The sequence below is a fragment of the Hibiscus syriacus genome, unplaced genomic scaffold (assembly GCF_006381635.1).
Source record: "Hibiscus syriacus cultivar Baekdansim isolate YM2019G1 unplaced genomic scaffold, ASM638163v2 tig00117005_pilon, whole genome shotgun sequence".
NCBI lineage: Eukaryota > Viridiplantae > Streptophyta > Magnoliopsida > Malvales > Malvaceae > Hibiscus > Hibiscus syriacus.
In genome coordinates, this window is record NW_024063519.1 from 2,331,630 (window position 1) to 2,403,718 (window position 72,089).

The 72,089-nt window shown below is 32.5% G+C and overlaps 2 protein-coding genes and 3 pseudogenes across 4 annotated transcripts; 2 read left to right on the forward strand and 3 right to left on the reverse strand.

The window, feature by feature from the left end:
* Positions 1 to 6,725: 6,725 nt before the first annotated feature.
* LOC120194995 (probable trehalose-phosphate phosphatase D) lies at positions 6,726 to 9,025 on the reverse strand. 3 transcript variants are annotated; one of them, XM_039197144.1, is made up of 10 exons: positions 8,879 to 9,025; positions 8,483 to 8,773; positions 8,248 to 8,388; positions 8,097 to 8,168; positions 7,907 to 7,999; positions 7,716 to 7,772; positions 7,522 to 7,623; positions 7,216 to 7,434; positions 7,043 to 7,135; positions 6,726 to 6,973 (listed from the first exon to the last, which is right to left on the reverse strand). In XM_039197144.1, the coding sequence occupies exons 2-10, from the start codon at positions 8,738 to 8,740 to the stop codon at positions 6,905 to 6,907; spliced, it is 1,104 nt and encodes a 367-aa protein (XP_039053075.1). In that variant the 5' UTR covers positions 8,741 to 8,773; positions 8,879 to 9,025; the 3' UTR covers positions 6,726 to 6,904. The 3 variants fall into 3 exon arrangements, with proteins under 3 accessions (XP_039053075.1, XP_039053073.1, XP_039053074.1); XM_039197142.1 differs by having other exon boundaries at positions 7,892 to 7,999; XM_039197143.1 differs by having other exon boundaries at positions 7,892 to 7,999; positions 8,871 to 9,025.
* A 14,642-nt stretch (positions 9,026 to 23,667) lies between these two features.
* LOC120195136 (ethylene-responsive transcription factor RAP2-4-like) lies at positions 23,668 to 41,663 on the reverse strand. Its single transcript, XM_039197237.1, has 2 exons — positions 40,061 to 41,663; positions 23,668 to 23,700 (listed from the first exon to the last, which is right to left on the reverse strand). The coding sequence occupies exon 1, from the start codon at positions 41,086 to 41,088 to the stop codon at positions 40,084 to 40,086; it is 1,005 nt and encodes a 334-aa protein (XP_039053168.1). The 5' UTR covers positions 41,089 to 41,663; the 3' UTR covers positions 23,668 to 23,700; positions 40,061 to 40,083.
* LOC120195134 lies at positions 34,098 to 38,027 on the forward strand (annotated as a pseudogene).
* Positions 41,664 to 47,315: 5,652 nt separating the features above from the next.
* Positions 47,316 to 50,145, reverse strand: LOC120195060 (annotated as a pseudogene).
* Positions 50,146 to 56,210: 6,065 nt separating this feature from the next.
* Positions 56,211 to 59,357, forward strand: LOC120195098 (annotated as a pseudogene).
* The last annotated feature ends 12,732 nt before the right edge of the window (positions 59,358 to 72,089 follow it).

Sequence of the window (72,089 nt, forward strand, 5' to 3'; positions counted from 1 at the left end):
CCCAAAAAACATCAAAACCAATAATTATAATGGAATAGGTAAATTAACAATGTAACCGGTATAAATATACCGATTAATTAGAAAACAGGTCAACATAATGTATCGACACTTGTGGAATTTGTGTCGATACTTATTGTCCAGAATGAATGCCCAAACGAGGTGCACGCATAAAGTGTCGATACATTTATTAAAAGTATCGATCCCAAAAACATCAAAACCGATAATTATAATGTAATAGGTAAATTTACAATGTAATCGATATAAATATACCGATTTTATGAGAAAATAGGTCAGCATAAAGTATCGACACTTGTTAAATTTGTGTCGATACATTTTTTCCATAATGAATGTCCAACGAGGTACAAGAATAAAGTGTCGATACATTTAAAATTGTATCGATCCCATAAACACCGAAACAAAAATTACAATGTGATAGGTAAATTTACAATGTACCCAGTATAAATATACCGGTTTTATGAGAAAATATGTTTAAATAATGTATCAACACATTTTTAGTTTGTGTCGATATTTTTTTCCAGAATGAAATATGAATACCCAACGAGGTGCAAGCATAAAGTGTCGATACATTTAAAATTTTATCGATCCAAAAAATATCGAAACCGATAATTATAATGTAATAGGTAAATTTGCAATGTTACCGGTATAAATATACCGGTTTACTTCGAAAATAGGTCAATATAAGCGCTACCTATTTCATTATATAAGAGCTACCTAATATGTTATTGTACTTGATAATATTTCCGGCTAAATGCCTATTTTATTAAATAAGCGCTACCTATTACATTAAATAAGCGCTACCTAATATGTTTTTGTACTTGATAATATTTCCGGTTAAATGATATAACATAACCAGTCTAAATTTTAACCGATCACTTGTTTAACTGGTCACGCCGTTTTTTAGCCATTTTTTAACCGCCGCACAATAGAACCTCCCCTATAATAAGAGACTGAAGAACAACAAATTTTAAGCTATATAGTAGATGACAAATTTAACTTTTTAAAATTTAAAGGATGAATTTAAATTTATAAAATTTTAAGAGATAAAAATAATTTTTTAATAAAAAATGCCATAAAATATCTAAAATATATAGTATTTTTAAAATTTTATACTTGTCCTGTCCATCCCTATCTATAGTACTATATAGTATATGTTTTATTTATTTAGTTAGTTGCTGTATATTGTATGTAGTGACGATTTAATTTGATTAGGAGACGGGCAACGCACTGACAAATCCTTTTTTTAAAGTTCGGCTCTGACTGACTGACTGCCCTTTAATAAGTCTAAATTAAGTAGCCTTGAGCCCAACTGGAATCTCCGAAAGATTGCTGCCAGTAGTTTTTTAGTTCCATTATTTGGACTGAAAAGCAAGCCCATTATTCTGAAATCAAAGAGCGAAGCCTAGTTCTAATACAGGGCAGTTGACTTAGCTTTGTACAAAGATTGAGAACAGGCTCAATGGAAAGCAGATCTGTACATACCCAGTAGAGCTGGGCAGCCTGGACGGGCTTATTATACCAAACACTGATAATTGGTAAAGCTTTATAGATGTTGGTAGTATGTAAAACTATAGGGCCCGACGGTTCGTAAGTTGGCATGCAGTGTTATGTTTTGGGAAGAAATCCAAATCTATTTAAAACGTAAGTTGGCATCCCAATCTATCCTTCCGTCCAACTCTCGGCCTCCCATTATTGTAGTTGTCCCAAACATGCATGCAACCAAGGCGTCTCCATCTCCAATTGCTCCTCCATCATCCGCCTTTTCACCGCTCCCCCTCTTTCTAGTGAGGAGCGGATAACACTCCATACCAACACCGAAGAAACTGTAGAAATTCAAGCTAGCAACCCAAGCAGCCAAGAACCTACATTATTCAGGTCCCCAGAGATCAAATTATATGGAGGGCGTCCCCTAAAATTGGAGTGATAGTTGAACGCCATCGAAACCCTAGCAATCTACAAAAATATAAAGTTTTAAGTATATCGATGTAAAAAGTCTATTATATAATACTAGAAATTCAATTAACTCATCTGAATTCTGTATTGCAAGTGTTCATGGCCGGACGGCCATAATGTAAACAATAAAATGTTTACCTAAATAGCTAAATTCATCACCACTGGACCAAAAAAAAGAGTCTTGCACTCTTTTTTTTTTCTTTTGAAAAAAAAAAATTTACCTCAAGGCCTCGGGCCTCGAAATTTTTGAAAAGAATACGTGCATTAAGATTTCAGCGGTGATAATGGAGAAATTAAAATAAATTTTTAATTGGGAAACTAAATACTCACGACTTTGACAATTAAAAACAAAAGCACGCTTATATGTTGGCTACAAATAAATTAACTTTGAGTGAATAAAGTTATGTTTATGTTTGTTTATTTTTTAAAATGTTAATGTTTTTTTAAATTTTCAGTATCATATTCGTATTTATTTATTAATTTTAAAAGTATTCATATTCATTATTTAACGTTCGTAAATATTTTCGTTTAACATTCATATAATATTTCACAGCCAAAACTCTCTTTTAAGTGTGATTATTTGGAGTTAAAGAAAACTGATGAAATTATGCCTCTAGTCCTTAAGTTTCGTAGACTTTATAGTTTGAACTTAAAAATTTACTTTATATTCGATTTATTACATATCTTGACCAATATTTAAAATATAAAAAAATATGAGAACCAAGTAAATGATTTTATAAATAAGCTTATTTGTGAACATAAATGAACCGAACAAACCTTTGTTCGAGTTTCGTTCCTTTATTAAGTAAACATAAAAAAATTGTCTATACTTATCTATTTAGCTTAATAAAAATATTATACAAATGGTTGACGAATAATTTGTCGAAGGCTCTTTTCATTTACATCCGTATGGTTTTTTGAGTTACCGGTATTTGAATTTATGAAATAAGGTTCCGAATACACTATTATTGGAATGCATGGTGCATGGTTAGTGTGTTTATATGTTCAATTGATATGGAGTTCACTTCCCGCTTATTTATTATTATTGCTAAGTATGCATTTACAAAGCCGAGCTTTAACACAATATTCAAAAGCTTCACATATTACGGCTTTGGTTATTTTCTTCTTTGGATAAACGTTAGAGATTGATTAATTTGCTGAAGCAGCTGCCCTTCTTCGCTGTTTTGACGCCAATGCATTTGTCGGATTAAAATCCCCGTTTCTATCTACATTTGCCTTCTCCCTTTTTATATAGTTTTTTTATTTGTTTTATAAATTATACAATTCTAGGGTTCTTGTGTTTTCTTGGTGCCAGACTGCCAATTCATATCTGTTTACATTTGCTTACCAGGAGAATAGTAGATGTATTGGGCATTGGCGTCCTTTGGTTTTCTGTCGGGAGGGAAGCAATCCTTTTTTAGAGTAATGATGATGATGCGTAAAATCCAAGCAACAACCCTGATGTACAAACACCTTATAAATTTGCTCCCTCTCGCGAGATCATCTGGACCGGAATCAAATTATATTCTATTATATATGTCAAATGTTAGAGCATCTTCGTCCCCAAAATTGAACGGCAGGCCGTACAAAGAGAAACGTGGTCATTATTCGCATTCAGAAAACCACACACCCTTACGTTGCTCGGCCCTCTAGGCGGGGACCATCATCTCGTGAGGAAATCCATTATGATCTCCTCCCGTAATAAAAACAAATGCTACATCGTACAGGGGGCTATAGGACCATTTTCTAGGGAACAATCACATCTCAAAACTAGAGGCATATTTTAATGCATCAAACACACAACTCATATGGGTTTCCTCTCTTTGTTTTTTAATGGTGGGCATTGGATTCAACTAGTTATTATTAAAATGGATTCCCTCGAAAAACCCAAATCTAACAATGTATTTTAGTTGTGAGACACAACACCAGAGTCTCCCCTGTAAATGATCTGAGTGGCCCAATAGTTTAATCATAATAAGTGAGGGTGAGTTGGTTTTGTGGAAGGGAAGTGGTTTCTTTTCCTACAATAATTGGAGCTTCTGCTATATACTTTATTTTGGAATTTTAAAGACCCTATGATGGGTTCAAATCTAGTGGTACCTTTCTTTACACGTATGAAAGAACCAGAGAGGGAGATTTCATGTGTTGAAAGAATAATTGCTGGATGTCCCCATTAAAAATCCATGTCTTGTTAAAATGAAAGCACTTGAAGTGGATTCCAACTCCTCTTCGACCGTGAACCCCCCCTCCCCCTTTTCACCTACTAGTGCCCATCCTTTTCACCACCTAACCTTTCACAGAAATATAACCATCGATTAATTAGACCCATTATAAAAATCTAAACTGTCTTTTTTAATCTTTTGACGTGGGTTCTCTCAAATCCAAGTGCCCAATAGTTTAGAGAGCAATCCCCTCCCCACTATCTTAAACATGCACAGATCTCATACCCCCATTTCTTTATTGTTTTAAACATCTTTAATAACCTCCATCACCCAATTAAACCGTCTTTATGCTCTAAAAAGAAAAAGTTCTCTGCTTCTACCTGTGTTTGAAGATACAACAATAGTATTTTATGCATCCCCTTTGTGCCCTGCAACGGTGCCGATTCTCCATTATCATTTGGTAGTACTATAAGAACCGTTGGGGTCCTTGTGATAATTCGACTTAAACATCCATTTCCGTTAAGATCTCTATATTATTTTCAATAATTACAAATGTAGGGATAATCTTGTTCTAAAATATTTTATTTTATTTTATTTTATTTTGGTGTTCTTACCTATGATTGAGCTTTTGATTAGTATTGGAGTAATGGTGGAAACTATCCCATTCTAGGGTAGATAATGGACAAGTGGAACTTGGATAAAATTAGTAACATTCAAACAAAAAGCCAAACCCTTTTTCTTCTTTGGTGTTTTCACGAGGGCTATCAGAGGTTTGTTTTGTATGGGGTGAGGTTACCCATCAATATGTGTTTTTATTCAATGATTAAAGGGTTCCCATTCTTTAGAACCCAGTTAAGTGAGAATTATTGCAAGGTGAGTGCAAAATGTACAGTTTTGTCCTAGATCGCATTGGCGGACTTTATACTACTCCCCATCTTACAATAATTTTCTTACTATGGATAAAGAGGAGAGCCATCAATTGATGCAATTTGTTCAAAACATCAACAAGTTGTATACATTAATTATAAGCCATTTGAAATAGAAAAAAACAATGTGCCCTTCGATCCAGTAATTCTAAACACAATTCCCTCGCTTGGTTACTCAATTATAAACCGTAAATCTATAAACACAACACAAGTAAGATACGGCACGTTATGTACGTATTGAATTTATTTTAGTACTAACCGCTCACTCACAAATTCACAAACTCTTTACGGTAGTTAAAAATTCTTGGGTAATTTTCAATTTTTTTTCCATCTATGACAGCGGTGGTGGTCTTCTCCGTTCACCATCCTATCATGACTACTGATATTCTTGTATTTACTATAATAATACTTTTGGCTCTTTCTCTAGTAAGGGTTATCATGACTACTGATATTTTTGGACTCTCGGTATAGGTTTTTATTTGGTTTTCTTGTTGATTTTTTTTTATTTTACCTGAATACATGGTTGTTGATTTCCAGATGCATGATTCCTCTGTTCATTTGTTTAAGACGGTCTGTTGATTATCGCTTAAAGGTGCCAGATGAGATTATTATTAAGGGGAGATCGCTTTTATCGTTGGTCATTTTGGTTATTCTTCAAGTTTCTCTCCTCCATGATGCTCGGAACCTTTGGTGTGTTCAGTTTTTGTACGTCATTGCTTCACTTGTTAATGGTTTTGTTTATAGGCTATCTCTACGCAATCATTGTTATATGTTATTTCAATAGTCACGACCGTATTTATTCAGTCTGTATTTGACAAGACGTTTGTTGATACAACTTCGATAAATTAAAAATTCTGTTTATGTTGAAAAAAACACACAAGTAAGATACATATAGACAATTCCTTGGCAGTAAAAATATTTGGATTGCATCAACTTATTCAGGAAAACTCCAAATGTTCAAACTGTAATAAGTTTGAGCTTGCTGTTATTTCTTCCAACTAATATGCTTCATTGCTTTCCACTCTCTTTCTTTCGCCTAGAGATCATCATATGCGTGAAAGATGAAACTGACAGTTGCAATATTTAATGGAAAATTAATGCCAATTCATCAGTTAAACAAACTTTGTTTAATATAGTAATCACATGGATTAAGCCCCCAACTGTAGGATTTTCCCTTAAAGAAAGCAGGGATTATTGTCCTAATTAAGCACTTGGAACTAAGAAACTAATGACGTGTCTAGTTCACATCGGTGAAGTCATAATAAACAATCTTGTAAAAAATATTTCCCGCAACATATACAGCTTTTAAGGTTATAATTAAACCTTTTGTATTGTACTTGCATGTTGCTTGAACAGGGAAAAACAACCAATGGATGTGTAGATTCTGAATGTTGGTTTGTTTCGGATCAAACCTGGCATGGGAGGGTCAATTATTATTTTAAGAACGTGAACTGCTGGCATTAACCTTATAGTATTCATTTATATATGTGTAGCAGTTGAAAATGGACAGGCAAAAATTACATGGCAGATGCAAGTGTCTTCGTCAACACGTGGTTGTCTCATTAAAGTTATACCATATTTTTTTTCAGTTCTATGGTCAACATATCTGAGGATATCTCAAACAAATGATTATATTCAAATAATAAAAGGATAAAGAGAGAGAAATAGTTGAAAGATTTTCCATTTTTTTGGGGGGGTGGGGGCCTAAATTACAGCCTCTTGAACATAATGGTAGTTAGCTAATTACAATTGGGAGTTCTCTCTAAAACAAGGAAAATACATTACTTCCACCCTCCACGGCTTTAATCATATATGCAGGGTGGGATTGAAATACAATGCGTAAAGCTAAGCACATCTAAGCTCTCTCTGTGTGAATTTTTTCCAGTCCACCAAACGCCTCAGGAACTCCTTCACCTGTAAAATAATCGAAGTTAGCTCAAATTTGATGTAAAAAAAATTGCAAGGTAGGATTAGTAATCTTGCCTCAGCTGGTTCCCGAAGAGAATAAGAAGCGTTTGTTTCTTTGGGTAATTTGGAAACAAGAATACCAAACCCTTGCCTTCTCTCACGTAAAACCTGATTCATTAAAAATGATGTGTTAAATTTTAGAACTCAATTATACATCATATAGTTATTTATTTTTAATTAAATTCGACCTTAAATGCATCTTCATCGGATCGATCATCGCCGATATAAACCGGTAAAACATCATTTGAATCGGCGTAACCTAGTGCCTCCAATAAAAATTCAAGGGCTCTTCCTTTGTCCCATTTGATGGTGGGTCGGATCTCTAATACCTTCCTGCCTTGAGTTAGTTTAAGCTTGGGGTACTCGCTGAGCACCGACCTCACTTGTTCGGCTAGTGCAACCCAGCTCTGGCCAATGACAAGAACTCTGTGAGATAAATGTAGGCACCACAAAATTAATCGTAACTGAAGACGCAAGATGGCTTGCTTGTGTACCTTTTCATCCACGCAGCGAAAGTGTACGGAGACACAGAATTTGTTGTTTTCCACTCTGGTTCCTGCAATGGATTTTGTTTTCTCTACCAAAGCTCTGTAAACCTGGAAATTTAAAAGCAAACAAATCAATCCCCTTAATACGGATTGTTTCTTTTTGAACTTCTGAAATGCACTAGATTGTGGGAGACAAAAACCTCTTCAATCATGGGCAAGAATTCACTGGCAGCCTGGAAAAGAACTCCCTGGTTACCCTAAATAACACACACAAATTGTCAGTAGAAATGAAAACCAGAAGCATCCAAGCAAGATTTTTACTGGTGAGGAAAAAAAGGGCAACTAAAAAGTACAATAGGTGAAACTACACGAGTACATTTGATACTCTTACTTTCTTGTATTTGCAACTTTTAGATGGTCCCTTGATGTCCATACCATGGCTACCAGCATAATAAAGTCCAGCTAATTTTACAAAGCTGTAGACCTGTATCATCAAAAACCAATTCAATTCAACATTGTCCGTCTTTGTATTAATCGAACACCAAGTATATGAACCGTAAGATAATGGCAGTGTAATGTACCTTGTCTCTGCACCTCCCGGTCACTATTGCCGTCGGAAAATATCTGGCGACGTCTCTCACGGTTGCTCTCATCTGATTAGAGACGACCGAGGAATTAATAGGAGTTTTATAGCTGGCAAGCAACATTAGTTGAGAACATGAAGATATGAACCTCTTTAGGCATGAAAGCTCGATCCGGGTCTTCAACGATCGGAGAGAGCGTGCCGTCATAATCAAGAAACATTACAATCTGTTTCCCTCTTGATGCAGCTACTATTTGCTCAAACATGCTCAAAGCCGAGGGATGATGTACCTAATACATAGAAGAAAAAAAAAAGGTCATTCATCATTAACCGGTAACAATAACAAAGGGGAATAAGGATTATTGACTGGGAAACGGAACCTACAATCCAGGAGCTTCTGTCATCGGTTTCGGGCAAGGAAACAGTAGTCGACCTGATACGGGTCGGAGAAGACGCTCTCATGGAATCCAACCAGGCATTGACTTTAGCCCCTCCTTTTTCAGTTTCGAATTTCTTCATCAACAGCATCTTAAGGTCTTGAGGTGAAAATGACTTAGCCACTGTCAGAGACGAGGGAGGCAACACCTTCCCAACACCATGCGATATCACATCAAGAACCACCACATTCTGTTGGTTAGTCATCTTTTTTTAACTTAGCTTCTTCTTGTTTATCTTCTGCATATTTCACCAGAAAAACCAAAACTTTAGACCAAGATATAGCCAAATAAAGAAACACATTAAATCGTATAACATCAAATTCTAAAAGGCTAACTTTGAAACCTGAAGAGAGTAGATAAAAGGAACAGGGTATGAAAGAAAGCAGAGAAGATGGCAACGTGTGAGATCTTAGGACATCGAAGACAGCCAATGGTAGGTTTTTAAATAAGCAAAGGGAGAGAGAGAGAGAGAGAAAACAGATAAATAAAGAGAGAAGAAAATATAGTGAAATGAAATGAAAAGACGAAAATCACAGAAGCACACTAAGACTCAACAAGTCGGAAAAAGAAACCGGGGTTAGTCTAGTCAATTTATAAACATGGTTTAACACAAAGCGACGAAACAGCCATATTGGTGGCCAAATGCACTTTTCGACCCCGGCGTTCTCCCAATCCCTTCCCTCTCTTCTTTTGTTTTCTACGATTCCAGGGACCATTCGGCTGATTCCTGGAATATTTCTAACCCCCATGGACAAATAAATTGGAAGTGTTTTTTTAACAGCAACTTCTTGTGTTGAAAAACTATAAAAAAAAGGTCAAAACTATTATTACAGTTGATCAGTAAAATTTAAGGATTAAAATGTCTTGTTCCGTATAAAGCGCACCGTTTGCTTTTAAGCTTGGCCTTACTGAACAAGAATGTAGATTTATGTGGGTTTTGATGGCATGCAATGGTATTTTCATTGACTTGTAAATGTCGGGGGGGAAACACACATTCTTGCACTTTTAACACCTCATGAAAATGGTAAAAACTTGATCAGTGGGTAAATTTTATTGTTTTAAGGCTTTGTGAGTTTTGATGTAACAACTGGAGTATAGTATGGTAAAATATTACAATTAGGGTATTAAGCAAGCAGGCATATTTCATGGTTAGGCCATTGGGCCTAAAGTTTTGTATAATGTCGTGAAATGTAAGAGTTGTCAACCGAATAATCTTGTTAAAATAGTGAAGAGAAGATTAAGAAACCTAGATAGATGGTACAATCTGAAGATGGTCTAAGATCAATTTAACGAAACGTTTATACAGCAAAATATCGTCATAAACTCATAGTTTTCATGGTATTCAAACTCAAAGATGTCATTTTTTTATGATAATGAGTCGGAATTCCTACGAAAATACACAAAACTTTAGATGAAGTACGCGGTGATGTCATAAGGTGTTGTCACATGTAGTCTACCTTCCATCATTTTAAAACGACTTCGGTGATTCCTTGTGTCAGTTCATCCCCCCAACGCGACATTGTTGATAGGGTGCAAAATAAAATTTGTTAACGAGTACCTCCAATTATAATACACATGTTTATCTAATACATTATTATTATAATAGTAAATCATAGTTCGGTTAAGGAATATTCATTATCAAAAAAGTGGGTTTTTCTCCCCATAAACAGTCAAACTTCAAGGAATTCTCTCTTCAATTATTGATACGAAATTTCCATCCAATGCAGCAGTCAAGGAAAAGAAGCCCTTTAGTTCGTACACTATTCTTTTACATAATGTCTAGTGGTAGAAACGACAAAGTATTTATATATCTTTTACTTTATTTGTTTTACAATTTTAAGGCATGCATGATTGGGCCCCCTACATAGTTTTGTAAGGAAGTAAAAAAAAGGTGGTAAACTGCCAAAAATAGCATTGCATCTTTCCAAACAAACAGCTCCATTGCATTTGAATCAATACCGAAAGCGGTTTTGTCTCATAATTTTCACATTAACCCCCTCATCCTATTGTGTATATATATGTATATATATTTCTTTTAAATTTCGCTTACCTTAAACTATTTCATTCAACCGTTAATTTTTTAGTAAAGAGATCCCATACAAATATTGCAAATTAATTAAATTTTAGAATGACTTAATTAATTTGAGAGCGCCCCGGAACAAGTATTTTGATTCGTTCACGAACAAAGAAAGTTTCAAGTGGGAGTAATCTTAAGAGAGATGGTTTTCCACAAGCGTAGATGATTAACGTCATTTTCCCGTCTATTTTGTCCAACTAGTTTTCATGTTTGCACAATCAACGGTTGTTAAGAGAATCTCTTTATTTTATGGAGGTGTGTCGTGTCTTTTATAATTATACCAGTTAATTACGAACATGCACTCATATAGTCATATTAATATAAGATACAAATATAATGTGTCGTAAATATTTAAATATACAACACATTTAGCGCATGTTTGTTTTTTATTCTGAATTATCAACGAGTGTGGTTCGAATTTTTATTAACCCAGTTTAAAATTTTTATGATACAATTTGATTACTGATAATATATTTTGGGAGAAAAAATGAGTTGTGAAGGTTGTAGACACTCATTTTCGTCCGGATTTTTTATTTTGTTCTATTATATATATATATATATAATATAATATAATTTTTGAATTTTTTTGAAAAATATAATATATAATTTTTTAGAAAACGGTTTTTGAAAACATATAATATACTGTTTAAAAATCGGGTTTTAAAAATATATATTATATAGCTTTGAAAATGATTTTTGAAAATATATATATTATATAGTTTGTAAATGATTTTTGAAAAAATATATATAATATATAGTTTTTGAAAACATTTTGAAAATATATATAATATATAGTTTTTTGAAAACATTTTGAAAATATATATAATATATAGTTTTTAAAAATATTTTAAAAACTTATATAATATATAGTTTTGAAAACATTTTAAAAACTTATATAATATATAGTTTTGAAATCATTTTAAAAACTTATATAATATATAGTTTTGAAATCATTTTAAAAACTTATATAATATATAGTTTTAAAACATTTTTCAAAACTATATAATATATAGTTTTGAAAACATTTTTAAAAAATATATATATAATATATAGTTTTAAAATGTTTTTGAAAATATATATATTATATGGTTTTTTGAAATATTATATATATATAAAATATTATTATTATTATTATTATTATTGTTATTATTATTAGTTTTATTTTTATTTATTATATTTTTTCATTAATTATTTTTTGTTTTAATTCGGTCCATGTCAAGCAAGGGTGTGGGCTGCACAACCGGGTTTGGGCTGACCCAGCTTAATCTCGAATTAGGGTTTTCATTGCTTTAGCCAATAGGGCACCGTACAGGGAGATCGAGAGCCAGTCACGTCTCAACGGCGTCGAGATTTCTTGCCAAGGAAATCGGGACTGACCCATCCCGAAATCCAACAACGAGCATGTAACCATGATAATCAGAAACGACCACCGTGAAGGGGTATAAATACCCCCACCAAACAATGGCAAAATCAACAACAAGAGAACCACATAACCACAGATCAAAAAAACCAAGAACAAAAACGAAACACAACAGAACATAAGGCAACCAAACACATTGATCAAACAACAAAAACCGAGCAGAAAAAACGACCAACGCAAATCGACAAAACAAACCACCAAGTGATACACACAAAAGGAGAATCAAGAAATTATCAAGCAAAAAACAAATCTTTCGCAAAAGGCGTAAATAAAAACAAAGAGTTATTCTGTTCGTCGACACCGAGGGGAGCCAAGCACCGTCAAAATCGAAGGGTCATCGGACAAGGTCAGAAAACTGAACAGTTTTCTTTAGATCTATGTCGTTTGGTGTTCTTTTAGGGAAATCGGTTTTAGATTCGTGTTTAGGGTGTAGATGAGGACGTTCTGAGGGAGTTTGATTTTTTTCGACCGTTGGAGGCGGTGGTCGACGTTGCAGGGAGGCCACCAAGAGGTGACCGGCCATCGGGGCCGATTGGAAGGGTTGAGAGCTTCTCTCGGTTGGGGGAGCAGTTTTTTTAGGAAATGAGAGAATGAAGGGAAATGTGGGATTTATAGGTATTCATATATCAGGGACTATATTGTAATTAAAGGATAGTTAAATCCTTTCCGCCATCCTCCAACTTTTGAAACATAATTCATTTTGGTCATCTGTTTCAATTTTGTCTCTGAATTTTATTTATTCAATTTAATCCATGTTTACAATTTTTATATTTTGCAAATTGACCCCCTAACTCTTTATTTTTCTCTTGCAGCTCATTTTTTAGTACCAATTTAATCCCTCAATTTAAATTAATTTCAATTCGGTCCTTTAAATTTTTAGTTATTCATTTTCTTTTTAATTTTAGTATGTTTTTTATTTTATTATTTATTTTTCTTTTCTGCTTCTTATTTTTATTTTATTACTTTTAAAATCTAACATTTTTATCATTTTTATTTTATTTCATTATTTTTTCTCTTTTTGATTTATTTAATTTTTTAATTTTCTTATTTTCTATTTTCTTATTATTTTTTCCTTTTTCCTTTCATTTATTTATTATTTATTTATTTATTTATTATTTCTTATCTAACATTTTTTACTTTTTAGGGATACTTTCAATCGATCAAAGGTAATTACTCAAATTGAATTTTTAAATTTTAATTTTCGCAATTAAGACTACCAACAAATTAATTGGTACCGAAAGGGCAGTATAAGGGTGCTAATCATTCCTTGACTGTAACCGACTCCCGAATCCGACATATTTCTGGTAAAATGCATATCAGGTAAGATGGTGTCCGATCTACCTAAATGTTTTTAAAATAATCGGTGTGACTCTAACATTTTTTTAAATCGAAACCCAATTCCAAGTCAACCAAAAATCGATCTCGACAAGTCCAATGGCGGAGCTCCTCCTCGGTACAAATCAAGTAACATATTTTATGTGTGTACACATATTTATGTACGTACCTAGAGTTTTTAGGGTTATTGTGATTACTTTTACGATTTTTATATAAATTTTTACTATAATAATTATTTTCTTTTATACCCTTGATCCTTTTTCCGTCTATTTTTTCATAAAATTTATATATGATTTTTTTTTATTTTATCTTCTACTTGCGATTATTTTCACCAGATTATAACATTAATAAAGTATAATATTCCCTTATTAAAAAAATAGTCTACTTGGACCATGACTCTATTTTTTTGGCACAAAGCTCATTCAATATTTTGATATTAATATTTATATATTTCAAATTAAACTTAAAAAACACTATTATTTTCAGATGTAAATTCAGACTAGCTCAAATATAAAAATAAATATACAGAATTTACCCTATCCACTCATAAATTGACTGATGTGATGGTACTGAAGAATAAGATTCATGGCTAATGGTTTTGGAAAGGAATCAGACATGCCTAGGATGAAATTTAATTCTCCAGCTACTATCGTTCTTGCAGAGAATATAAGAAAGATGAATTAATATTTATGATGTCATGCCATTTTCTCTCTTATCAGATATTTGAGCAACACTAATTTTGACTTATCTAATATATGATTAACATGTAATTTTAACCTATCAAAAGCCATATTTAGAAGAAGAAAAAAATCAGTTATAAAGAATTTAACTTCGATCAGCTAAGACTCCGACTTTTATTTACTAACCAAGACTTTTGGCCCTTTTTATTTTGAAGTAGTATTACCAGAGTTTGTCATTTTTATTTCTTTTTTTAAACATATGGTCACTCAATCCAAAAACATCAATACATGATCACTTTTGTTTTATTTTAATTAAGATGTGTCACTGAGACGTTAGTTGTCGGAAGTTGTATGATGTGGCACGTTAGTATAAAGATTTAATTTTATTTTAACCCTTAAACTTGAGATAAATTACTAATTATGGGTCTTTTTGTAAACCCAAAATTGTTCAGGGATAAAATATCAATTTACCCATTCTTTCCATATGTTTATCAACAAACCCGAAACATCCACGCTTCAGCCCCTTCCACGATGGTGACAGGGATGTTCACACCAATTGGATTTGGTTCGCAAGACATCAGGGAGCACATGGATGGTGACGGTGAGGCCTAACGGTGACTGGATCAGCCAAAATTTGTTGATAACATACGGTGGTTTTGAGTTCTCCAACAGAACTTCGACGAGTTTTCCACGTCGAACGAGAGTGGCTCACAGGACACTCTCAACGGTGTTTTGATCGTTGTGATATGGCACTCACGATGGCATCAACATTGACGGTCACCAATGATCGAATGACGGCGGAGGATCGACAGAATGGTGACGAGATTAAAATGAAAATTGGGGGTTTGATTTTATGGAATTTCCATTTATTATTTGGGAATAAAACCTATGGGAAAAGTGTAACACCCTCAGATCGATGCGCGTGACTCAATTCGATCCGAGGTATCACATTAGGGCCACTGAAGCGATCCACAAAAAATAAGGAAAAATTAAAATTTCTGTTAAAACATATAAAATCATAAAATAATTTCTAAATAAAATACAAGTTCAGAAAATCATTCATATATTACAAACAGAATTAAAATCATACAATTTTCAGGCTTAATATATATATATAAATCAAATGTGACCTACATGCCCCTCTAATTACACATTGTATCGTACTTTGCAAGCAAAGCCGAAGTAACTCCCAAAACTAAAGTTGATAGTTTCACTGTATCGATTCTTTTAACCTGAAATGGTGAGTAAAGAGTGAGCTTTGGGAAGCTTAATAATACAAAACTACTAGATGAATGCAACAGGCCATCAGGTATAAGGTAAAGCATAAATTCCTTAGCGAGACATTCATCATTAGATTCTAGAGGTGAATTCAGATTCCATTAGCTAAGTTTTCATTTACAAACAGGAATTTACGGTCTAAAAGAAATATTCAAAGAGAGACAAATTCAGAAGATTGATTAGGGAGTCTAGTGTGTTCCAACAAAGTAGAGAAATGTGTATAGATTCTTTAAAAACATTAGTAGTTTAAAACATATTTTAAAACCATAGTAATACCCTCCAACCAAACACTGATATGCAGTTCCCAGAGTTACATCCATAAGGACTTACCCTAGGCTATTGGGTGTAGGTGTCAACCTAAGGGGGCATCTGGGTCCATAAGGTCTTACCCTAGCCGAAGCGTAGGTGCCCACATGAGAGGTATGCCCTTAGGCCTACAAGGACTTACCCAATGCACACAGTAGAGGAGCCATCATTCGAGAGTACCTTAGGGTCCATAAGGTCTTACCACTAGGCCCATTGGGCCTACCCAAGGGTCACATTAGGTCCATAAGGAATTATCAGCTTGATCGGTGTTGAACATGCATGAGGAATTACCAGCTTGATCGAATCTGAACCTATATACTCCAGAATCCTACCCATACAGTATCCCAATAATCGGTTCATACAGTAAACAGTAGATTTCATGATCCATACATCAAGAACCCAGTGAAAATAAGTAACCAGAGAGCACATATCATGTAGTCATAGTTCATAAACAATAAATCAGTAACTTGGGTAAATCACATTTTAGGACAGATAAAATAATCATATAGCACATTGGAATACACTAGAGGATCCAATTATTTCCCAGAGGTACTTAGCAATTATCAAGTGGGGAAAACACGAAACTTCTACAAATTGATTGTATTTTATAAATGAGATCCTTATAAAAAGGGGTTTGATAGCTAACAGATTATTAGTCATTCGGGAAGTGATTTGTCAAGATCATATAATATTCAAATATTTTTCAGAGGCACTAAGTAATCAGGAAGGTATTCAGAATCTTTTACGTCAGAGTTACTAGAGATTTCAGATGTGACAGGAGTGATCCATTATTCAGGCAACCAGAGGCATTTTAGACATTTTGATTTCTTGAATAATTCTTAGTAATTTAACCCAATGAGAGTAAAACAACAATTTATAGTATTTAGGATTTATATTGAATTAGCAGGATTTCAAGTTAAATTAAACTAACCAATCCCAACACTTCGTAACTTGCATATCATTCAGACAGAGGTACTTCACCATTATTCACTTCTTAATAATGATTGCTCTAGTTGAACTGATCACCTTCAAAATCATCGTTGAATGGATCTTAGATAGACAAACATGTATTTCAATGGTATTTATTTCATTTATGTATTGCTACGGTATCAAGAAATGTCTATGTGCTTGATTCTTGGTTCATAACCCTTATGGATGGTACAACATATAAGTTCATCAGCGTTTCTAGACTTATCCAAATCATCCACTTAATTCTAGGTCATTAAGGGTACTTAGGTAATTTAACATTCAAGTTTATTCCGGTTATTTTAGAGTTTCCAGATTAACTCGATTGCTTCAACAATTCGGATACATACAACACTTCTATTCAGTTCAACTTTTTCATATAATATAGTCATTTCGAGTAATTCAGACAAGTAAAGTACTTTCCTTAATTTAGCCTCCGGGTGTTCGCTCAGGAATTAGAAATTCTAGGTCATTTTCCCATTTCGAGGATATTTCAGTCATTTTATTTAATTTCGACATATATTACTTCTAGAAAATTAGTATTTAGGAGTTTATTCAAGAATCAGGATTCTAAGTCTTTTACCATCTCGAAGGTTATGATCGATTACAGGGTTATTTTCACTTTCAGGGACAATCCTTGTCTTTTACATCCCACGGGTATTTTAATAGTTTCATATCCAAGTATTTTCAACATTTACCTTTAACGAGATTAATCAGAATTTACGAATCTGAGATTAATTGATTTACTCACTGAACTTAGATTTATCTCTTATCGATCTTCTAGTTCCTTACACGAGTCAATTGAGTCTTATTGGGTTTATTGTTCTTATATTGTATTCAATTCGAGTCCATCAATAATTAACTCTATGTAATTGACCAATAACTTCAATCATGCATTAACAAATCACCAACATGTACCATAAAACATGCTTAAGGGTAGTAAAGTATTACTTCGATTTTCAAGTCACATCGGTTAACCAATTAAACTCCATTTGATCGCCCTCAAACTTTAATTCCACGTCCCATAATTTCTCGGATACATGGCCAAACCAATTACATTAGAAACAAAATTTAAACGTGAAAATTTGTATTGAATTGGGAAATAAAATGCCAAAAAAAATGTATCGAGTTCAAATTTGCTAAAATGGACTTTAGATTCGGACTCAGAACGTCGATAAACATAAAATGTGACTTTTCAAAATTTTTGACTTTTTGGTCAAAGTTAACGGTCAAACTGGTCAAAGTCAAAGTCAACGGGCAAGTCAATGGTCAGGTAAAAGTCAATGGTTTGGGTCAAGATCAATAGGTTAGACCGGTTCGATTTGACTCGAACCGATTCTAAAAAGCTCACTGGACCACGAATAAGCCCCACGCGCACTATCAACGTATGGCAGCGCGTGACGACGGTGACAAGGCAGGTTCGGACGGTCGAGCATCCCACAATCAACCACACACCAATGTTGACCCAATTTAACAAATAATCAAGCCAAAACACGAGAAAAAATATTCGAACAAAGGCGACGAAAGGCTTACCCACAGCAAGAACAGTGACAGTGGATGATGAATTTGGTCGGGTTACGAGCGAATGATAGTGAGAGGTTTAATGGCAGCGACAGTGAGGCAAAATAGAGTTGGAACGAACGAAAACGAGGAAAATCGAGGCGGCGATGTTTTGGGTTTTGACGAACCCACGTTGGATCCTTCACGGCGGACGGCTGAGAACCATGACGAGTAGCCAATTGGGTTATGGTCGCAAAGACCAGGTATTCCAGATGGGGGCGGCAATGACGCCCAACGATGAGCGATGAAATCAAATCAAGGAGGGCGAGTCGGCGAGTTTTAACGATTTTGCGCCTAACGGTGACCTGGGGGTTGAGTTGGATCGACCGTCGCTACTGAAGCTGAAAACAACAGCGGTGCACTCAACCGCTAACTGGAGGGGCTAGCCGGAGGTGCGAATGAGGTTGTTTAATTTGGGGATTGGGTTTTTAGGGTTTGTATACTTGGTTCACCAATAGGGGAGGGGCTTGACAAATGGGTTATAACCCCAAAAAATTAATATAATACATATATTTATTAAATTAGTTATAAACAGTGACCTAGGTTAGGTGGTAGAAGGATGGCCGACCATACCTTAAGTCTTGAGTTTAATCCATCCCAGCCGCCAACTTCCCATTTTTTTTTTCATTTTTTCACTAACTAGAAAATTGGGTAAATTCAAGGCTAAGCCCCTAAACTTTCCAAACTTACGAGGTTGACCCAAAATCTTTCAAAACTACCCATTTTGGTCCCTTAATTAATTAAAATAATTAAAATAAACTTTAAATTAAATTCGGGGTGTGACAATAAGGGGGTTAATTGATTTTTATCACTGAATTATTTTGGATTTACAAAGAGACCCATAATTAGTAATTTATCTCAAGTTTAAGAGTTCAAATAAAAATTAAACTTTTTACTAACGAGCCAGTCATCCAATTCGCGACAACTAACGTCTCAGTAACCACGTGTTAATTATTTTTTTATCGAGTGACCATACATTTAAAAAAAATGAAACAAATGTGATCAACTTTGTAGTTTACCCTATTTCTTTTTCTTTTTTTTTTGAGTAAGCTAAGGTGATTACAAAGTAGTATTAGTTCGAAATACTCTTAATTATTTGACAATGAATGCTCAATCACCCTGCTGCAACCGTTGGTGCTCGAGAACCCATGACCTCTAAGAACAACAGCGATTCTCTTAACAACTGAGGTAAGTTGGTTCGTGCTACTTATTTTATAATTTGAAAATGAAATGGGAAAAAACGCATATATATACATAATGATTGGATCAGACATCTTCCTTTGGATGGCTTAATTATTAAATTAACTTTAACAATAATTCTGCTTATAAAATAACACGCCTATATATGATTTTATAAAGTAAACATAGATCTATATTGTTTTCTTGACAATCCTTCCACAGAGATTTTCATGGAAAAATGGAACGAATTATAGTAGAAGATATTTTTTGAATGCTAAAGAAGAGTTCAAAATCAATTACATTAGGATCTTGTTACCTTGTATGCAAGTAAGTCGGATCTTCGATATCTCTATGCAAAATATCGATTAACTGTGTTGGGAACGAAGAAGAGACATTAAGAGATCCATCCGGTAGGGAACCCGCCTCGGTTGTAATACCCGATGCATTTTTTTCTTCGCGATAAATCTTCTGTAAGTCGACAAATCATGCTTTAGCACTAAGACTATCAATTGACCTCGCAAATGTAAAAGGACTATTGAAAGAGGGAGATGAGATGAGCCGATATACATCGTCATTATTAGTATGCACTGTTAAACTTTCGAAGGCATATAGTCATGCAAGTTATAAAATGAAAAACCAACCTCACCCTCAAATTATTTTTATACTCAATATAGTCTTTAAATTTATATAAAAAAATCTAATATGATCATTTGACTAATAATTTTCGCCGTTGACTATTACAATGTCGTCATGGCGATCAACGGTTAAAAGGAGTATTTTAGTGAATTAACACGATAGAGAGAAGTAAACTTCGCCTAAACTTGATCTCAAAAAAATAATAATAGGAAAATTGAGTTATTCTACCAATTTCTGTTAGATATAACTCTGTAAAGTCAGGTTAAATTTGAGGTAAATTTTTTTAGTAATTTAAATTTTATTTTTAGTATTTTTATTTTTATTTTTTATATTTTAAATATTAAAATAATTTTATTTTTCTTAAAAATCGAATAAGCCCTTGAACTTTCAAAAATATCAATTTGAACCTCGAACTTGATAAAAAAAACCAATTTAACCTATTTGTCATGTCACCGATTACTGCTAGAGATGGAAGATGGGTATAATTTCGTGGATTTCGCACCGCAACCGCTCCAATTGAGAGGGAATAGGTATAAGTTTAGTGGGTAGTGGGTGGGTGTGAATGTAAAAAGCCATAAATGCCGTGTGTAGTGGGTAAGTGATGGGTTTGAGACCTTATTCGCCCTGCATCCGGCCGCCCCGTATCCTGCCGCCCACTAATTACCCATTGTATAAATTTTAGACCATTATGAATAGGGTTAATTACCCCATTCATACATGAAGTATATCAAATTCTTAGTTTCATACATAATATTTTAAAATTCTCGATTTTATACTTGGTGTTTTCTGCAGTTAACAGGTTCACCCACTTTCATCACGAAAAGTGACATAGAACCCTATGACCACTAAAAAAATGACATGTGACACTTTATAAAAATATATTTTTATTTTTATTTTTAAAAAAACAAAACCAACATTTTTTATTTTATTGACTTACACCAGTGTAAGTATGTGTTATATGTTTTTGTTAAAATAAGGGGAAATGAGTTTTAATTTTTAAAGTGTCACGTGTCATTTTATCGGTGGTCACAGGGTTTCACGTGAGTTGGTGTAGATTTAAAAAATTTACTCGTCATAGGTGGTGAGTAGGTGGTGTATTGAAAATATTATATTAGTATGGGGATGGGGGAGGGAGTATCCCATCTGCCCCAACCATTTGTCATCGTGAAGTGCGACATCAGAAGAAGAAAAAACTCTTAGGAGAAATTAAATATTTTCGTTTTCATTAATTCAAAAATTGAGAGGAATATCAACTTCTGGTTTTCTTCAATATATATTTTTCTCATTTTTTTATTTGAAAATACTATAAAAAGGAAAAACAAAAAAATACTGAAATAAAAATCTAATAAACAAGACTAAATGTGTGTATATAGCAATTATATATCATCAATATCAAAGGTTTTACTCTCAGGAGAAACTAAATATTTTAAAAAGTTAAGTTTAAATTCACATATTTGAGGTTTATGTGTATGAAAAATAAGTTATATACATTACATTTATATTTCGAGGATACGGATTTAATTTATATATATATGAAATTTTAATAATTTCAAAATGATAAAAAGATTCAAATATTTTAAGAGAGTCAAATGAAAAACTATAAAAATTTCAAGGGGACCTAGTGGCAATTTTCCCAAATTTTGGGGGACATGACCTCTATCCCCGGTAAGTTCCTCCATTGTATATTATATTAAGAAACCAAAGTCTTAATTACCACGAACTGAAACATTTTCGAAATCTATACTATTTTCCAACACGAAGGAGAATTATTCTTATAGCTTTAAAATTTTATATTTTATTTATACGAATAGAAATTGTGTTTTCCTTTGTGGGGGGGAGTATTTATAGCCGAACTCTCATGAGAATCAAATCGTAGGTAGGGTGATGGGCGGTGGGCCGGTCTTCAAAGGGGGTATACCAAACAGTCTTGGAATCATGTTTCTAATCAAGCATCCTATATATATATATATATATATTTTTTTCCCATGGACGAATCAAAGGACTACATATATTGATTTGCATTCATATACATCTGATTTCATAACGCCAACAGAGAATATGGCGGTGCCCCCAACGAATGCTAAACCCTTGAGGGGCTATACTACATGTTGGCCATGAATGCGATCTTTGGGCAATTTGCATATTATCCATAATGTGCTACTATTATATTCCAAGAACCTTGCAAGTGGATCCAAATATTCTTTTCTTTGATCCATCCATAATGAAGTGGCTTAGGTGTGATGTTCTTTCTCTTTTTATCTTTCTTAATTAATGAATAAAAAAGTGGAATAAATGTATCTATAAAGATCTTAGAATGTATAATTTTAAAAAAACAAGGGAAAGACCCCTTTATCTTTACCTTTTTGACCTCCTCTTCAAAATTGTGGGTTCTAAATACTATTCGTCCAAACTAATTTATTAGGTTTCAAATAAAAGAAATCCTCACTTCATGGTGAACGTAGGAAGAGGGGGGATAGATTGGGTTTATTGGGGAAGTAGAGTGCCATCTAGAGGGAAAAATTCATGTCTATGATCTACTTATTTAACTACTTCAATCTTTAACCAGAGTTTATGATTTATGATTAAGGCATAAAGTTTATATGGAATATGGCAGAGTGCTTTAGTGAAAGTTTGACATATAATGTTTCATTTTCATGCTAATCGCTGAATTCAAACAAGAGCTCCCCCCCCCCTTTGATTCACCAAATGGATGTTAACAGCGATTTTTAGTTATTCATTAAAAAAACAAAGAATATTACAATCATCGGCAAAGTGAGAGGGAAAATCCCCGAACTGTACATGCGTCTTTGATTAATTAAACTCTTTGAGATTATTGTCACTAGTGTTGTAAATGAGACGAGATAAATAAAGAACTATTCAAGAATAATTTGATTATAACTTGATAAATACTCGATTTGAATGGATTCGACTTAAGTTCTTAACGACCCGAAACGAGCTACTTGATATTCGATTCGAAAACTCATGAACAGTTCGAAAATATAATATATTAAGATTTTATCTTTAAAAATGAATTATTAATAATATTTATGTATTAATTTTTTTTATAAAAATACAGTATAAGGTTTTCATGTATTTAAGGTTCATGTTCGAGTTTGAGGCTTCGATTAAGTTAAGTTTAAGATTTTTTTCATTTCGAGCCTTTTCTAGCTTTTACGAGTTTCAGTTCATGATTTTGAGTTCAAGTCGAGCTTGAAAATTTTAGAATCGCGAGTTCTTGAGACGAGTTGAGCTCCATTTCAAAGTTTTCGAGTCGGGTGGAACTCATTCAAGGACGGATGCATAATTTGATGTTGAGGGCGAACTTAAACTTAAGGCATATGGCCTAATATTCCATGGGTAACTAAAATTCCGGGGGCGAAACATATTTTCAATTGGAAATACATAGAAAAAATTAAAATTTATGATAATTTTAAATTTTTAAGGCGATGACTGTCCCCACCCGCCCCTCGATCCATCCCTAAATTCACAATACTCAATTCGAATCGGTTTGATTACGGCTCTAATTGTCATGTTAGTTGATTAGACTAGTCTAAGCCGACGTAGGGGAGTGTAGAGAAAATCAACCAAGATTTGGTATTTTCAACTTGACAAGGACTCTAATTTAATTGTTATATATTAATTGTCAAAGCTCATCATTTATACGGAGAAGTCCTCCAAAAAAAATATATTAAATAAAATAAACCAATAACATAAGCAGATAAATATAAGATTGATTGTTCAGAGAAAAATATGGCATGAGTGGGCATATATCCTAAGTCCTAACCACATGTTAAGAAGTCATAGACAATATCGGCTGAAGTGCATGGGCTGGAAAGTTGGATGACGATATCAGCTTGCAAGTTGTACCAACATGGTTTAAAGATATTATAAATTGCGCATCTACTAAGAGGAGTGATTTTGGAACAAAAAGAGAGGGAGATCTGCTCAAAGTTGCTTCAGATAGTAGATAAAATTTGTTTTTCATTTAAAATATTTTTATACCATTGTATGAGCTAATATATAGATTCTATGTACGTCCAATGTGGTCGTTGATCGTGTACTAGTACATATCAAAAAAAGGATTATGAAGCCCTCAGATCAGCTGACAATTTGAGTGCTTGACTATGATTATAAAAAAATGAAATAATTTTAATACATAATATTCACGGCTTCGCCAGGCTTTCTGAAATCTAGTGAGATGGTGTTCGAAATCAACCGTTCGATCTGCCAGAAGATAATAATAATCGGCTTGCAAATACTACAAATTGACCCAGAATGGAAAGGACAAACTGGGCAAGGGGCATTCAAAAACGGGTAAAGGAAATCAACTGAAAAAACTGCCACAACCGAGAGATATGATGACTTTCGGTTACTAAAAACATTGCCCCCCACACCCCACCAAAAAAAAACAAAGAATGAGAAACAAGACGTTGCAGTTCCAAAAGCAAAATAAAAAGGAAAGAGGGGCCAAAAATTTCCTTTTCCATGATTAGACATGTCAATGGGGCTCACAAAATTATGCACCTAGTGCTAAACCACTAAAGCCTACCACAGCACCACCACGTCTGGCTGACTACTCAGCACGCTTTGGTCCCTATTCTCTAACCCCACCACCTCACTAAAGCTCTATTATTACCCTCCTCCATCTTCATCCTTTAAAACTAGACGCCTTCTAATCGGTGGCTGCATCTATTTTTTTAGAATAAATATTTATATATTAATAATATAAATTTTTTAAATACATAATCACAAATAAAATTTCAAGTTGAAAAACGTTACTAAAATAAAAAATTAATAAAAATAAATTCGAAAGAATCCGCCACTGATTCTAGCAACTAATGAATTACTCTTGTTCAAAAGTTGAAGGTTGTTATTGTATGCTTGGATGCATCTACACTTGTAAACACAAAATCGAGTCTTTTACTATTTTATCTGTGATTCAAAGACCTTTTTTCATTGTCCCAATCAATATTAGGCTGTATTTTTCTAACTGGAGGGCCAGATTAATAAGGTGCCGAAAAACATTTTAAGGTACAAAAGAAGTGTTAGAAAATAATAGTTTAATTGAATAAATTTATGCAATTTATAATAAATTATGTCACTTGGTGAATAGACTTATTATAATAAGTCATGTCACTGGTTAATGTGCTTATTTTTTTAGTTTAAAGTTGCATCCATTTAATCATACTTATTAGTTTTTCAACAAATTCTTTTCACGAAATATTTTAACTATTCATCAAAAGATCCCAACCTTTGATTCATATCTCCTCACCTATAAATAGATTAGTTGAGGCACAATCATAGACACAACTTTGAGAGACAACTTTGAGACACAATACACAAAGTTGTATTAGAAAATCACTTAGAAAATTCCTTTCAAAATCTTTCTTTCCGGTGATAGAGAAATGCAAGATTGTGTTCGACTGACCACTACGTTGTGCTTACTGTTGTGATCGTTTGTTGTTGAATCCTGGGAGACTGACGTCCAATGTTACTCAAAACACATAGGAGAGGACGAATCTGTTTTAAGGAAACTCTTCATACATGCCTCAACAAAATTCTTCTTCGATTTATGTTACTCTACTTATCCGATTCAATGTCTAAATATGAATAAACCAATTTCTTGCCTCTACTTTAAGTTTTATTTACTTTGTTTCGTTCGATAATATAATAATATTTATTATTATTATTATCATTATTTTCATCTCGAATTAACATTTTGTGTAACAAGAAAATTCCCCCATAGTACACATTGTGGTGTCTTTTTATGCCAACTTGATGTCAATGATTAGCTTAATTAATTCATCTTTTTATGGTGGTATATCGCTTTCCATAGTTTTAAATTAAAAGAAAAAAATATCAAGATTAATTGTAATGTTTTAATCCAGTACAACCCAAAGATCATCGGACTATGACATCACACAGACCACCGGAGTGCCCAACCAAAACTTTTCTTTTAAAATATCGTGTTCATTTGCAATAAACTCATAGTTTGTCATAATAAATTCATAATATTTTATTTACAAATTCGGGAGCCCCAAAATAGTTTGAAATTAAAGTTTACAAAATAATTGAATACCTACTCTTGACCTGACATACACGACTCATTTAAAACACATGCCACTAATACAAAAGCCGAGACATGCTCAAAAGCTGGCGGCTAGTGCTAATCGGTCTAGATAAAGGCTTCTCCAATCTCCTGCTCTTAACCTGTGCACAAAAACAAATTCCGAACTTTGAGTTCACAAGCTCAGTGCCACACTAATAACTCAATCTAAACTACATGTATCCTCTAATGATCATACTTAAAACGTACTTAAACATACTTAATTCATACTTGTTATCATACAAGTATGCTAACTAACACATACGTACAAAGGTAGGCATCAAGGTGTGACTAAGAGGCTACATCTCAGAGCTCAAGCACCTCTCTATCCTACCTAGGGTGGAAATCCAAAATTTTACATCGGATTGCGTCACTCGCTAACTTGCTTCGTCGAGCCTTGGGGTACCTACGTCTAGTTAACAAAGATGTGCCTAGTGCATAATCTTAGGGTTGGCCAATCTTATTATAAAACATTCCTTATTCTAGAGTGATTCGGGTGTCCGTTTTATTTCCCAAACATCACACAAGGCAAGTCTTTCCCTTAGTTATAGGGTTTCTAAGTGAAATTTAACTTGTTTTTATCGTTCTCACTTAACGTCTTATTGAAGGATGAAAAAGTGGTTTGGGTCCCTCAACCATGATTCTAAAATTCCCAAAGTTTCTTACCTTTGCTCATAAAGTAGTATCGATATTGTCTTATCAGTATCAATATTGGCACAGTAGTATCGATACCAACAGCTTAAAATAGATCTTGAGAAAAAGGTAGTATCGATACCCCTATGGGGAGTATCAAAACTAGGCCCAGAGTATCGATACTCTAGGCATGAGTGTCGATACTTCTACTTTAAGTTCTTCAGATTTTCGCCTTACTTATGAATAGTATTGATACTCAGTCATTTAGTATCAATACTGACACCCGAAAATGTCCTATTTGGGCATTTTAAAAGATTCCTAACTAATTCGAAGGCCCTATGGAGGTTCTCAAACATTTTTAGTGTCTTACTTAAGTTGTTTAGGGTCATAAGAAAGCATCATATAATTTAATAACTCTTAAAACTTGAGATTTGCCATGAACATACTCTTAAACCTTCAAAGATAATGCAAGTTACCTAGTGCATGGTATGGCTTACAAATGGTATAAGAAGGTTAGAAGAGTGTTACCTTAATGATTTAGCTGAAGAAAACTCCCCAATTTCACCCAAGGATCAACTTCTCTTTCCATTTACTCTGGACCCTTCTCCATTTTCTTTCACTAATGCCTAAATAAATGATGTTACTAACTTATTTATGAGGTTATTGAGAGTCTAAAAACACTTCTTAAAGTTCATCCTACCCCAAACATAAATAGGAATCCTTAAATTTCATAACCCTCACTAAAACCCATTTTTAGTTTAAAGCTTAAAACTTAACATATACGGCTTGAAATGAAACTCTTGAATTGGAGAATAATTTCCTTGCCTTTGGCAAACTCAACTAGATGTTGAATCCTCTAAATTTTTACTTGAAGGATAGGAAGATGAATAGAGAAATAAGATGAAATAAGGAATAGTGTTTGGTGAGTAGAGATGGCAACGGATCGGATCTGGACTGGATCCAGCTAGACCCTAACCCATTTTCACATATTAGATCCAGATCCGCCCTAGATCATGAGTCTAAAAATTGGGAACCATATTCAGATCCAATAGATCTGTTAAATAAATGACCATTCGATCTATTTTTTAACGTAATAAAATTGTTATTGACTAATTTCAAAACATATCTCCAATGGAAGAAAGGTTAATTTCAATACGACTAGTAACATAATAAAAAACGATAAATTAAAGTCTCAAAAAAAAACTCCAACACAATTACACAAATGTCTTTTGATAACACAAACATTAAAAATGTAGATCAAGAAACATTCTATTGTTGCAAGCCGAGTACCACACTTCTACCTCCTTAGAGTTCTACTCTTCATCACTATTTAAATTATCAACATCCTATAAAATCAACAATGGACTTTTCTATAAACGAGTAAACGGGTCTAGACTTGGTATCTTAGTGTCAGATCCAGACTCGGATCCGTACTTTAATAAGAGGGTCCAGATCCGATTTTTGGTTCTGTTGGGTCCAAAATTTTAGGATTCATACCCTATAAAACAATTATGGATTTATGGATTTGGGTCGGGTCCAAGATCCATTGTCGTCCCTATTGGTGAGTAAAATGGGAGTGGTTCACGTTATTATCAGATAAAGTAAGGAAGTTTAGCTCTTGATTTAAAAATGGTAAAATCACACTTTAGGTCTTTTTTCCTCTTATTTCATAAAAATCTTGTCCCCATGACTTAATACTTGAGCCCAAACCAAGCCCAAATCCTATTAAATTTTGATCCAACTATCTTACTAAGTTCTTTGGGCATTATTAACGGGTCTCGGGTCAATCCAAACTACTAACCTAGATTTGGTGTATTACTTTAATGTACTTGGTTGAATGGGAATACTCTCAAAACATAATTATTGCATTATGTTATGTCATCTTTAAGAATGTATTTTATAAAAGTAATCCACTGATTCCACTTCTTTTTGGGTTATAGATCTTTTAACCCTCACGCAGCCTTTATTTAGTGCTGATTGCACCCAAGACTTAATGATGATCCAGTGAAGAATTTATGAGCCAATACCAAAAGCATCTTACCAATATCTGATCATCTTTTTTGTTTCCCTGTGATATTAGGTATCATCATTAGGGCAACAATTAAAAACATGTAATCTTACCTGCCATTGGTAGCAAATATCGTGAGGGTAAAAGCATGATTTTCCAAAGAATATATAAAAATATATATGTTTTAATTTAGTGGATAAATCAATTCGTTCTGGGATTGAAGAGCAGCCTTTTGTGGTGTATAAAAATGAGCCAAAAACACAGGCAATGGGAACCTGTTTTCTACATTACATTTTTAAAGGATTCGAACTCACACTAAAATCTAGGAAGTGGAATTCGTGGGTGGTTTTTTGGGTTATTGTTTTCAGACGTGGGGTTGGGGCAAGCATTGCATTCTGCATCCACAATACCGCCCAAATATAATCTCTCTCCATATATTTACTCCTTTTAACAAGTTCTTTTTTAAAAAATAAATAAAATATTATCATTAATTAAACAAATATAACTTTTCAACTATCCACGTTTATAGTTTTTAAAGATTAAACAAATACATAAAGGTAGAAGATTAAAAAGTTATTTTATATATTTTTATAACAACCATATCAATAATCACCAATAAAAGTAAACAAAATTAAAAGAATTATCCATATTTTTAAATAAAAACAATACATAAACTCAATTCCATAAAAAAATATAAATTTTAAATTTTAAAACTATATAAAAATCCTTTAACGTATTTTAATAATTTGTAGCAAGTACAAGGCATTATATAATTAAAGATAATTCTCAATAATTTGATATTAAATGATCACACCCCTAATATTTTTTATACTCTAACTTCAAGTAACTTTACAAAATGCCATAAAATCTTTTACCTTCGTGGTAAAACTTTACAAAAGGCCATAAAAGGGATGCTGGCCACCTAGTTTTCTGCCAGTCAAGGCCAGGGGCAGAAAAACCACCTTTCCTATCACCCAAATTCCAATTTCACCTTTATATGTGATAATTTAGGGTAAATTATAATTATATAATATTACTTTGTTGAATGATCATCGATCATTTAAGTCACTTGATTATTAAAAGTTACAAAATGGTCATTCGATTATTCATATGTTTTAAATTTATCTTTTTTTGGTTAAAAAATTGATGATCATATGAGTTAGAAGTTAACTTACTAACTGTGATATGATAAAATTATATTTTAATTATATCTATTGGCATCTTCGTTGTTTTCAGCATTAGTTCAACGGCATAATGTTTCAAACACTGACTCAACGACATAATATAAACATAAATTCAATCCACGAAATACAACTGATCAAACTATTTTGAGATCAATTTTTTATCATATTAAAGTGAGCAGGTGAATGTTAAGATCAGACGACCTCCAATTATTTAACGTAAAAGGACGATTTGAAACATATTAATAGTGATGACTATTTTGTAACTTTTAATAGTCATGAGTCTTAACAAAACAATGTCTTGTAGTTAAAGAATTCAACAAAGTAGCCTTCTATAATCGAGGACAATCGTGTATTTTACCTCATAATTTATTATTGTCTAGGTGTAGGGTCAATTATATTATAACATATTGAAATGCCATTTAATGTGATATTTCAATACGGTGCGTTGTTTTTTATTTTATTTTAAAATTTTCATTTCAAATATTATATTATGATTAGCAGACTATTTGTGCATTCAAATAAAATTATCATTTAGCAGCCAAATTGTTATGTAGATGATATAATATTTTAATAAATAAACAAATAAATGTAGAAGCTTCTAATACTAGATATATAAATACGGGAAAAGAATTTTTCTAGAGAAATTCCATACCCAATCAGTATTCCTTTTTAATTGACCGAATCTGCATATATTTGTGGGATATGAATCTAAGAATATGTTTACTCTACACTTGTATAGGGGGCACTAATCATGTTATGGAACATAAGATTTTCGGTTAAAATTAAACTACCCTTTATTCTTAAAATTAGCTGTTTACATCTGTTTTAGAGTTTGTTGGGCTTTCAATAAGGTCATGAATAATGGAGAAGTGGAGGGTAGTGGTAGGTGGGCTTGAATAATATAATTATATTTCGGCCCAGTTGTCTTGGTAGCCTTCTCTAGGTTCAATTGAATTACAAGATATCCAACGGTCTATGTTCTTTTTTTCTTCTCTTTTTACAATAATTTCTTCTATAAGTTTATTTATAAAAACAAAACTAAAAAAAAAGGTTTATTTCTAAAGTAAGATTGCTATATATTCAAATATAATATCTCTTGTCCTCTTCAATTTTCAGGTCAAATATAAAATGTTACATTTATCATGTGAAGCAACTTTTTGTTTTCATGATTTATTATTTAATCTTTTACAAGAGGATAAATTTTGTCTTATTATTATTTGCATGACATGCATGGTATTTATGGAATTCGGCTTGCTATGTTCTATGGCAATTGATTTCGTAGATTAATTTGAAAGGGTTAATCATTTTATAAAACAATGCAATGATAAATCTCTGTGACTTAAATTTGGTTTGATACAATTTATTTGGAAAATAAATATAAAAGAGAGGAAAATAGGGGGTATATGAAAACGAACCACCAAAGCCCGAACGTACCTATTAAATATGTATAATATTATACTTCTACACTCTATTAATTATGTATAGTGTTATGCTTGAGTGTTTCATGGAGTGCCCAAAGCTCCGAAAGTAATACCGAGCATTTCCCTAAGCTCTTGGAGATCCCAAACAGCCAACGCCCTTCATCCCTGAAAACACCGCCCACGGCTGCATCTTCGCCAATACATGCAACGGCTCCATCCGTGTTTATTTTAACCCAACCTTCGTAGCGCTGTCACGAGAATATTGTCACTTTTGGTCTGAATCTGTCTTGATCATTTCTATTTTCCATTATCGCATTATATTATAACACGGATCACAGTGCTTTATTCGTTAACAAAAAAAAAAACATTTTGATGTCGAATATCATTGAAGATGTCTAAACTCTTCCTCGATCAAGGTTAACACCGACGCTAGATGTCTCAGGTAGCCGTTCCTTTGAGGTCGTGACTGTTGCTCACAGGAACGGATGCAGAATTTGATATCAGGTCAGAGTAAACTTCTAAAAATTTAGAAGGGGTGAACTTATCCACTTGCTCCACTGTCAATACATCCATGGTTGCTCTGTTAGAGTAGGCCCAAAACCAATCATATGATGATTGTAATAATACATTTATTTACCGATTTTATTGAACAAAGGCATTGCCCAATATTATTTTCAATTATATGTTTGTGTTTAACATAAACTGAAATATAATAAAGTCCATATAATAACATTATTAAAAGATCAATAGTCAAATATTATTATGGGCAATGACAATAATAATACGTTTAAGACTAACATGTTATTGATTGATGACAATGAGTTGTCATTGACATAAAGATGCCAGAATTGATACATGATTATATTGTTAGAGAACAATATATTGGATTGACCCATCATGAGCATATGTCTTGATTATTATGTAACGGTCATAACATTGCTCATGGTGATGACTATATGTATGATCCTCAACTTGAGATCAATGTCATCTCAACATATATTGTTGTATGTTTTGATACAGTTAAACATGCTCCGTAACTGGTTGCACTATAAAGACTGTTATTGAATATATCTCGGTATATGTAGTGAAGTGTATATGGTTAAGATAGGATTTGTCATGCCTACATAATAGGAAACATATCACAGGCCGCTTGATTGAGTGGACTAGAAATGCATGGCCATGCTCGAATAAGTTGATATGTGATATCACAAATTATTCGTTAATTATAGTCTACTCTAGATATCAAGAAACAATAGATGGACTATACAAGTGTGACTATTTTAAGACTTGTGCCTATTCTAGATATAAATGAAAAAGGATATAATACACTAAAGAGTTAATCACGAAGATGATATGTCGAATCATAATTTCTTGTAACTTAGGTGACAATGATATATTGCTAGATGTCACTCATTGTATATTATATTAGAATTGTTCTAATAATTACTACTAACGTTACAAGAACATACAGGGTCACACCCTAGGATTGAAATGAGCAAAGATGTACAATTTGTTGTACGTTACTAAAATATATCTAGAGTTAAGATATGTATATTTGATATACATATGAATTTAATTATCCCGAATATAGTAAGTAAGCATTAAAAGAATGTAATTTAGATTACAACTCTTTTAATTGATATATATAATTCGAAATAATTAAATAAGTTTTTAAATAAACATTAAATATTATAATTCTTATTATAAGTCTTTAATCTATATTTAATTTGAATTAATTAAATAATATTTTATTTATTAATTCCGATCAATTTGAATTTAATTATCCTGAATATAGTAAGTAAGCATTAAAAGAATGTAATTTAGATTACAACTCTTTTAATTGATATATATAATTCGGAATAATTAAATAAGTTTTTAAATAAACATTAAATATTGTAATTCTGATTATAAGTCTTTAATGTTTTTTTAATTTGAATTAATTAAATAATATTTTATTTATTAATTCGAAACAACTTTAAAAATCCTAAGATGTTAGGGTAATTGATATATTCAAGGAGGTAAGGTCTAACAACCGTTTTTTACTTCATCTGTCTTTCTCAAAACTGTTTTTGGGAAAATAAAATTTTACTCTCAATCGAGAGAATTAAATAGAGGCCGAGACGTGTTTTCGTGGAGGCTTACGATTAGAACCGTGTTTTCGTGTGGTGCGCCGACGGTCCCAACATGCTCATGACTACGTCGATTTGTTGCAGCAGCATGCAAGTCATTCCAAGGTCATGCCCAACCTTTCTGGATGGAGATTGGAGAGTGAAGCAGTTTTGTTCGTTGTAAACTAGTACATTGATCGGAACTTCTAGGTTTTAGAGATAGAGACGGATTCGTTACTTCTTGTCAACTCCTTCGTGAACATCGGCCCTATGATTCCCAGCTTGCGAAGTTTGGTAATTGGGATCTCTTTCTGAGCCTCCATGCTATCAAAAGTCGTCTTCAACCATGTGTTGAGGGAGAGTAATACTGTGGCTAATTCGCTTGTGAAGTTTGTTAGTGTGGATGCCACTTCCATCTTCATTTATTCAAATGTTTGTTTTTGGTATTTAAAATCATATGTCGCAAGATCTTTTGCTTATCGATGAGAATTTGGTGCATTATTTTTCTCTTTCCACGGTCTAAGTTTGGGATCTCTTGAATATTTATAATATTATTTTAAGTTTATTAACAAATTTTACACATTTTTTGTATTTGAATTTATGCTAAGAGGAAAACGAAACGTTTTATAAATCAGTTAGAAAAGTGATGTAAAGAAAATTATAGAATGATGCATAAGTTAAAGAAGTAAGGTGCGTACCCAAAGAAAAATGAGGATTTCTACAGTGTATCACTCTCCGGTGGTGTTATCACTATCGTATCCTCCATTGTTATGGTATTGCTCTTCTTCTCCGAGCTCCGTAAGTTTCTTTTCTCTTCACACTTATTTCGATCTGTTCTTCTTATTCAATTTGAATAAATTTGGTCTTGTTGATGATCTGAGTTAGTTGATATGTTTCCGTCAACATTCTTTTCTTTCTTCGATCGGGAAAAAATAAATCTTCTCATTTTTGCGGTATTGGTTCTAGGATTATAGGTGCACCCTGCGATTGAAACAAGGCTTGTGGTTGACTCTTCAAGAGCGGAAACTCTACGCATCAATGTAATTTTAACTTCAAATTTTCTTAAGATTCTTCTGCGTCCATGTTTCATTTCGAATTATTATTTCATTGTTGTATGTTAATCCAGATATTCTGCGTTATCAAAATTGAATATAACTATTTCATTACACATATTTATAATGATTCTTTTTCAGTTTTATTCATAATACGGCGATATGGGTCCTCTAACTTCTTAATGTTCCTTTTGGATTTGAAAGTGCAGTTTGATGTCACATTTCCTGCTGTTGCATGCTCAATTCTCAAACTTGATGCAATCAATGGACATAAGCGGAGAGCAACACCTTGATGTTGTATGTATTGCAAGGTCTCATACATGTACATCAGTACATGTGGTGTTGCTGCTAAAAGTCACAATTCCATTTGTTTTTATCTAACTTGCAGAAACATGACATAGTAAAGAAAAGGTTAGATGCACATGGCAATGTCATAGAAGTGAGACCAGATGGGATTGGTATTCTGACGGTTAGCTGTATGATAACATTGCTTGAAGTTGATTTCTTAGTTCCTCTTCTGCTCCTAAATTTTTTTTGTCCCGCACAGATTGAGAAGCCTTTACAGAGGCATTGTGTCAGGTTCGAGCACAATGAGACGTACCGCGGTTCATGTTATGGTGCAGAAGAGGTATGACTTATCTATCAGGTTTCCATCCGCTAGCTCACTGTAATAGAATCCAGTCTACCGGGTGTCCAGAATAGATATCTGACTTTGTTTTTATAGATTCTAGTACCTTATCCTGTTAATCCTAATAATCATTGTTTTTTTTTTGGGACAAGTCTAATAATCTTTGTTCTCTTGTGATTTGCGTAAATATAATATAAAACTTTCTTTTCTTTGGGCTATTTCCTTAATATCTTTCGTTTTGGTTGTTGCTTGTTCTGGACTGAAGGCAACTGATGAGGTCAGTAATTAGATGACGAATAATCATTGAAACCAGTCCAGTTATAAGAAGTATTATATTTTTGCTCAGGTATATTTGTTTTTCGTGCCTTAACATTCTTTTCATTTCCATCTCGAAGGCTGATGATCAATGTTGCAAGTTGCAACTCCTGTGAGGATGTTCGTGATGCATACAGAAACAAAGGTCGGGCTTTGCCAAATCCAGATATGATTGATCAGGTCAGTCTGCATCAAAACTTAACTCTATCCTTTTTCAGGAAACTTCAATTAGAATGAGGCACGCATAGCCATAATATGAAATATTGATTTGTCCTTTATTATATTTAATATTGAAAATCACGCTCATGCTTCATTTTTTGTTTTGGCAAGCTACATAGCATACATTAAAACCTCTTTTCACCGCCTGATAATGCCTATATAGTATTGACCCGATTCCAGATCCAGCTCCCTGAGAGCCTCCATGTTGACAGCCAAGAAGGCAGGGGGAATTGTTTCTCTAAAATTAGGTAGTTAACATGGGACTCTGCACATGTAGACATGGTTACGGAGATATGTTCCTTCGAAGATCATCCAAATAAATGGAAAACTTTGAAAAATTGAACATGTCCGTGATTGACACATACATCTGATACCCGCACCCAAATCCTAGTAACATAGCTTCTCAGCGCATTAAAGGGCTTGATTCCTTTTATTTTTCAGTTATCTTAAAGATAAATCTTTATATATTATCTTATATGAGAACGACTTCCAATAGGTTTTTTTTTAGTAATTAAAAGTTTTTAGCTGTTGATTGTTGATACCGGCAAAATATAAGCAGGTTTGCAATTTGCCTTAACCAATATCCTAGCAGGCAACTGTGTATGCTTTTCCAAGTGTAGTAGTAGTAGTAGTTATTGCTTTCTGGTTAGCTCATCTAAAAATTGTCTGTTTACCCCTAGTGTTTTTCTTTTACCAACTGAGCTACATGACTTAATGTGATGCTCTGGTTTATGTCTTGATTTATACTTTATTGTTTTTTGTTGTTCAGTGCAAGAGAGAAGGTTTTCTTCAGAAGATTAAGGATGAAGAGGGTGAAGGGTGTAACATACGTCTCTTTAGAAGTTAATAAGGTGGGTGGGAATTTTCATTTTACACCAGGGAAAAGCTTTGAGGAATCAAATATTCACAAACATGATTGGAAAACGTTTCAAAAAGACAGTTTTAATGTAAAAAGTAACCCTATCATTTTCATTTTTTGTGTATGCCAGCATGCCTTGTATGAAAAAAGATTATATAATCTAATCTTGCTTCATGAACATTTGATACAGTTAAGTCACAAGATCAATAGATTGGCTTTTGGAGATTCTTTCCCTGGTGTGATGAACCTCTTGATGGGTACTTGCTAACGCTTAACTGTTTAACTTTGGCCTTGCACAACAGCTGGATGTTGCTAAATATTTTTATAATTTGCATTGTTCATATTCTTTCCTTCTAAATTTCCAAAAAGAACCGATTGGGACGTACCAGTACTTCATGAAGGTTTGATTTCTTATAATTTATATCTCCCATTTATATCAGCTATCACATCTATCTCGTAATTAAAGCCAGGACATTACCTTTGGATCTAGGCTATTTGACTATGAGGACATTTTTTTATTCCTTTAGTCTGTTAGTGCATGTTATCAAATTTATTGAAGAACCATTTCCATTTTGAAATGCTACTGACACTAGCAAACAGATTACAGATCCATAGAGAAAAAAATGAGAACCTATCTAGATTTTATATTTTGCCTGGCTGAATTTTGTTTTTTTTTTTTTTCCAAATAAAAGCTAAACTTTCATGTCTTAAGTCTTCTCCTAGAAAGCAAGAGAGAATGATGCATTTAATTAGATTGAGGAGCAAGAATTATTACTAATTTTGTGACCTCTTCAATGGATTCATGGATTTTTTCTTTTTTGTCTTTGATGCATATGGCATATCTTGTTTCTGAATTCTGAGCGAGCTTTAAATAAGAAAAGGGTCTTTTAGTTTGAGGTATTTTCAATATTTTCTATCTTGTAGGTTGTACCTACCATATATTCAGATGTTAGCAGACACACTATCGAATCGTATCAGGTATGGCTAGAACTTGCAAAAGCTTTGACTTGACCTATTCTTTTATTTAGTTTAGATGATTAATGCATGAGAGATTTTCCATTACAGTTTTCTGTAACAGAGCATTACAAGGGTGCAGATATAGGCTTTCTCGAGACCGCCACAGGAGTTTTCTTCACTTATGACCTTTATCCAATCAAGGTTGGTTTCTCTTATATGTACAAGGGAAAAGCCTTTCTTTCTCAAGTTGTTTCAATTCCGAGTCCTGGTAATCTTGTGAGCTTATATTTCACCTTTGTTTTGAACGTGACTTTCTCAGACCACCATGTCTCATTCTTGCACTTCCTAACAAATGTTTGTGCCATAGTTGGAGGTAACGGTCCTTTTGCACTTCACTGTTGATTATGTATCTTCTAATCCAACACATAATATATGGTACCCCAGGTTTTTTCTCAGTTGCGGGAATAATAGACTCATGTATATACCATGGTCACAGAGCAATGAAAAGGAAGATATGGTCATAAGTAAAATCAGTTGATGATTGATGCAGCTATTAGCTCGAAATGCAGAAAACCTTGCCCTGTTCACTTATTAGCGATTCAAATTTTGTTCACACAATTCTCTTTTACTCTCTAGTTGAATTCATTCATTTTTATAGTTAATTTGAAAGATGGCTCATTTATTAAATATTATTATTTGATATAATCTCAACAGAAAATAATTCAACAAACAAGTATTAAAATTATAGCATGTGTAATTTTTTATTATTGAATTTTTAAATATGTTTATCATAATTTTAATATTATTTTTATTAATAATATATCAAATATAATTTTTATATTAATTAAGTTTTATTTCGAGTAATGATTATGGCATCAACCTAAAAATGGTAGAAAAGTTAATTATATTCTGAAAAGTCAGTAATGTGTCAATCCTTTTGCGGAATGCGTGAGATGGGACAAACTTTAAATAGTAAAACAAATCGTTCGAGGCTTTGTGCTCTATGCATTGCCTTCATTTGATAAAGAATTAAATGGAGATTATGAATCAAGCAGTGATTAAAAAATTTAATTCAAACATCATATATGGAAGGAGTATGAAGATTCATTGTCAAAATAATTGAGATTTTTTGAATAGATTTATAATAAAAAATAATTAAAGGAAAAAAAATACCAATTCAGATCTTAAAACATGTCAATCCAGCTCAGAAGTTATTTTAACGTAAGTTGACCCACAATCACAATTATATTAGGATACATATTTGATCGAATGAGTAGAGAACTTTAAATTAGTCTAACTAAAATTTATTTCTCTAATTTTTAATTTAATTTAATACTTTAAATAAAATCGAGTTTAATAAATTTTAAATTAAATTTATATAGCTATAAGTGAATCCAAAACATTTATACATGTTTTATGAACATGCTCGTTGATGTTAATATAAGATTTAATTTGTTGTCAATAATGTTACAATAGGTGGTTAAAAGTCATTAGTTAACATCTCCCTTTCTCTTTAAGTTGTGGATTCACCTATACAAGAGTCTCCTATCTATTCCGCTAAGCAATAATTGTTAAAAAAGAAAATTTATTTATTTATTTCCGGCTAAATTATCTATTAAGATGTGAAAAGGAACTTAGAACTCAATGAAAACTGAATTAAATAAAAAGAAGGAAAAAATGAACATATAAAATAGCACACTACACTTTCATTCAATAAAAATAAAATTTAATATTTTGAAGGCTATTTTAACTCATTGATTCATTCTACTTTTCTGAATGCAAAATTTTAGTTCAAACTCAAAAATTAAATATTGATTACAATTAACAGGAAGAACTCGAGACTTTGAAAAAAATATCGATTCTAGAGATGCTAAAGCTTTTTTGCTTTGCAAATAATAATAATCTGCAAAAGTAACGAGCGGGTGAGTGAGATGCGTGATTATGACAAAAGAATCACGCGTGCCACCATCACTATAACCATGACCATGAGTTGGGAAAGGAAACGCGTTACTTCAAACAAAGCCACAGTGTTGTGTAAGACATCACTAAATCTCAAGTAATTGACAGATTCTTCGAACAAAGTTAAAAAAAAAAAAAAAAAAAGACGAGAACCGGTAGATTTTACTTACGCCGTGGGTACAAGTTTCACCATAATTTGCGTAAAAGAAGACATCAATTTTGTACTTTAACGCTCGTCTTCATTTTTTTCGAATTGATATGGAGCAGATTTTAGGATACTAAAGAAACTCTTGTAACGAAGCTCGTGAACCGAGAGACCCAATTTTGGGACTAAAACACCTTTCAATGGTTCATTTCATTTGTCCTGTTTTTATCATCATACATTTCAATGGTTCTTTCATGTGAAGGGAACATATATGAAAGAAAACAGACACTAACCTTAATTGATTATAAACAGTGACATGCTCAGCAGGATAAAACGAGCTGAACAAGGCTTACACTGGCACACAATTAATACTAAACACACTCATAAAATGAGCTAAATACATGCCACTGCAACTCCCAAAAACACCGTTGCAGTTGGCTTTTACAATCAAAAACTAATTACATGGAAAGAAACTCCTAGCGATACTTTGATAAAACGAAACCTAGGTTTTTCCTTTTTAGGCTTTTAGGATGGACTCCCAGTCAATCTCCGAAGGGTATTTCGACAACATGAATGTTTCAGAAGGACAAGCAACTTCTGGCCATGGCTGTTCGTCAAAATCAGCGAACGTAATATCTGATAAAGGTGAAGATACTCCCGAATCTTCGCTGCTTTCGGATTGAACCGCAGACAAAGATGAGTTGTCCCCCTTCACAGTCTTATCCTCGGGCTCCGACTCTGCCAAGTTGACTTGGTTGTTCTTGCTTTTGTTCTCAGCCGTCACCTTGGATGATTTCTTCCTGTTTCCTTGCTTTGGGTTTTGTTCCAAGCTTTCACAAATTGCTTGAAGCTTAGCATAAACAGAAGAAGGCAAAGGCTTGTATTCACCGAAATCACCTTCAACGTGGGAACCATGGTGGCGAAGGTTAGGGAAGTTGAGTCTCACGAAGTCACCTCTTAGTTTATAGGCTGCTTTATCGTAAGCCAAGGCTGCTTCCTCGGCTGTGTCGAAAGTGCCTAACCAAAGACGTGACCGGTTCCTAGGTAACCGGATCTCTGCGACCCATTTTCCCCAGTGACGTTGCCTAACTCCTCTGTAAAGCTTGGGCTTTGCTTGCGTGCCCATCTGCTTCATTGGAACAGGTTTGGGGCTAAGAAAGCTAACCATCTGGTTGCTCTTGCTGCTGGTGTTGTTGGGTCGGGGAATCTGGTTAGGGTAGCTTTGTTGACTGCTCTGGAGGTGCAATTGGACCTGGATCTGATGGATCTGAGCTTGTGACAAGCTATTCAACCCAATTGTTGAATCAGATTGAGGTTGCTGGTACTGCTGGAGACCTGAAAAGGAGTCCATCGGTGTGGAATAACAACAGCCATCTGTGTAGAAATTGGGCTGTGTTTGGGAAGAATAGAAAGAAAGATAAGAAGTAGAAGGAAGACAAGAGGAAGGGGAAGGAGGGGAAACACTTTTCATAAAAGGTTCAAGTGCTTCCATTAGTCCTCCGCCGCTACGAAAGGAATCCATTGCAGCTGCCGCTACCCAGAAACTAAACTGGATTTCAAACTAGGAAAATGAAGACTACTAAGGAAGAAGAAAGGTAACCTGTTTCTTACCAAAATTTGAAGAACAGGTCCTGAACCCAGAAAGGATTAAAAAAGATTTTTCTTTTTTAAAAATAGACAAAACCCTTTAAAATCCAAGTAAAAGAATTCAACTATGAGGGATCAAAAAATTGCCCTCTTAGCTGATTTATCTACAGAAAAAAAAAAGGAAATTCTTAAAATTCAGTCTAAAACGATAAAGGATCATACAAAAAACTGGATCTCGATTCTGAAATCACCTGGCTTTTAAAGAAATCCTTATCCAAGTTTGCCTTTTACCCTGTGTTTAGTAGTGGGAAAAAAAACAAACCAAAAAATCAGATTATGATTCAAAGAACAGATGATTAACAGAAAGGGATTCAGAGAAGCGGGGTGTAATGGAAGAAAGGGGGAACGATTTTCAAATAACAAAACCAGAACACTTAAAAGTGTTTAGATCTCACCAAAGAAAACAAAGATTTCTCTCCTTTTTTTCTCACAAAATTTTGGTGTGAACGACATAAGGTCCCTTCACATTATATACTACTTAAGGTCCTTAATTAATTCTATTAATCACTTCTACTAATCATCATTAACCCTCTGTCTTAAGCTTTAACCTCTTGTGTTTTATTTTTTATTTTTACGTCCCCACTCCATTGTACTGAGCTCTGGTTCCGGACGTCTGACTAATTCAATCCACTGTCTGCAACCGCTAATGTATTGACGCGTGTCCCTCTACACTTGGATTCGTGACACGTGTCCTTTTACTTACTGTGAGATGCCATGCTATTTGTCATGGAATTAATGGTCTGCGGAGTATGATGACCATTCGGCTTGCGTTCACACCTTGAGTTATCATTGTAAAATAAAGAAATTTACATTGTCTTTTATTAGTTGTATTGTTTATTTAGGGTGTTCTGGGATGCGACCTAACATAAATTAAAAAAAATACTTAATCTAAAATATTATAAAATTAATTTAAAATGGTATAAATAACATACTATTTTAAGTTGTGTAAGTTAAATGATTATATTTTTTGTAACTTAAAATATTTTGAAAATGATAATATTTTTTGTTGTAATTTAAAATATCACGAATAATGTTTGTACTATATAAAAGTAAGAAAAAATTAATATTTTAGGTTCTGTGCAACCTAAAATATAATATTATCTTTTAATATTTTATGTCGCATATTTCCTTAGTTTTAAAATAAGTGATTGTACCGTAGAATCACTATGTTTACTGTAATAATACTTAGGGGACGTTTGGTTCACAAAAATATTATTACCAATTAATAATTTATTACCAACAGTAACATTTTTTATTAAAATAATGAGAATGTCATTATTTCCAAAATCTTAGGTATTGAACAATTCTCATCACTTTTGACATAAATACCCCTGAAATATTTTTTTTATATGGATATTTCTCAATTCTTATTCTTCGTGCTTTACTCAAAATTATAAACTTAATAAAATAATATACAAAGAGTTTAATTTAATAAATATTAATAAATTTGAGTAGTTAAAAATATTTTATATTTTTAATATTTAATATATTAATTACTTTATAATTTTATGAGGTGAAAATATTATTATTGTAAAAATGTAATTATTTAAATAATATTTAATTTTGAGTTATTAAAAATATATGTTATGCATTAAAAAATAATATATGTGTCCATTCGAGATTATAATATTATTTTTTATATTATATTATATTTTATATAAATTAATATGTTACTTATGAAAATTATTTAAAATTATAAGTTTAATATACTAATTATATTAATTATATGTTAAATGTATTTTTTTCTTTAAACTTAGATAGTGTAATAATTAAAATATTTTATAGATTTTCATTTAAATCTTTGTAATTTAATATTAAATTTTACTTGTTAAAAAATAAATATCACTAGGATAATTTGGTAAAATATGAATTCAAGTAATCTTATATTCCTCCAATCAGATATTATAATCTTACATTCCCGCTTAGCAAGCCAAACATGATAATATAACATTCTCATGGTAATGATACATTCCGATAATCTTATTCTCAAATGTTATCTTACATTCCGTTAACCAAACGCGCTCATAGGGTAAAATATAAAATGTTTTTTTAATAAATAGTTTTGTTGAGTCTCTCTATTATGAATGACATTTTATTGAATCTCTTGATTATTAAAAATTATAAAGTGATATTTCAATTACATGATGTTATTTTATTGAGTCTCGATAATTAAAAGTTATAACTCATCATTTTCTGTTAAAATTTTGACATTTTGAGTTGAACATTAACATGTTGACTATGATATAATAAAATTTGATATTATAATCTCAAACGACTATTATATCGCGTACAACATATTAACATCAAACTCAGATGACTATTAATTTTTAACAAAAAAGAATAAGTTTGAAACTTTTGAATAGACAAATGACCATTTTACCACTTTTAATAGTTGAGGGACTCAACAAAATAAAATGTTATAATCAAAAAATACTTTTATAACTTTTAATAGTCGAAAAACTTCATAAAATAGTATCACATAAACGTGAAACTATTTTGGTACTTTACTCTAACATTTGTTACTCTAAATTTGAATTTATATTTAAATACAAATCATTTTATCATTACATCCAAACTTTATTTTTTTATTATCGGTAATTATATGGATATCAATCTAATAACTATTTATAGAAATAAAAATTAAAGAAATTTATTTAAGAAAAAAATATTATTTTGTACAAATGTGTTTGTTGATCGTACTTTTCAGAAGATAACTTTAACAAAATATGCCTTTATTAACATGATAGGAGGGTCGAACAAATTCTATTCAAAGTTAAATAAAATAAAAATATAAAAAATGTAAAAATATTTAAATTTTATTTAAAATGTGGCCATATATGGGTTAAAATGATAATATGTACGAATTACATTGAGTTCGACAATAATGCCGTGTGTGTACATTTTTTTAGCTTTGATTGAACATATATCAATATAACAGTTAACAACAATATTTGAAATTTCTTTTAATAACGTGAAATTAAATTTATATTATTTGAAAATTCAAATTCATTGCTAAATATGCACTCAATATTTCATAAGTCCTTTTACTAGTTAATTGTAATAATTTGTCTATAAAAGTTTTTTTGTTTTATAACTTATGTTTAAAAATCGTGATTACTTCTTTAAAAAAAACTCTTTAGAATTTAATCCTAAATTCTCTATTTGATAATATCATATTTTTTATCGTTACCTTCAAAGCTTGCGTGAAATTAAAATAATTAAGAAATAAGAGAATGAAGTCTTGTTTAGGAGTTATGGAGATGAAATTGGATAGAAAGTGAACGAGCTTGAAAGAAAATGGCAGGGAGTGGAGCCTCCATGCATTATATTAGTATCATTTAATTTTATACCCACAAAAATCAACGCCAACTACGCTTCCACTTTCTTTATCTTTAATCCTATAATAATAATATCTTAATTTGGAAGCTAACTAAACCAATTTGTGTGGTGTATGTAAATTATGAAACTCTGCAAGAATGTGATGCCAAAGGAAATGATAACTGTCCGATTGAGAAATTAAAGCAAAGACGTCACCATCTTCATATCCAACAGTTACTACCGTCTACTCGACGTCATCAGTATGGGGGAAAGAGTACTCGTTTTAAAAACGATAGCAAATGGGAAATTGCCAGCGTGGCAGATTCTAAGGTCTTGAAACTGTTTTTTTCCAAACTTGATCGAGGTTAATTTAGATTGACCATGGTTGAGTTTACTGCTGAACGAGTCATGTGCGAGGGATGCCCTCCAATGCAGTGTTGGAATTTTTGACCCACCCTCAGAGAGTGGAGCGTGTTTGCAACGTACGAATTGGGGGAAAATATCATCTTGCTATAAGGGAAGAAATTGGAAAAATCAAATCCTGGATTAGGAATTGGGGGAGGGATTAGGAAACCCAGGGCTGAAGTGTTGGTTGAGTTAGTTGACCCAACTGTCCGGTTTAGGCCAACCCTGTTCCTCATCCGTTGCGGATATTTCTTTGAAGGGTTAATTGTTGAAGTAATTATTTATACTTGTGTTTTGTTTAATTTTTTTCATTTATTTTAAAAAAATATAGTATATGGTTTTTTTTTATTTAAGACGTGACCCTAACATCAACTATAATCAAATTTATTTTAATTACTACGGGTATATTGATGGTTATGTTATTCCAAATTTATTGTCTTTAATATTATTATTTTTCCGACTAAGCAAACAGTTAGTATTTGAATTTATAAGGCTCAAAAAAAGGTCACGTTATGAGCACCCTTTCAAATTTAAGGAGTGACAATTACATTAATAAAATATGAAAAAGGAATCCATCAACTACGTCCCACAAGTTTTGTCCTTCGTTATAATATGAGGCCCATGTTTGAAGATGTGTTTATTTAAGTAGTGCAACTTGTTAAAAAAATTGCTTGTTCCACGCTCATAGCAGCGTGCATTTGAATTTTGACATTTGAAAACGTAAACTGATAAATCGAGGAGGTTGATTCTTCAACAATTCCCCCGATTCCAATCCTTTATCATTAATCTATAAAAATAAGAGTTCTCGATTCGATAAGAATTACAATTATAATGTATTATATATTCTAAATCATTTGATAATGAATGATTGTACTCTGATATATGTGGTATACGAACACTAGATTTCAAGAGAAAACAATAAATCCCTTCAATAGTTGAAGTCGCTTAATTCATGCATGTCACGTCTATTTTTAATGTAAATCAACCAAACTTGATTCATATAACATGAGCTTATGCTCACTCTTTCTAAACCAAGTGAAAGACAAATTAGAAGAGAGGACGACAAATAGACAATAAGGGGATGTGCTTCATCTTTTGCATTTCACAAGAATGTTGGGAAAAAAGTTGAACTCAAAACTACACGCCCATATACACAGCGGCGCTCAAGGTCAATCGAATACTAGAATCCAGAAACTCATTTCACGCTTCTAGATAATATTTTTTTGACTTAATTATCTTAATCTTATCACTTCATCAAGCGGCTCCTCCTATCGCATAACACACTGGTTTTGAATAGTTTAGTATTTCCCCCATTTAATAAATGATTAGCTACCGTATACGCAAAGAGCAACTATCCTCAAGTCTTGATTTAGGATTAAGGATGGTATTTGATTTCAGTGATTGAAACCATTTCCCAAATGCTCATTAACCTTGGACAGTACATGTGCTTGCCAAACACCCAAAAAAGAATGCATTTAAAGATCCTAGGTAGTAGTTGAAACAGTAAAATTCAGTTATTTAACCATCCAGTACGACTAAGACTGCAACAAAGACGTAGATACATTCACAAGGTCTTATCCCAAATCATACTAACAACACAACGAGATAGCTGCCTTTTGCTGTATAACAGGATTATTAGTCACTCGTCGGGTTCCCATTAAGTGATTTATATGAATCATTAATCTTTCTTTCATGGGGTTTCTCCCTTATTCATACGGTTTCTATTTTCAATTTAAAAATAAAAAGCTAAGAACACAACGAGCCAACTTAGCCGACTATCAATGTCAACTATGGGTTCCTTCCCTTTCTTCTTTTTTCCTCCTGGAAAGGTAAAACTATGAAGTTCGAATTATCAGAACGTCACAGTGCATAAAGTGTGAAACGAGTCAATTTCAGGACAGTTTTCAAGTTTTGAGACCCCAATTGCAATCAACTTTGGACAAAATATCGGCACTAAATTTTAGCACGGCACTTTGGAACACACTTGCAGCCGTCCTCGGTTCTAACCTATTCCACGACAAAAGTGAAGTTTAAATTTGAAGCCACACTTCCATTCGTCTTCGTGGATTATTATTAACCTTCAAACTTCTTCACACAATAAAGTCAAAATTAAACATAGACAGACAAATATAACAAACACATTTACACAATCAATATTTTTTTTAATAAACATAAAATAATATAATAATCACTTATTAAATGTGTTATATAACATAAGATCTTACTGTTAATAGAACAACTACGATTGTGCTGCACACGATTGCCAAAGCTTTACAAAACCAAAACTTTACCTTCACAGAAACATTTTACTAAGGTTGTCTGCTGCAATTTAAACTAAACCTGATGCTCTAGCCCGCGAAGATATATACTAAACCAAACAATTATCCAGTCAATTTCAAAACAACCCCTTAATTAATTATAAGATATTCACAATAATTTGCCTATGATATCCAAGACCGGCTCTGCATTTTACAACATGGAATCTAGATAGTGGTTATCTCGTCTGCGGATGAACTCTAACAAGCTGCCATAAGTGCGATCAGTAACCCCAACAAAGAGAGCCTCTGTATCTGGACTAAAGGATATTCCAGCTATCTCACCAAAAATATCAATTTCTTGGCAATTTACATACCCGGATTTTGTATTGAAAACATGAACGAAATCTGCAGGCTCAGCCCTGGCTAGAAACTGACCGTCTGATGCGAACTTCACACCTCTTATTGCTGCCATTCGCCCCTTCAATATAGCAAGAGATTTTGACAGGTTTCTTATGTCCCATAATCTACAGCTAGTGTCCTGATTCCCAGTTGCCAGAATGTGCCCATCAGGATGCCAATCTGAAGCAAATGAATAGTCCAAATGACCTTTTAGGCCGCTAGTTACCTGTTACACCAAATAATTTAGACATAGAATTAATTAAAATCAATTTACCAGAATTACTAGCAAGAGAGTGACGTACTTTTCCAGATTAAGCATCAACAATGAGGCATTCCACGCTATCCCCAAGCACCGCAACTTTCTGTCTGGACTTACAGAGGTATTCTAGAAATAGCAATACGACCATTTAGGGAAGAAGAACCTAAAAGAGGATGACAAAAAGAAACCAAAAGCAGGCTTTTAAAGGTTCACACTGACATTTACAGACCAGTCGAATGTGTAGCGGTTAACGTTAGCAAAAGTTTCAGCATCATAAATTCTGATTTGGGTGTCGTTATTTGCAGCCATAACTCTCATTGCACCACTGAGAATATAAAAGTTTTTTTTAACTCTCAAGCCCTCTGAACGAAATTATCAGCCAAAGTAAAATTCAATCACGGTCGTCCTCACTAACCAGACTGGCAAAAATTGGACAGCTTCCTCGTTCGTATTTTATGTCAAACTTAAAAACGGTGTATAAAAAACTCTCTAGGTATATAGCAAGAAATGCAGAAACAGACCTTTTCCATCTCTTCACGAGAACCAAAGAGGTTCTCATAGTTCTTGTACTGTCTTACTCTAGTCTGGCGGTATTTATCTCTGGTGAAATTAAGCCTCTCCCAAGGAATTCCCTGTATATCTTTTCCATTTCTAGCTTCCTCGGCTGATGTATCAGTTTTTGTAGAAAGTCAAAAATATTGGCAACATGGACGGCTAAATTGTTCAAATTTGACAATAATTGTTAAAAAATTAACGAGGGATAATTATCAAATTTAGTCTTTATACTTTAGAATATTTATAAGATTAGTTCTTAAACTTCAACTATAAATACCTTAATTCATTTAGCTTCAAAACCATCCCAAATCATTCTAACATTCTCCTAATACTAGAGAATTTAGAGAGTTTTCTTGAGAGTTGTTTTCTCATTTTTATCACGAGAGAATTGTTATTGTTTTCTCCTTGTTAGATCGAGAGAAGTTGTAATTCCTATTTTTTCATAGTGAAATTCTTCTATCTTTGCCTGTGGTTTTTATCTTATAATATTTAGGGGTTTTCCATGTAAAATTTGTGTCTTCTTTATCTTCATCTTTATTTTCTCAAATTATCAGTTGCGATTTTGCTCAATCCGATAGTCGTATTCCACAACAATTGGTATCAAGAGTTAGATTTGAGTGTGTAATATCTACTTATTGTCTTTGTAGTTACCACCAAAAGGTGGATCTTCCACCATAAGAAAGTAAGAAGGTATTACCCATTTTTTGAAGGTTCCAGAGAACTATTCACGATAGTGAAATAGTGGCAGCTATCCGTAATATAAGCTAAATGAGTTAGGATATTTATAGTTGAAGCTTAAGGGCTAATCTTATAAATACCCTAAAATATATGGACTAAATTTGATAATTATCCCTTGCTAATTTTCAACAATTGCTGCCAACTTTGAACAATTTAGCCGCCCATGTTGCCAATATTTTTGACTTAAAACAGTCGCCCATGTTGATAATATTTTTTACTTTCAACAATCTCTCACTTGAAGATTTGATTGTAACAATCATATCTTCACACCATTTTTTTTACCTTGTACCTTCATATTGTTTACTTGGTGTCGATCCTCTTATGGCCTGTTAAAAATGTAAGCAACATAAAGGTAAAAGGTATAAAGAATGGTGTGAAGATATGATTGTTCCAATCAAATAAGTGACAGATTGTTGAAAGTAAAAAATATTGGCAACATAGGCGGCTGATTTAAGTAAAAAATATTGGCAACATGGGCGGCTAAATTGTTCAAAGTTGGCCGCAATTGTTGAAAATTAGCAAAGGATAATAACCAAATTTAGTCCCTATATTTTAAGGTAGTTACAAGATTAGTCTTTAAGCTTCAACTATAAATACCCTAACCCATTTAGCTTCAAAATCATCCCAAATCATTCTAGTTTTCTCCTAATACTAGAGAATTTAGAGAGTTTTCTTGAAAGTTGTTTTCTCTTTTTTATCAAGAGAGAATTGTTATTGTTTTCTCCTTGTTAGATTGAGAGAAGTTGTAATTCCTTTTGTCTCATAGTGAAATTCTTCTATCTTTGTCCGTGGTTTTTACCATATATTATTTAGGTGTTTTCCACGTAAAATTTGTGTCTTCTTTATTTTTATTTTATCAAATTATGAGTTACGATTTTACTCTATCCGATAGCTGTATTCCGCAACAGTTTTCGACTTACTATGTTTTCCAAAAAAAACTCAATTATATATATAAAACTTAATTACAGATTCTAGAATCTAAATCTTGAGAATCAGGCATAATCGTTAAAGGTTTTTTTTATAAAAAAAAATAGCTTACTGCTTCAAAACCGTCTTCAAGGTCAGAGTAAATGGAATCAAATTCAGCAGTGTCTCTCCGAGGCTCAGATTCGACGAAGGTACCGTCGTTATAGAAATCTGATAATTAACGTCGTAGTAATCATTGACAACGTATTGAAGTTCTTCGTTTTGAAAGCGTTCCATAATGCTACAGTTAAGAAACAAGTTAAACAAGATTTTGATTTAAAATACATAGCTTTCAACCCCTGCATCACTCGCTATCATCAAATCAGATGACCAAATTTGAGAAGATAATTTCACAAAATTTTGTCCTCTTGCAAAAGAAAAAAAATAATAATTAAGATAAAATTTGATACAAGATAATATGAAAACAACAAAAGAGAAAGAAACAAGACAAATCAGCGCCATTAAAAACTGCTTGGATAAGAAAAATCTGACAAAAAAAGTCTCTGATGCCTCATTAATAGGCTGCAAACCGTTCAAGAAAAATAAGAAGAATTGAAAATAAAAAGAGAATAGATAAAATTTATACCTTAATATAACGATGTACAGGAGGTCACGGAGAAGCAACAAACTGAAACAGGCTTAACACCAAAAGAACGGGAAGAACAAAGATAAAAATTGGAGCAAAAATGACAGGAGTAAATACGGTTCCCCGGGAAACAAACAGAAAAGAGAAACCCGATACAGTTCAACGACAGACAGTTTGAGCGGAGACTAGAGAGTCTAAAAAGGTACTGTTAAAGTGAAGATCAAACAAAGAAAAATGAGAATAAAACAGAGGACGAGAGAGGATAAATGGCAACGGAGGAGGAAGTACGTAGCTTTTTAGAGGTTTCTACGAAAGGAGCAATGCGGGCATTCCCAGTGAGCTACTTTAGTCGCAGAAGGCGAAGGGGATAGGTGTGGCCGTGGACGGACCCAAACTTTAATTAGTGTCACGTCTTTTGTTAAATTTAGGCTTAAATACATATTTACCCCTGAACCATACCCTTCCCTAAAATATTTTTTTAGGACGTTTTGTCTCTCAATTATAAATCGTTGAAAATAACATGGATAAATTACATATTTAGTCATTCAACTATTCTTACGGTTATGTTTTCGTCACTTAATTATTTTTCTTTCAAAATAATCACTAAACTTAAGTTTTTTCCATTTTAGTCACCTAATTTAATTGCACGTCTTCTTCTTTTCTCTTTCTATTTTTTTTCCTTTTGTTTAATCTAAACAACGTTTAGATTAAGTATAACAGTTCATTAAACTCTTCATTCCATTGAACTCTTCCTCTTCTTCAGTTCTTCAATCTTCAAAAGAAACCCATTACATTCCACTTTCTGTTTCCCAATTTCTTTCCTAAATTTCCTCTCATTTTCCTCCATTGCCATAATCTTCTCCTTCGTCAAACTATCCTCATTAACCTACAACTCAAAATCATTTCTTACCAAATCCCTCTCTTTACAAGCCAAACTCAACCTTTCTCTCTCACTTTCTAGGCTACCTAATAATTCATTCACCCTAACTAACGCATCACCCATCTCCTTCATTTGATTCGCCATATAAACCCAAAGCAACCCGTTCTGCAGCTCTGAACTCGTACATGGAAATGGTTTTTTTTTTGTTGAATTTCAGGAGATAGGTTTTGTTGTTTTTGGTCTTTGGATTTATGGGTAGATTTCTTCTTGTCCATTCTTGGAAATGTTGGAGAAATGATGAATTTTTATGGTGGAGAATGGAGATATGGTGATAAAGTGATGAAAAGGAAAAATCATAAAATGTAGGATTTGGGCCTGCTTCTGCAATCACAAAATTATGTGAATGTGGTTGCTTTTTAATCTTAATTTTAGATTCATTGTTTCCTTTTAATGGTAACATTTATATATTTAATGAAATTTTTTATTTATTTTTAATTTTAAAAAATTGTAATTGAATTCAATTTAAACACATTGTAATTAATCATTTTCAAGTGTGTCTGTCATTGGTTTTAAGTATTTAAACGTGTCAATATCAAATATTATATTTTTTAAATGAATTATTATATATTAAAAATTTTAAAAATAAATCAATCAAATTTAATGACCAAAATGAAACAAAAACTTAAGTGTATGATGATTATGAAAAATAAAATAGTTGAGTGACCAAAACAGAACCGTGAGAATAGTTGAGTGATTAAATATATAATTTACCCTGTATTTTTAACATGCCCCAAAATTACTTTAGGAGCCATTTAGTAAAAAAGGTATAGTTCAGGGGCAAATATTTTATTGAAGCCTTAAATTTAAGGAATTGTCTTAAAAATGCTAAAAATAAAAAATTGTTGAGTGAATTTAGTGGTAAAGTATTAATTGTATTTATAAGACGTGTTTGTATTATTATATTAAAAAATTGAATATATATTATTTTATAATTATTCTAAATTATTAAAAATAAGGTAAATTATAAATTTGGTAATTAAACTTTACTCTCTCTTATTTCACTCATTGTAATTTAAATCTCTTTAATTTCCTCATTGAAATTAATATAATGTGTCTTTTTGGTTACTCAATCGTTTTCTCACTAACAACGTTATAAATGGGTTTTTATATAGATGCAAAACGACATTATTTTGGTGAAAATTTTATTTTTTTAAACGAGGGCGATTTCAAACTGTTAAACGATGGAGTGACAAAGAAAACCCAATATTCGTGAGAAAATTGAAACTTTAATGAGCAAAATAAGATAAATATTAAAGTTTAACGATGAAATTTGTAATTTACCCTTAAAAATAATATGTATTTGTAAATAACGGTAAACCACACATTTAATACCTCTTCTATTAGTTTTGATCCGTTTTGGTACCTAAACTTTTTTTTTTCAAAACCATACCTAACGTTTAATTTTTGTTTCATCCCCACCGTTAAAAACTTAACACGTTTAGTACCTAAACTTTTATTTTTTTTAAAAATTAATGGTAATATAGAACAAAAATACTAAAATGAAACAAAAACTAAACTTTAAGTATGGTTTTGAAAAAAAATGAAGTTTAGGTACTAAATCGAATCAAAACTGATAGTTTAGGTACTAAATGCATAATTTACCCTATAAAAAATTTAGATTATCTACGATAAATGAAAATAAGGAATATAATAGAATAAAAATAATGGTAAAATAACTTATATATATTGTTGTCAGTTTGTGTACAATGTTTTTCAAATGTTTGCACCTCAACTAAACTGAAAGAAGTGTCCGTTCATCCGCCTCGTCGAATCGTATGGTATTATGTCATGTTTAAAATTAAGATAAAGCTCAAGTCAAGTCGGGCTGAACAGCAATTGATTTAATTAAAGTTGCACATTTTAATCAGTTGCAGTGTAAAACCAAGTCCTAATCAAAAAAGAAAGAAAAACAAGTCAATTTATCTCATTTGTTTTCCTCTATTTTCCCCTCGTTCTCATTTTTCACATTTCCACCCTCAAAGAGGAGGAGAGCTTTGTAAATTCGTTTCCCAAATGTTAATTTTCCATTTAGGGGCTTAAATGCTAATTCTTTAATATTTAGGACTAAGCGCCGTTCGTTTATGGTTCTCGTCATGATGGTATTTTCAATCTCAACAGAGTCCTTGTCGTGATATTTTAGGTGTTATCTTCCTAATTTCTAATTTCCTTTGGAAATAAACTAATTACTAATAAAAATAACAACAATAATAACGTGTGGGACCCATGTCTAGTCTGGAGCCATGATTAAAGATTTGGTCAGTCCACGTGTTAAGCTGACAAGACAATATCATAATCTTTTGGCCCTCTCCGATTTCAGCACGTGGCGTCTCGCAACTGACTAGGCATTCGAATTGCCCATCCTTAAAACTGAATTAGACTTGGCCCACGTTGGTGGACCGGCTTCGATTGGTAATGGGTAATCGACTAATCGGCCACCGCTTTGGTTCTCGGCTGTGGGACAATTTCACGTGTTGAGTTTGGCCGGTCAAACTAAGAGCAAAAGATTTAGATCGTCTGGGAGTCCCTGCCCCGGTTCGGAAATGACGTTTGTGGAATGACTCCATGGCTTCACTTCACTCGACATACCCTAGCGTTTACGAGGTTGAATTTGGACTTATTTTGGATCTGGTGCCACCACTGGGGGTAAATTACATATTTGATACCCCATTTATTTCTATGATTCCGGTTTAGTTATCAAACTATTTTTTTTGACAAAATCATCCTCAACATTAACTTTTTTCATTTTGTTTATTTGTTAATTTTGAACATTGATGTAACATGGTATAGTAATCATTTTATTTCGAAATTATTTAAAAAAAATATTTATTATTTATATTTTTTTCATAAATATATTATTCAATTGGTAATCTTATTTGACGATAATAATAAATAAAAAAATGCATTTCAAGGAAATATAATATTAATACTAAACTTGGTTGGTGGTTAAGTGCTCATTCCTTCAGTCATACTAGGTTTGATCTCCTTAAAATGCATTTTATATTTTCTTTAATTTTCATCTCCTAGCCTTTTTGGTTTGACATTTTATCATCGTTTCCACTTATTAAATAATACTAAAGTTAGAATAATTATCATGATTTCTTTATTCTAAATTAAACTAATCACGGAAAATAAACAATTCACATGATAAAATATAATTCTAAGCTTAAGAGTACACAAATTATACAGGAATGAAGTTGAACAAAAATTGGGGTACAATTGAATTTATAGATTCCATGGGATTGAAAATGGACGGCGTTTAATTCAATTTTATATAGTATATTTTTTATTAGACTCTAATTTATTTTATCAGATATAAATTTAATTATTTAGTAATAAAAAATATAATTTACACAATATATTCTTTTTTATATAATCAATAGTATTTAATATATTGAACGACTAATCTAGGCTGAGTATTGTAGAAACTTATCGTAGGACAACCTCACACCCTCAATTTATTACATTATATCATAATCTAAATCTTTGACCTTAAAAATATAGTGTATCAACTCTTAATCAACAATTTACACAATATATTATTAAGTCTTAAACATAAATATAAGAATAATTTGGTATTAATCTCAACCTTAAATGTGTACGACAAGCTTTTCTAGTTGAGCCCTTACCAATGGAAGAATAATAAATTGTTCCAAATTCATCGTTTTCATTATACTCAAGCCTATCTTTGAATCAATATTAGATATTTGTTGAAATGATATCCAAAGAGATGTTTCCAAATTAAAAAAAAAAATACGATGACGACAGTGATTAGAATTGAGTTAGCTAGTATTTGTTCTAAATACTCTACGGTGAACGGTCAATTACCTTGTTACAGTCATTGGTGCTCGAACCCGTGACCTCTAGGAATAACAACGATTCCTTTAACCACTGAGGTAAGTTGATTTGCACCTAATACAAATATTAGAGTACACATGTAGGTTAACCAAACTAACCACGGTAGAAAAGTGAGGGTGAATTAAAAGCTAGTATCTTGTTTCTGGTTAACCAAACTACAAGCTAATGGCTTTGATGTTTCCTGATGACCAGATTACAATGAAATGGAAGTGTCAGATGGTCCCCTGGATCTCGACAACTCTGGCTTATAAATCGACTAGATCTAACCACTACTCTAGGTAATAATCAACAATCTACAAATAATAATTTAAGTCTAACATAAAGTTTAAATATAACATATGATTGACTACCTGTTTACAGTATTATGCCTAAAATATGAAGCAATGCAGTCAACCCATTTCTTAAAATTGACTTGTATACTCGCACAAATAGCTCCCCCACCCCTTTAGATTGAATCACAAGAAAGATTGATTTGTTTCAGTACTACCAAAATCACAACCAATTTGAGTCTATTTGACTGCAACAACAAGAGACTGAAGCATCTACCTTACTGCTCCTACAGTTTATTTGCTTGCAAATTGATACTTTACTCCTAAGGAACATGTATTGCTTTATTTGCAACCTATGCAAGTAAAATTTTGTTTTCTCTGCTCTTCTTTGCTCTTCAACTACAAAAATGATAACAATTGTTTCTCATTAGTCAATGAACAACGAAAGGTTCCAAAAAAGAATCCACTATAATTGCCAGGAACATGTTATGCGCAAACCAGAATCCCATGCATCGTTTATCAACTCAGAAAATGAAGCTTCTGAACCTGTCTCTACTTGTTCACTTGTGTTCTCTCGTGCTCGTCTCGGCTCAGTCCATTGATCAGCCTCCATTGTCATGTGATTCATCTGACCCACTAACCAAATCCTACCCTTTCTGCAAAACTACACTTCCCATTAACCAAAGAGTAACCAAAGAGTCCAAGACCTCATCTCCAGGCTCACATTAGATGAGAAAATATCTCAACTTGTTAACACGGCTGCCGCCATTGCACGACTCGGCATCCTTGGCTATGAGTGGTGGTCTGAGGCCTTACACGGGGTTGCCTTTGTGGCCAACATAAGCCAAGGTATCCGTTTCAATGGAACAATTCAATCTGCCACCAGTTTCCCTCAAGTCATCCTCACTGCATCTTCATTTGATCCTTATCTATGGTACCGCATTGGCCAGGCAAGTCCTATTACTTGGTATTCTATCTGTCTGCTTTAATGTCAACCCCAAGAGTATTAGAATTGAAAGTTATTTCGATCTTTTTAATAAGAAAACTAGTTTAATTACAAGTGCATAGGCATAGCTCAAACTGGATTTAGTTAATCCCTCATTTCATTGTGTGACTACTAACAGGCAATTGGAATAGAAGCTAGAGGAGTATATAACGCTGGACAAGCAAGAGGCATGACATTTTGGACAGAAATATTAATATATTCAGCGACCCAAGGTGGGGAAGAGGACAAGAAACACCTGGTGAGGATCCATTGGTTACAGGAAAGTATGCAGTCTCATTTGAAGGTGGCAAGCTTGGTGAGAATCTTCAAGTTTCAGCTTGTTGTAAGCATTTCACAGCTTATGATTTGGATAACTGGAAAGGAACTAACCAGTTCGTCTTTGATGCTAATGTAAGTTGTGCCTTTCAAATATTTTACTTAATATAAGTAATTTGCTGGAATCATTCAGCTATGAAGTGCATTATCGAATGATTAGTATTGTTTCTGGATTTTGTTTAGGTACTGTACAGGATTTAGCAGACACATGTCAGCCTCCTTTCCGGAGTTGCATAGAGAAAGGAAAAGCCAGTGGGGGTAATGTGTGCTTACAATCGTGTTAATGGAGTTCCAAACTGTGCAGATTTAAATCTGTTGTCGAAAACGGCACAAGGACAGTGGGGCTTCAATGGGTAATAAAAATGGACTTGTACTTGATAACTTTTAAAAGTTCATTCAGAAAGATAACTCTTGGTTTGGTTCAAAAACAATCCAGGTACATCACCTCAGACTGTGATGCTGTCTCAATCATTTACTATGAACAGGGATATGTTAAAGAACCGGAGGACACTGTGGCCATTGTTCCTAAGGCCAGTAATTAGATTTGGATTTTGTTTCTGGTTAAATCAACTATGTATTTTAAACTTGTGCTAGACAAAGTATTCAAACAGTCCCGCTATGAATCTAGTTTGGGGATTCTTGCTAATAAGATCGTCTGAAGTTTTAATCATGCATCTTACCAGGAATGGACTTGGACTGTGGTGAATATTTGAAGAACTACTACACCGGATCAGCTGTAGAAAAGAAAAAGGTGTCAGTGTCATATATAGATAGAGCACTTCACAACCTTTTCTCAATAAGAATGAGGCTGGGGCTTTTCAATGGAAATCCAACTAAACAGCCTTTTGAAACATCGGTTCTGACCAAGTCCCCCAAGAACACTGAATCTTGCTCTCGAGGCTGCTCAAAATGACATTTCCTTTTGAAAAACACTAACAAACTACTTCCACTCGCAAAAACAGAAACTACTTCCCTTGCTGTAATAGGCCCTAATGCCAATCTATTGACACACTTGTTGGAAACTATGCAGGCCCTCCTTGCAAACCTATTACCCCATTGCAAGCATTGCAAAGCTATGTCAAGAACACCTACTATCACCCAGGTTGTAGCACAGTGAACTTCTTCAGATTCGACAGATGAATTGATAAAGATAGCAAAAGGAACAGACCAGGTGGTATTAGTAATGGGATTGGATCAAACCCAAGAGAGGGAATCTCGTGATCGTGCCGACTTAGTTCTTCCTGGACACCAAAAACTCATTACCAGCGTTGCAAGTGCTGCAAATAAGCCCGTCATTCTGGTGCTTCTTTGTGGAGGACCAGTGGATATAACCTTTGCCAAGAATAATCAAAACATTAGGAGCATCATATGGGCTGGCTATCCAGGTGAAGCCGGAGGACGCGCTTTAGCAGAAATTATATTTGGTGATCATAATCCAGGTGAAGTTTCGGTTACCAAGTTTGTATGAATAAAATTATTTTCCATTCTTTGAATGATAAATAGAAAAGCAATTATGTATACAGGGGGGAGATTACCAATGACTTGGTATCCACAAAATTTGACTAAAATGCCAATGACAGACATGAGAATGCGTCCTGAACCATCTTCAGGCTATCCTGGACGCACTTACAGATTCTACCAAGGGCCAAAGGTTTTCAAATTCGATGGTCTCAGCTACTCGAACTATTCCTATGAATTTCTCCCTCTAACAAAAGATAAGGTCTATCTAAACAATCAATCAAGTGATAAAATAGGTCTGCGGTACAAGTTGGTTTCGGAGGTGGGAACTGAACTTTGCGAAAATAGCAAGTTGCCAATCACAGTAGGGGTTCGGAAAGATGGCGAGATGGACGGCAAGCATGCGGTGCTGCTGTTTGCGAGGCAAGCAAAGGCCGGTAATGGAAGGCCAATAAAACAATTGGTAGGATTCAACAGTGTTGCTCTGAAAGCAGGGGAAAAAAGCTGAAATCAAATTTGAGTTGATTGCTTGTATCTTAGCAGTGCAAACGAAGATGGTCTAATGGTGGTAGATGAAGGATCCCATTTCTTAAGCATTTGTGACAAAGAATCAGAGATTAGAGTCGTTTTCTCGGCTGAGACTAGCGGAGGTGCCACATTAAAGCAGGAGAGGGAAATGGTCCTCCGCCCAATAATCTTGGCATTCTTTTACATATACGCATTTCTATGCATATCATTTTGAAATCCATCTCTTGCTATGAGTTTATGGATGTTCCCAACATTTTACTTGCAAAGTTATAGTGATTGTTCAGATGCCTGTTTTTGCAATCATCCATAACTTGATTTCAAAACACAGTATTTCCAAGAAGAAACCAATCTGTAAGCCACACAGCAAAGGCCCATATTCTTTTTTACACACGATCATACTGGTGACCCACTGATAAGGCGATTTCCACCACTCTAACCAAATTTCAGAAACTTCCAAGGCTTCCTTCCATTTCCGCCAAACCTGATATATTGATTTAAACAAACATGGAGTCGAGAAACTCGGATGTTTCCATTAAGTCTTTTCATTGAATTTTAGCTACTAATATAGTATCAATAATATGTTAGGACTCCCAACTTTAGGCCTAGTTCACTCCCTACCCATGTGGTGGATTTGAATAGTAAAATTTTCTAATTTTAATGCCCGAGTGCATTATAGTGATTTGTTATTATCAGGGATGTATGCAAGGTTTTATTTTAGGAAATTTTATAGAAACAAAAATAAATTATCAATAAAAAAATTAGAAATATACATAACAAAACTACAATTAAAAAATTTCAGGGTCCATTCAAACGGGTCCACTTGCTTGCCAATATAGGAAATTATGGGTGAAATTGATCAGCTGCGATAGCTACAAATACAAGTAGGCTCTATCTAGCAAGCTGGCACATTCCCTTCCCTTTTATTTTTTATTATTAATATAGGTAGTATCCGTTTAAAGAACACACTTAACGTTCACACTCTTGACATTTCTAATGCTCGAACTCAAGATATCAAAAAATAACAATAATTCTTTCACCATTAAGGTCGCTCAGTTCGTATATGATTGGTTCTATTTGAAGTGGGTTTGTTTCAAAAGCTACTTTTGTAGCACTACTTGACCTTGTTTTTGAATTCGGATTCGGTACTTGCTAAATTTCAATAACCCTAGGTAGTTACATGAAATAGGAGATAAAATATTTCAAACCAAGAAAAAAAAACATAGGACATTATTCCCTCTTGAATAATAAAATAATTAAGATTGAATTATGTTTCATAAATGGTTAAATTTAGGGAAATATTCATAGGTTTGAGATAAAATTTATATATTAGTTTTTAAAATAGTCTCACATGTTATAATTTTAATAAATTAAAATTTTGAATCTAAAATCTTCGGCAAATATCAATGACATTATTAGTCGCTGACAACTATAGGTGATTTTGATTTGATTATAGTTTTATTTTTTTATTAAGTTAATGATTACAAGTAGTATCTATTTTAAATATTCTTAACTATTTGTTAAAACGCTCAATCACCTGTTGCAGCCATTAGTGCTCAAACTCGTGACCTCTAGGAACAACAACAATTCTTTTAATCGCTGAAGTAAGTTGATTCGTGCTACTATAGTTTTTTTTTGCATATAAGGATCAAAATAAAAAAATTAAAATTGTACAAACTAAATATTTCTTTTAGAAATTAAAATGAAACAACATCATGGGTGTAACTTGTATAATGCCAACTGTTAGGTGAAAATGTTACGTTCAGGTATATAATTGAGATGATTTTTCTAGTTCAAGTAACTTTTTGAGATTTAGTGATGATAAAAAACCGAAAGCATATTGTCATCATTTTCACTTTTAAAATTTAATTAAATTTTTTATATTTATTAATAATTTTAAATCTTTAATTAATCATATTTGAAAGTTATTTTATACATAAATATATCATTATTGTACAATTTTGATACATGGATAGAAAAATCTCACATAAATTTATTTTAATTTTTAATAGTACGAGGTGATTATAAGATAGTAATTATTTATAATATTTTTTATTGTAACGTCCTAAACCATACGACGTGAAGATCAATGGACAAAGGCGTCACACGACCACCGGAGTTTCTACCCCAAAAATTTTCCTTTTAAAACGACATATTCATTCGCTTTAAAATCCATTCATCGCAGAAATAGAAAAATAAATACATGATAATTGTTACAATTACGGGAGCCCCAAAATAATTTTAAGTACATTACACAAAATATCCAAACATATCGACTTGACTCGAACACATAAGGGTCCATATTTGATACATGCCCACTAATAATGAATTCGAGACGTACTCAACAGATGGTTGCTAACTGCAAGGTGTTATAGGCAATGACTCTTCCAAAAGCTCATTCTACTAAATTGCACACGAAACAAATTCCGAACGCTGAAACAAGCTCAATGCTACACTAATAACCAAACTATACTACATGCAACCTCTAATGCACATGCTTACAACATACTATTAGGATACGAGTATGCTAAGCTAAATTATACATACAGAGATAGGCATGGTGCAGTTGATAGGTTGGCCATATATCCTAACATAGGATCATTCCTTCTGTTACTAGAATGATTCGGGTGTCGGACTCGTTTCTCGAACATCACGTAAGGTTAGCCTTATGATTCCCTGAGTTATAGGTTTTTAGGTGAATTCACATTGTTAATATTGTTCTCGCTTGATATCTTATTGGAGAGTTTAAAGATGTTTTGGGTACTCTGACAATGCCTTAAGATTCCCGTGATTTCTTGATTAGAAAGGGTAGTGGTATCAATACTGATCCTCTCAGTATCGATACAACCCAAGAGTATCGATACTCCCCTTTTGAGTATCGATACTAACAACTTAAAATCAACTATGTGTGAAGGGGTAGTATCGATACTCTACCCTTGATATCGACGCTACCATGAATATCGATACCAAAATTGTCCTCTCAAAAAATAGTATCGAAACCCCTCCTTCAGGTATCAAAATCGAGCCCTCGGTATCGATACTCTATGCATAAGTATCGATACTACTACCCAAAACCCCTTAGATTTTTACCTTGCTTAAGAATAATATCGATATTTTTCTTCAGTACCGATACTGGTACTCGAAAATGCCCTGTTTGGGCATTTTAAAACCTCTTCTAAGCACCCTAAGAGCCTTAAAGAGGTCTCTAAATGTTATTAACATCTTATTTGAGTTTAATAATGTTATTTTCCATGATATGCTCATATCTTTCCAAAGCTAATACAAGCTAAACTGATGCATTAAAAGGTCTAGAAATGATATAGATAGGTTAAAAAATGTGTTACCTTGGTGATCTAGGTGATGAAACTCCCCAAAAATCAACCAAGGGTTAACTTCTCTTTTTTCCTTACCTTTGAGTTTTCTCCCACTTCTTCACTAATGAAAGACAAAGTAAATGAGTTACTAACTCATTTAGAAGCTTGGATTAAAGTTAAGGACACTTCTTACAATTTGAATCCACTAAAAACGAACTAGAATCACTTGATTATCTTAAACCTCTTAAAATCCATTTTTAGCTCATAAGCTTAAAGCTTGGAATATGGGGCTTAAATTGAAGCTCTTGAAATGGAGATTAACATTCTTACCTTTGCTAAACTCAACTAGTTTGAATTTCTTAAAGTTTTCACTTGAGGAGGAAGAAGAAGAGAGAAAGATGGAGAGAGAATGATGAAGAGAAGAGGAAGAGTGTTTGATGAGGAAATGGGTTGAGTGGTTCACGTAAATCATAAAAAATAAGGGTTTTTAGCTCTAGATTTGAAAAATGAGTTAATTTCACTTTTTGTCTTCTTCCTTTTTATCTTAATAACTCCTCTCAAAATCTATCACTTGGGTCTAATCTAAGCCCAATTCCAACTTAATAGATTCCAAATTATTCTAATAAGTCTTTTGGGCTCTATTTATAGGTCTCAGATCAATCCGAATTACTAATCCAGAATTTAAGGCATTACATTTATCATTAATAATGCACATACATCTTAGATGTAGCCACTCGAATTCAAATTTTAAAAAAGAAACAATAATTTTTTCAACTACTTCCATTCCATTGTAATTCATAATGAGAATAAGATTTGTAGTGGTGGCATGGAGTATATGATGTTGGTGCTGACATTGATTCAAATTTATAACCTTGTAATTATATCTACTTTCTAATATGAGAACAATATTTAAAATGCATCGTATTTTCCTTTTTTATTTCGAGATAATTGTTTTTCTAATATTTTAAACCTTAGCATTTTATGTTCTTTCTTTTTGCTGTGATTATATTAAAAAAACAGAATCAAAATAAATTCTCTAATAATTATCCATCACTTCAAGAAAAAACATTTTAATAATTTCGATAGATTTCTTCTATTGTAGATGATTTTCTAATAACAATATTTTCCTAATTATTTTAAAATATACTATTTTCATTTTTTTTAAACTAAAGTGATTACAAAATAGTATCTATATAAATACTTCACAAGCAAAATTTTTACTTTTAGTATTATTATGTCTCTTATTTAATTACTAAGATTTAGTCTTAAATTTAAATTATGTCTTAAATATTAAATATAGGTTAAAATGTCTAAACTATATATTATTTTTCATTTAGGTTCTTAATTTTTTTTATCAATTTAAAAACTTAATGTTATCAACTTTATCATTTCCTACACCATAAAGACCGTTATAAAATTTTAAAAATCAGTCAAGACATGTCTCTAATTTTTTATTCTTTTAATTTTTAAAAAATAAATCCATAAAAAAATTATTTAAAAAAGCTACTTTTTTCCTATTTTTCATAAAATACCCAAGACTTTCAATTTTGGTGTTGACCACCATCACTGTCAATGATCACCAGTTCACCTACTGGCCACCAACCCGTCGATCATATGTCGATCACTCATTCATTGATTGGGATGCATGTATGTTGAGATTTATGAATTTAGGGTATATATTTAAGGATTTGAGTTTAAGAATTTGAGAATTTGAAGTTATGATGACGAGCGACGATGGATGAGTAGATGGTGACAGATAGGTAGGCAACCGAAGGGGTGACAGCTACGGTGGATGATCGATGAGTGACGTGGCTTTGAAATTAAGAATTTTAAGTTTTCTTTTTGATATTTTAGAAATTTTGAGGGTTTTTTTTAATAATAATAATTTTAATTTTTTAAATATAACTTTGATAAATTATAACATGTCACATGTCGTATTTTGAGTGATTGACGGAATTTTTAACACCTGTTACGACCAAAATTAAATAATATATTGATAATGTTGGACACCTAATCTCATGGAAAAAAGATAGATACCTTTTATGTTCATCTTTAAATTTAAATCCTAAAGTATTAACTCTTCGACCCTAATTAAGAAATATAACCGCACTAAATTTTGTTTGTGAAATATTTTTCACCACCAATATGTATGATCATAATTCAAAGTATTTTTAAAAAAAAAATTCAAAAGCATTTAATAAATTATATTTATATATTTCATGTATGCTGAAAAACTCACAATGTAAATTATGATATTTTTTTATTAATATGTGATGATTATTAAAGTGATATCTATTTAAAAAATTAATCATTAATAATTTTAAGATTTTAGAAATATTTTGAGGGTTTTTTTTTGAATAATAATAATAATTTTAATTTTTTAAATATAACTTTGATAAAATTATAAACATGTCACATGTCGTATTTTGAGTGATTGACGGAATTTTTTAACACCTGTTACGACCAAAACAATTAAATAATAATATTGATAATGTTGGACACCTAAACTCATGGAAAAAAGAGTATAGATACATTTTATGTTCATCTTTAAATTTAAATCCTAAAGTATTAACTCTTCGACCCTAATTAAGAAATATAACCGCACTAAATTTTGTTTGTGAAATATTTTTTCACCACCAATATGTATGATCATAATTCAAAAGTATTTTTAATAAAAAATAATTCAAAAGCATTTTAATAAATTAAATATATTTATATATTTCATGTATGCTGAAAAACTCACAATGTAAATTATGATATTTTTTTTATTAATATGTGATGATTATTAAAGTGATATCTATTTAAAAAATTAATCATTAATAATGTATATATATCATGTAAAATCGTAAATACAACTGTTTGAATTTAAACCCTCGAAAGAAAATAACAATTATTTTAATTATTAGATCATTCAATTGATTCAACAAGAAATGTGATATTTAAATTAATTTCAATACTTAGACTGAACTAAATTATTTTTAAACATAGATTAATCAATCTCACTAGAACTCTAGAAGAAGAAAGTCAACGATAATTTTATATTTTAAAAATTTTACCATGAAATCATATTAGAAAAAAGCTAAATAAAGTTTACAACAACACCCTTCAAGATTTTCTTACTAAATCTGCATACAACTTTTTTTTTCTTGAGGTTGCAACAATCTTTCCTAAATCATATTAAATCAGTCCTTAAACTATATTCTAAGTTAATTTTAGGTGCCTAAAGAATTTTGTTCAAAATAGATGTTAAATGTTTCCAACATTATATTTTTAAGTGCCTACACTGTAACAATCATTAAAAAATGTTATTTGGCATGTGTCATATTTATAAATTTATAATTTTTTATTTAAACTAAAAAACTTAGAACTATATATTTAAAAAACCACAATTTTATAAAACTATAAAAAAACTTAAAATCTCTAAAATCCCTAATTTCAGTCTTCTTTACTCTCGTCGACCGATCCAACATCGGCAGCCAAAACCCCTAACTTATTCCCCCAATGTTGCTAACAAAATTCGTAAATCTTAAAACACTAAACCCTAAAATTCCAATTAGATTAAAAACAAGCTTGTTGATGTTCATACACAAAGGTGTTGTTTCATATATGGGGGGCGGTGGTGGCCCAAGTTGTTGAACATGGAAGTAGAAATTTAGTAGGTTAGCGACGGGGAACGTGGGGAGGGGAGGCAAGCACGGGGAAGGGGATTTAGAAGTTAGGGTTTTTTATTGGCTTAATAAAAAAGTGCATAAAGTATACTATTTTTTCTCTATCTAGGCACCTAGACTTTTTTGGTCAATCTAGGTGCCAACATTACAAACATTACCATTTTTAGTGTCTCGACCGTAACAAGCGTTAAAGAAATTGTTAAGTGACACATTTCATATTCAAATAATTTTAAATTTAAAAAACTTAAAAATATTACTATATTTAAAAAATCTTAAATTCTTTCAAATTATAAAAAAAATCAAATCCAAACTCCTTTACCCACGTCAGCCACCATCACTGCCAGCCATCTAGGTCAATGTTGTATCGTCGAGCAGCCACCCACCCATCTTTCACCACCCTCTGACTGCCATCACTCCGGCCCTCAAAATCTCTAAAATCTCCAATATTCAAATTCCTAAACCTAAATTCTTATTTATTTCCCACTGACTCGTTCTAATGCCAATTACATGAAGTTGGTGGGTCATCGTTTGCAAATGTAGCAATGGCGTGAGGTTGCATGGATTAATTTATTTTCCCCTATCATGTGTTCCTATTTTCTTTTATTTTGTATAAATATTTGTAATAAAAATATGAGGTTTTGGGTTATTGATTGTGTAATACCCCGAATCTTGGGTTAGGAGTTTTGAGCTAACCCGAAAGGGCCTTAGATAAATTCCTTGGCTTGTATGAAACTTTGACTCAAGTTTGAGGGAAATTGGACTTGGATTGAGCCCAATAGTGGATAAAAATAGAATTTTTAGATTGTGGCAAAAATTATAAGGACCAAGGAGATAATTTTCCATTTTAAAAGTTAAAGTTCTTAATGGTTTGATGATCTAACATTCTGCCTCATCTTCTTCTTCTTCCCATTCACTCTATCTCATTTCTTTCTCAAAGCCTACATCTTCTTTCTTAGCAAGCTAATTAAAAGGTGGCAACTTGGTGGCATTGCAATCATAGTTTGACATTTTAAAGGTAAGAATCATAACCTCTATCTCCAAAGCTTCAATTCAGTCCTTCAATCTCCTTATTTCACCATAGCTGCCAAAAATGGGTTTTGTGGGGGTTTATGATAACTTTAGCCATCCAACCCATTTTTTAAGGATTTAAGTCTTTGAAAGTATTTTTAATACCTTTATAAGTTTCCAAACTCATTAGAAATTCATGTCTTTGCTTCTTTTCTAGTAAGGGAAATTGGAGAAAGCTCTAAAGCTAGAGGGAAGGAAAAACTTGTCTTGGGTGAAGCCTTGGACACTTCCAGCATCTTAGAAATTACATGTTACACACTTCAAACTTAACTCTACCACATGTAGATCATTAGATATGTTTTGGTAGATTGTATAAGTTATAAAGCATGTTCATGGTAGTTTGCATCTTTTGATGTTTCAGTAGGTTAAAAAGCCCTTTTATAATCCACTTAATCATACGTAAGACTTATTTGAGACTCACAGAGTTGGTATTAAAACCAATATTTCAGTGTTCATTTTTTGTATCGATACTCATGTCAGGTATTGATACCAAGGGTAGGGTTTCGATTCTCACAGTAGGGGTAACGATACTCAGGTTGTAACATCTTCAATACCGGGTTAGTGACCAAATTGAAATATTTCAAAATTTGGTGATTAAAGTAGAATAATTGAATAGTTCAATGATTTATCTGGAAATATTTCCTAAAAGTTGTTAGTAATTATTAAAGGAATTAAAGGGCAAAATGGTCATTTGATAAGAAAAACTTTTATATTCCTTTTATAAGATAAGGGAACCACGCAGAAAAGAATTCTCCAGAGTTTTCTTTCTTCTTCTTCTTCCTCCTCCCGTATCTCCAAGCTCAAATGTGAGTTTCTTTGCTTGTTGATTAATTATTGATTTTAAGGTTGGGTTATGATCAATAGATGATAATTAATCTTAAGGAAAGCTTAATTTGTTCTAAAACCACAAGATGAAAGATATATAAGAGATTAAAGAAAATGAGTTTTTAGATGAATTTCTGGAAAAGAGTTAATAAGTGAAATTTGAAAAGGAATTTGACTTGTCATCACTAAGAATAAGAGATTTATAAAGTTATAAAGGATTAATAACAAAGTTGAAAGTTTAGTAAGATTCTTAATTTTAAGAATCATGATGAGATATGGAAGATAGAGATGGTTTATATGCATAAAAGTTGGTTTAAGTAATGATAGTTGAGTTTAATGACATGATAGGGGCTTAAATAGAAGAATTGAAAGAAGAGTTAAGGATTTTCGGGTGTAAAATACAAATTATGGGCAAAGTGTATCGATGCACATTCAATGTGTATCAATGCACTTTCAAATAAATGAACATCGAATGCAATTAGTGCATCGATGCATAAGGAGTGTATCGATGCATCCTCTTAAGAATAAAACATTGAAGGTGAATTGTGTACCGATGCACAGGTAGTGCATCGATGCACATGTTAAGGAATGCATCGATACACTGTAGAGTGCATCGATGCATACCTTTATTAAAAGATGAAAATAGCTTTCTTTTAGCCTAAGAAATGATAGATTAGAATACATCAATTGGATACTGATATGTATCAATGTATGATTATATAGATATCGAGCACGAACAAGTTCCGAAACGATTATCAAGTTAAGATTCGATCGAAAGAGAGGAAAATCATAAAAGTGGATTGGAACGTAATGAGGCCAATGTGAGTGCATACAAGTTAGTTTATGATGTTTAATGGAAATAAGACTTGCGACGAGTATATTTCCTATATTAGAATGCATGAATTTATGATCTTATGCATATGTTTGATTTGGGTATATGTGATATACATTATAGTATGTATTAAATGATTTGTGTGAATACATGTAGTATGATAAGTTATAGGAATTAATATGAATGATCTATATGATTACATGGGAATGTGAAATAGGTTATATGATAGGTGACCATACATGTTACATAGTAAATGTGATCAATTATAAGAATCAATATAATAGATTTATATGACTACATGAGAAGGGTGATGAGTTAAATAAGATTAAACTATAGAGTAATATGATAATAATATATTAGTGAAAGAATTGAGTATAAATGATGATGCTAAACTATAAGATAAGTGTTATGTAGAATAAATATACTTAAAGAGAATTATGGTATAGGAGTTATGTAAAATTTAACTAAATAAATAGATTAACTTATTATACAAATAATATTAGATATGTGATATAAATTACATGTTATGGTATAAATAATTATGAGAATAAATGAAAAAATGAGACAAGATAAGTATTTACTTATAGGATAACATGAGATTATATGAATATATATAGTATAACTTTATGAGGAATAATCGGGTGTTATATGATTTAGGTATGGAAATGATCTATATGTAAGTAAATTATGTGATTATGTGACTATGTGTGAAATAGAGTAAACTAGGTAATTATAAGGTATGTGAATATATGTATATAAAATAAGTCACATGACTATGAATTAGGTGAAATTAAGTGGTGAGAATGATATGACAGAAAGCTACCAGAGAATATGTTATGAGAAGATATAAGAATAATTATAAGCTATGTGATATGTGAGTTTATGAAAATGTTCTACGTGCAAGTGATCTACGTGTATGTGTGATTTATATGGAAATGAATTACTTGACTACGTGTGATCTTATAAAATGTAATAATGAGACTATTTGTATATGTGAATGTGTGATAACATAAATATTAATGCCTATGTTATGTGTTATGAGAGCTAGAGGTATAGTTGGCATACCAAGAGTCGAGGGTCTACGCGGTCCTTCGGGATATATATGTATTCTTTGGAACATGTATAAGGTCTTTTGAGACACATATTTGGTCTTTGGCATATGTATATGATTCTTAAGGAATTTTCTACGTGGTCCTTAGGGACATTTTATATAGCACTTCGGTGCAATTCTACGCGGCAATTTGGTGAAATTATACGTGGCACTTCGGTGCATTTATACGAGCTGTGGTGACAGTATTAGTGCACAACCTCTAGAGACTCACATATCAATAGTTCTCACATATGTACATGGGCTAATCAAGAAAATGATAACAAATATATATTGTGATATGATAAATTTTATAGTAAGGACATGATGAGGTATAGGTAAAGTATATGATTAAGAAGGTTAGGTATATGTGCTATGTGATTAAATGATAAGTGACTAATGATGATTTATATGCATGCATGTACTTCTTATTAGATAATCTAATATGATTTATATGATGATGTCTGTATTGCTTGGTTAATTGAATAATAGGTTGAGTAAGAAAAAAATAGATATAAGAGGATATAATTATAAGATATAAATGATAACAATATTGATAGTGGAATAAGGTTAGAGATTTAAAATAATGTGTGATATGTATATGCGTATAGTATATTATATATATCTAATGTTATATTGTTTTGATGTGCCATTATAAGATGATATGTTCATACATGTTTAAGCATTTAGAGTTTCCTTTATAAGTTTAATGCCTCACTAAGTCATAGACTTAGCGTGTGATTTTTTCACACGTAGGTTACAGAAGCGAGAAGAGAAGCGCAGAAGAGCAAGACAAGTCAGCATCTCCCTTACAAAATTTTCAAATCAGAAAATAGATGATTTAAATGTGTTTGGTTATTTTGAATATAGTTGGCATGTACTAATTGATTGAGTTAAATATGCTCTGATCGATTTTGGTTATTGTGGTCAATTTATGTAAATAAACTGCTTTTACTTTAATGAAAGTTTTAAATTTTCTTTGAATTTTGTCAAGAGTCAAAGTTTGAAAAGTCAATGTGACACCTCATACTCGTATTCGGGTCGGGTACGGGTCTGAGGGTGTTACACAGGTATTTGTTTTTAAAACATCGAAACTAATTTTAGTATCGATACCGCAGTTTCGATACATAGCCAGGAGTATCGATACTACCCTCCCATATCATTATATAATGATCAATAGGTATCGATACCAAAAGGAGGGTATTTATACTCAGGGTTCAATATAAATACTAAATGGCCAGTATCGGTACCTGCGGATAATTTTGGATAAGTAACCAATGGTCAAGGGATTTAAACTTGAGGGACCTAATAATATCATAATACCAATAGAAAAAACTACAAGTGTGAACAGTAATTAATTTCAGAACAGCTGGAAATAGTAACAGTTAGGAATTTTATAAAACTAGCCTTATTTGACACTTGGGAAACAATCAAGACACCTGAGTCTCTTTAGCAAATTACGACAGTCAATTGGATATCCTAGTCAGTGCTAAGGCACTTCAGTAGTTGACTGGGCACAGATGCCCCAAGACTCAACGGAGTAAGTTGGTGGGTGTAAGTTTTTGATTTAGCTCCAGACTCACCCAAATACCCAAGGGTATTTTAGAAATACTAGAGGGTATGTGAGTTTCGAGATACAGAACCCTCAGTCGCATAATGTGTAACGTCCTAATCCAGTACGACCCAAAGATCGATGAATTATGACCTCAGACGGATCACTGAAATGGATCACCCAAAAAATTCTTTTAAAAAATATAACATATTCATTCATATAAATCCATAAATTGACATAAATAATTAACTAAATACATAATAGTTGTTTATAAATACGACATCCCCCAAAATAATATAAAGTTTACATTTACAAAACATTTAGACATGTCACATTGACTCGACGTACGAAAGTTTATTTATAATACATGCCCACCAAAAATACAAGACGAGACGTACTTAAAAGCTGGTGGTTGGCTGCTATAAGGTATAGGCAATGGATCCTTCAAATGTTTATGCTATTAACCTACGCAAGAAAATAATTTTCGAACGCTAAGCTTACATGCTTAGTGCCACACTAATAACCAACTACACTACATGCATCCTCTAATAAACATATTCAAACATACTTGCTAGCATGCAAATATTCTAAGCTAAATCATACATACAATGGTAGACATCATGGTACGACTGAGGGGCGATATCTCGGAGGTCGTACACCCTTCTATCCTATCTAGGG

Excerpts from the sequence above, each read along its gene's own strand:
- LOC120194995 (XM_039197142.1), bottom strand. The coding sequence starts at position 8,740 with ATGACTAACCAACAGAATGTGGTGGTTCTTGATGTGATATCGCATGGT. Across the intron at positions 8,389-8,482 it reads ATGACAGAAGCTCCTGGATT|GTACATCATCCCTCGGCTTT; the intron begins GTAGGTTCCGTT and ends TCTATGTATTAG. Across the intron at positions 6,974-7,042 it reads CTCTTCGGGAACCAGCTGAG|GTGAAGGAGTTCCTGAGGCG; the intron begins GCAAGATTACTA and ends ATTATTTTACAG.
- LOC120195136 (XM_039197237.1), bottom strand. The coding sequence starts at position 41,088 with ATGGATTCCTTTCGTAGCGGCGGAGGACTAATGGAAGCACTTGAACCT.